The sequence below is a fragment of the Polyodon spathula genome, chromosome 7 (assembly GCF_017654505.1).
Source record: "Polyodon spathula isolate WHYD16114869_AA chromosome 7, ASM1765450v1, whole genome shotgun sequence".
NCBI classification, from domain to species: domain Eukaryota; kingdom Metazoa; phylum Chordata; class Actinopteri; order Acipenseriformes; family Polyodontidae; genus Polyodon; species Polyodon spathula.
Window position 1 is genome coordinate 27,422,748 of NC_054540.1, and position 54,833 is coordinate 27,477,580.

Sequence of the window (54,833 nt, forward strand, 5' to 3'; positions counted from 1 at the left end):
ATGTCCTGAGGTAGCCCAATCAAAATCCGGACCTCAATTCAATTGAGAATATGTGGAAAGAGTTGAAAATTGCTGTTCACCAAAGATCCCCATCCAACTAGATGGAGCTTGAGCAATTTTGCAAAGAAGAATGGGCAAAAATTGCAGTGTCAAGATGTGCAAAGCTGGTAGAAACTTATCCAAATAGACTCATGGCTGTAATTGCTGCCAAAGGTGCCATTCAATTGAACCCACTATTACTGTAAGTTATTTGTCAGCATTGGTTGTAAACACTGTGATCCTCTGTTAACAGTGGGCGGTTTGCAAGTGTTCTCAAACCTCTCTCACCTTTTCTGCGCACTTAGAATTTTTTGTTTCCTCTGGAGGTTGGAATATAATACCTAGTGATACACTGTGAACACTGTTCTTTAGTCTTAGTAACTGCAATTCTACTTTTCCAGTGTACTTCACCAGCATTGCCTGATGTTAATACGCATTTCACTGCAGCTTTTACTATTTCCTATGTTACTCTTTTTAAAACATCGTTGGGTGTAAACAAACTCAACTTTCAACAAGGTCTGCTTTCTGACAAAGTAAATTGCATAAGGCTAAACTATAGAAAAAATGTAATAGGTAAAGAAATAGGTACCAGGAATAATGTTAGCATTAAATTAAACAAAGTAATAGGAATATGTATATTTGTATACTCAACAATGTAGTGCTGTGAATAGTCCATACACACTACATTATTTTTAATGGTTAGGTTTAGGGCTAGGTATTCGGTTAGGGTGAGGTTTTAGGGCTGGGTTTGCTTAATGTTAGTGTTGCAGTTGGGTTAGGGTCACGGTGGTTTGATTTTATAGAGTTACCGAGCTCTGGAAGTGAAAGATGGGAGTACTTGGCAAAAACCCTATAAATTATAATCATCTGTTGCCCTCAGGACAGAGGATAATCCTTCCACGGCCTCCTGCAGCTATGCAATTCTCATTTCTGTCAAAACAACCCCCACGTATCTGTACCCAATCCCGCTGCAGGTAGGTGGGGCTTGTTGGTGTCATGGCGTCATCTATGGTGAATTTATTTTTCAACGACAAATAATAATACGCTCTTTCTCACCAGCAATAAAAAGAAGCACAAGCCGGCCTGCTTCGAATAGATAATATCACATCTCATTAATCGACATGGGGACTGTCCACGCCAGGGTAAGGACATTGGGTGACCTTTGTGTCTGGACTGTAATGGAAGACCTTTTGCTGACATTCAACACAGACAACATACACACGACTACGGGGGAGGGTATACGTGCTTTTGTTTGTTTGTTTGTTTGTTTAATGGCAACATGTATTTTTGACAGTACATTATTGGGAAGAAAGGCGTGAAGAGGATGGACGTTTCTGCTAGTTAAAATGTACTCTGCAATCTCAAATATTTACACTTCGCTGTCAGTGTATAGATGACCCAAACAATGAGGACTAATTACAGTAGTTTTTGTGAAATAGTTAACTGTAAAAAAATAAAACGAGTTATTCATAAATGTTGTTTTGTTTTATCGGTGAATCTAGAAGCGCCTATTTTGTAATAATCAATAGTGTGCACTCTTCTCATAGGTCGCGAGTATATCATTGTGGGTTGCCTGTATTTGATCTGCCCTGTAACTAAAAAGAACAACAAACTGTTGTGTCTTCACTTTTCTCTCCACATTTTACATTGCTGCGGGAAACAAAATACTGTATTTACAGTGTAATCAAAGCAGACTTCTGTGAGCAACACACATGGAAGATAGATGCTTCATTCATACTTACAAAATGAAAGGAAAAACACATTGGAAATAAAATTTCATCTCCATAACAACTGTTCACATATTCGTGGCTGTATTTAATATAAATCAATATTTGGACTCCTGTTGCAGTGCATATGCAACTATAGTCAATATATTGTATATCTAACACCACAGCTGTTGTAAGTGAATGTGTTTCAGGAATTACGTTGTTTTTATTTCTGTTTTGCAATTAGAGCTTGGATCCTCTTCCCATGAGTGGACCTGATTTTGTGGTTCACGGAGATGATGCAGAACTGATAGGAGTGGAACCTGAAGCTAAACATGAAGTTCTAGAAAATAAAGACGTGAGTAAAAGCAAACAAACAATGCTGTGTAGCTTTACAGTAGAAGATGAGAGATTCACTTCACTCAAAGCAGACCAGAAAAATATTATATGCCTATTTAAACGTTATTAGGGTTATTTCAAAGAAAATGTCAATGCTGAAGGAAGTTAGTGCATTCATTAAAAACAATTTAGCACATAAAATTGTGCAAGTTTGCATGCTTAATATGCCACAGACTAGGCACACAAACCAGTTACGTACAAGTCTTCATGGCATATGCTGCACTTTTTGTTTTCTAGGTGGTAGTCCAGCATGTTCATATCGACGGGCTGGGCAGAACGAAAGATGACCTCCTTGGGTATGAAATAGCTGAGGTCTTTACAGCTACAAATCTTATTGATGTAAGTACTGGTCCTCATAAAGCATAATTGCTTGACACACTGTTCCAGACTGTTGAGTTTACATTTTATCAAGAGCCCATTCATCGTATAAAAATCTCTCTCTTTTTGTTGTAGGTTATGAAGAAGTCCCATGAAGCTCGGGAGAAACTGATGCGCTTGGGGATTTTCAGACAAGTAGAAGTTGTGATTGACACCTCCGATGGTAGTGCATTTTTCCACTGCAAACCGTTTTAGCAGACTTTCTTGACAGCACATTCTGCCCTTAAAACAATTAGCCATGTTGCTCAGCTTTTTATTATATCAGCAGTTAAATAATGTGGATAGTTGCATGTCATACAGAGGTGAGCTGTAGTGATACTAGAGGTTGGCACAGGTAGAAAATCCATATTGCATGATACATATTTAAATACTATATAGTACACCTACATTTAGCCCCTTCAGATCAGTTTAAATACAGTTGTTAATGTTAAATGCTCAACATGCTGGGGTATTCTTTGCAACATACTGTTGCACAAATGAAACGCAACACTTGGGTCTAATGGATGTAATCAAATATTTTAAACATAGATATCTAACAAAATCACAGAAAATGTCAACAAAAATACAGGTCAAAGAATCATGATACGTTTTCAGTATGAAACGTGACACACTGTCAAAATGAAAACATTATAAAGTTATCGGGTATGACCTCCCTGAGCATTAACACAATCCTGGCAGTGTTGACGCATAGACTTGATCAGCCTCTGTATATACTGCTGTGGGATGTTGTGCCACTCCTCCTGTGCAGCTGCAGCCAGCTGGCGAAGTTTGGCTGGTCAAGGTTGTCTCAGGTCGTTGGCACTGGCAATTTGGTCCCACAGATCTCTGTTGGACTCGGGTCAGGAGAAAAAGCTGGCCACGGCAATACCTCGACATTGTTTTCTTGAAGTTGTGCAATTGTAATCCTAGCACTGTGTGGTCTTGCATTGTCCTGCTGGAAAATCGACACTTCTGGATTGGCTTGCAGGAATGGAAAAACTGTTGCCTCAAGGACTTTGTCAATGTATCACTGAGCAGTAAGGTTGTCCTCAGTCTGCACCAAAGGCGTTCTTATGTTAAAGGAGATTCCTCCCCACATCATCACACTTCCACCGGTTGGCTTGAACAACGCAGCAGTCAGCATAACGGTCCTGAGCCAGTGGTGACACTCTCCCTTCCAGGACATGGCCTGACCCTCACAGAGCCGGTTTCCTGATTTCTCTGGACTAGTCTGCTGATTGTTGACGCAGAACATCTCATTTTCCGGTCAACTTCTGTCACAGGCTGCCTTCAATCATGCAGATATCAACCAGGCGATCTTCATTACTCAAGCAGGGCATGGTTGTATCTTTCGCTGTTCTTGCGTTAATTAAAATCATGTCTTTTCGAATGGCTATTTATACAGATTCTTAATCAACTCATTTTGGCAATTGTAACTCAACTCAAATACCAAACACTGAGCACCTGGCGTTTTTATGAAGTCACATGATGTGAGCTCAGTATTTTTTTATCCAAAAGAACAATGATACTCAAACAATCAATAAACTTATATGCTCAGTATTTAAAATGAAAAATAACATATATGTGCCCAATGAGCTACTGGTGTAAAACTCAGACTGTTGCATTTTCATTGTGCATCAGTGTGTATTGACCATATTCCACTGTTGTTGTTGTTAACATGGCTGTTATGTTCAGTTTAGTAATGCAGTAGTACAGCACCGCTATTACGTTATGGACTGTCGCAATAGCTACCATAAATTGAGTCAGCTGGGTTTTGACGGGAGTCACAAAAGAGACATGTGCGTCTGTTTGGGTGTAACTATAAAGTGCCATTCCTGATCGCTAAATTCTGTGGAATAAAAACACTGGGTGGAATTTCTTTACCAAGCAGGAGAAAACGGAATTTGCAAACTCTGCCAAGGAAATATTTCTTTCAAAGATGGAAGAACACTTACTTAATGTGCTCCACATTATTTTATTTAATCTTAAAGAAATGAAATGGAATCGAAAATCCCTAGTTAAATCTGCCCCCGCTACTCATCAAACAAGTGTCTACAACAACTTAAAAACATCACAGAGAAGGAGATTCTGAAGGGAGTGTTGCATTGGCCCTGCTTTGGTTAGCAGGGTTCTTCCCAGGAATTCTGTACAGTCGGGCAGCATAAAGTTATAGCCGGGAGCACTTTTAACGGAAAAGTAAACTTGCCTTACCTTAAATATATAATGCGACAAAGAATTTGAATAATGTATTGTCTTTCGTTGACTGTATCTGGTTGCTTTTTTTTATGTTCTACATTTTCTTCTTCATGACTGTTTTTTATTACGGTAAATGACCATGCATATGTAGGCACTCTATGATTTGACTGGGGAAAGATAACGTAGGTTTATTGGAGCTCACAAAAAAAAATTCCTTTTTAGCTTAATTATTTAGAGTTTATTGCTTCATTTAAATTGTTTTCTTGATGGCAAGTTTTCAGGGCATTTTATTAATGCACGTCCATTTTTGTTTTTTGCTGCTCTACATTTTTTAAATGCAGTTGTTCATTTTAAACTCTTTTTTTTTTTTTTTACACAACAGTACTCGCACATGTTTGGTCACCATCATAACTGTTGCATGAAACTGGAGTCTGATAATCCAGCACTGGCTCAGTTGTGGGATTGAAGGATGCTCGGTGAACCGCCATGTATTCTGAGCTGTGTGGGAAATTGCTGCAGCGAGGGGAAAAAATTATTGGACATTCCAAATTTGGGAGAAAATCTGGGTAAAATAACTGGGCACACTAAATAAAAATAAATAAATAAATAAGGGTGAGGTTTTTCAGTACATGCAATTGGTCTGTAAGGGGTTAAAACAGATATATGTTACTGTGGCAATATCGAACTGTTGTGTTACTTGCAGGAGAAGATGCATTGTCTAATGGTGTAGATGTAACATTCGAAGTAGCTGAATTAAGGAGACTAACTGGAAGCTACAATACAATGGTTGGCAACAATGAAGGGAGTATGGTAAGTAAGGACATTTTCAAAAACAATGTCGTGTTATTATGAGATTGTCACGGTAACATTGTGCAAAGTTGAAATTGCTTTCTTTGTTACTGCATAGTACATTGGCATTTGATCGTACAGTTTTTAACGCAAATTGGGTATCTGTTCTTTTAGGTTCTGGGCCTTAAGTTGCCCAATGTGTTAGGCCGCGCAGAGAAGCTCACCTTTCAGTTCTCCTATGGTACCAAAGAAACCTCCTACGGACTGTCATTCTTCAAGCCTCAACCAGGACACTTTGACCGAAAGTAAGGAACACTGATAGCTCTTTCCTTGGTCTAAAAATCGAGTTGTGGTCATAGGGCTCTACATTGATTATCTGGGAACATCTCTTTGCTAACACATTTATGTTCACTGTATAATGCCAATGGATGGGTTTAAAAAAAAAAAAAAAAAAAAAAAAACCTGCTTTCCATGGTTTTGTTAATTGTTTTAACTCATTCCTATACAGATATTGTGTACATTTAATTGCATCATCAAGATACCTAGAAACAGAGTATACATTTTTTTTTTTTTTTATGTATTCCTTTTACTCATAGATAATGTTGTTAAATCTGCACAGTTGCATCATATGTACAGTTGACTGCTCTAAAACTTATTTTCCCATGTGACCATAGAGATTCCGTACATATTGGCAACTATTGAGTGGCAAGGTTTAAATGATGCTTTATGCCTTCATCGTTTGTTTCCAGTTTATCCATTAACATGTATAAAGTAAGTGGACAGTTTCCATGGAGCTCACTTCGAGAGACTGACAGAGGAGTCTCCACTGAAATTAATGTAAGTTCTCTTTCTAAATGTAATACATCGTTACTCGCTTATCTATTTAATAGCTCAGTTACGGACACCCTTTGTATTGGAGGTTGTGTATGAGTTCTGATTCTGGTTTTGTGCACAGATTGTGTGTTACCTAAAATTGAGTTTTGCACCCTATTTTAGAAACTTATTTGAACCTAAACCATGTTTCTTGTGTTGAAGTCTGTTAGATGGATTGATAGCTGAATTGATTCCTGTCTCATGTGTTTCATTGCAGTTCCCCATTTGGAAGACCAGTCACACCTTAAAGTGGGAGGGCGTGTGGAGAGAGCTGGGCTGTCTGGCTCGGACTTCATCCTTTGCTGTTAGAGAAGAAAGTGGACATTCAATCAAATCCTCTATCTCGGTTAGTATTAGAACTCCACCACCTTTATTTGCTGAATACACTATGTAACACAATTTTTGTTCCTGGGTAGTAAGTGTTATTTCCTAATTGCTTATGCCTCAAAAGTATAGAAAATGGCTATTATTCCCCACAAACTTTGCTTTCGTGACCAGGACAGTGATATTTCAAAATATCACTATTTCCAATGGGAAAACGGGCAAATGTGTGTCTTTTCATTCACATAAAGTCAGAAACAAACAACATATGAATCCAAATTAACATGTATTTATACTAAAGTAATACAAAAATGACCACAAAAGATTTAGAAGTGAGTAGTTTTTCGAGATTTACGATTATACTGTAAATACACACATTTGCCCGTTTTCCTATTGGAAATAGTGATATTTTGAAATATCACTGTCCTGGTCACGAAAGCAAAGTTAGTGGGGAATAATAGCCATTTTCTGTACTTTTGAGACTTAAGGAATTAGGAAATAACACTTACTACCCAGGAACAAAAAAAAAAAAAAAAATTGTTACACGGTGATATCATGAAAAGGCAAAAGGCTGCTTATAGGAATTAATTCACTAGAAAGACCAAATGTGTGCTCAGTCTTCATGGACTTAACATAGCGCAATTAACTGAAAAGTATTGAACTCGTACATATGTACTCGGTGTTATTGATTTTAATACAACTTTTGAAGTGGAATCAGGAATCAAACTTAAGTAACTCTCTGATTGTCCTTAAACCCACAGCACGCCATGGTCATTGACACACGGAATTCTGCCATCCTGCCCAGACAAGGTGCCTTACTGAAAATGAACCAGGTGAAATATAATTACTCTGAGAAGTTCCTAAAAAGAATCCCCAGGTTTCCCGTAACAGAGGAAGGAATCTCTTCCTCTTCCAATCCAGATCTTTGTTATGCTTGATTGTTGAATTTAAACTCTGACCAGGTCCTAATTTAAATACTTAAGTGCTGATACTTATTAACATAATGTGATTAGAGATAAGATACAGCCTGTCGATTAACGGGCATACCTGTAGTTGCTGATTGATAGTAATAACATTCACTTAGCAGTCCACATAAGAGATCATAGAATCATTTTCGGAGTCTCGTCAGATGTTGAAGATTTGTATGTTCTGTATGTTGTCTTTTACAGGAGCTAGCAGGCTACACTGGAGGTGATGCAAGCTTCCTGAAAGAGGATTTTGAGATCCAGCTAAACAAACGTCTTTGCTGGGACTCGGTAAGGATTTGTATGGTTTACCTTTCCAAGTAGTCAGTTTGCCTGCATGAAAGTATCTTTTTATAAATAGGAGTGTAAAGTTTAATTTTGTATTAATGAATAATGATATTTTCTTTACATGATGTCATATTGTAATAGATTTATGTATTTTTTATCGGGTTACCAAAAGCACAGCATCGCTTATTCACTCATTATAGTTCACCAAACGGTCCTTGATTAAGTATGTTTTATTGTTGGTATGAATACATTCTTTCCTTAACCATTTAATGTTTGACAAAATGGTCCATCATTAAAGATCCATCATTTGATCTTATTATGTGTCACAGATGTATACTTGCCCATCAGGACCATCACATGTCTTGTGAAAATTATCATATCGCAACCTGCAGTGTAGTACGATATCATATTGTGACATTAGTGTGTCATTGTACTGCTATTTATAAACTGCATTTGTTTATTTTTCTTGTTGAATTTGCTTAAGCCTACTGGAGCAAAGGACCATGAATATGGTCTTATACCCCAAGTGACAATGTTAAGTGGACATACTGTATTAACTTATTATAAAACGTCTAAGAACATAAAATGAAACATCATCATTTTTTTTAAATTGTGATCTTCCAAATCTTGTTTGTGTGTATATTTGGTAGGTTCTGTCGACATCCCTTTGGGGTGGTTTGTTGGTACCTATTGGAGACCAGCCATCCTGCATTGCTGACAGGTATGTAGAGAAGCAGAGGTGTGTTTGAATAGTAAGGATAATAATTGTTGGGATGCATATCCCTGGTGATAGAGATATACAGTCACCTGTCAGACTTTAAATTTTACATACTGTATATCCATAGTGTTTATCCTGGGGGTATGAAACTTGGTTTGGACATTCTTTAGCCCAATTCTTACCTCTTGAGAGTATCGGAATGTGGGGATATAGTAGGAACCTGACTATTAGTACCATGCTGTTTACAGCAGCTTTTAATGCACAGCTGGTTTGTGAACTGTTATGTACTGAGAGAAACTGTGATCTCACAGTATGTACCATACGTAGATGCTGTAGAACATGATGTACTGTTCTCTATATGTAGCAATGCTTATACTCCCTATTTCTCAATAGGTTTTATTTGGGAGGTCCAACCAGTGTCAGAGGTTTCAGCATGTACAGCATTGGACCTCAGAGTGAAGGTTTGTGATTCATTTATATTTGCTTTGTAAGAGTACTAAATCGCAGTTAGAAAGATTCATGCATTGACTGGAATACAAACTGAGCTAAACATGTTTATGCAGGAATAAACATTATCAGTTATTTGTAAGTTGGCCTTAATAGATTATGGGGTTGCATTATGGTTATACATTATACAGAACTTACAAATTATGGAAATGCGCAATATCAGCGAAGGTTGGCGCAGTGGGTTAATGCTACTACTTAACCTTTGAAAATATGGATGGGATTGAACATGACTTTTTAGGTTTTTCATAAGAACCCAATTTCTCAGTAGATTGTTTTGATGAAAACTGCCCAGAAAAATCTAAACCCTTTTTATGAACAATTTACGCCAATGCGACAAGGTGTCACATTAATGAAGTTGTCCTGTCTTGCAATATTAGAACGTAGGTGTTTCTGCACCTCTGCGTTCCCCAGGGCTGTACGATGAGACAGTTTTTACCCTATGTTTTTAATATATTGCCAGGTGACTACCTTGGTGGTGAAGCTTTCTGGGCTGGTGGCATGCATCTCTACACACCCCTCCCTTTCCGCCCAGGCCGCGGGGGCTTTGGAGATGTTTTCAGAACCCACTTCTTTCTCAACGCAGGGAATCTGTGCAGTCTCAACTATGGTATGCATCCTGGAACCCTTTGTGTTGTGCCATTATTCTGGAAAGGTATTTTAGAACTTTGGGTCATCAGGACTAAACTGGTCGATCTGTTAATGGTTAATATAAAGAGTGGAAAAAGATTCATTTAAACATTGATTTTAGAGGGGACCTTGTATGCTTTTCCGATTCAGATGTCACACATGAGAGTCCCTCTCATTTTTGATAATTTTTTTTGTTGACTCAGTTTCTGCTCAAATTATTATTCAAAACTCAACTTTTCTTGTGGTTAGGTGAGGGTCCACGAGCTCATCTCCAGAAACTGGCAGAATGCATCCGCTGGTCCTATGGTGCAGGAATAGTACTGAGACTGGGCAATATAGCAAAACTGGAGTTAAATTATTGTATTCCTATGGGAGTGCAGAGTGGAGACAGGTAAGTGTAATGATTCCAGGGCATCTCTCCAAGCGTGCATGGTCTTTTCTGAGGGGTTGTGTCTTCATGGGGTGGGGAAGAGTGGAACAGCTTGAACTTCTTTTAAAAATAATGGCATAACACTCTGCCTCCTCACCACTAAGCAGAAGATGGAACATGTCCAGGTTTTCTTAAAGCGATTTAAAATCACTTACAGTACAAAGCACAAACTTCAGTTTGGATGGTGCAAATGTTAAGTGCTGAATCTCAAACTAAAGAAAACTTAAGTTTGAAACAGGGTAAATATTATTTTAATTAAAATGTTGTTTTAATTTCAGGATATGTGATGGTGTCCAGTTTGGTGCCGGGATCCGGTTTCTGTGACAGAGTATACCTGAGAATCAAGCACTTAATGTGAAGTGTGTACTCTTTTTAAATTATTCTGTCAGTGAAATCCATCACTGATGCTCATGATAACCCAAATCACCTGTTCTGTCCTAGAATAAATGCTATTGTGCTCGATTTTGAAAAATACTTCAGTACTTGTTCATATGATATTGTAATATGAAAGTGGAGTGTTTTAAATTTTCACTCAAATCAGGATATGTTTTGATTCCACTGGTGTATTATACATCAAACAGTACCGACCGTGACCGGGAGTTCCTAGGGGGTGGCACTCAATTGGCCGAGCACCGCCCAGGGCGAGGGAGGGCTAGGTCGGCCAGGGTGTCCTCAGCTCACTGCGCACCAGTGACCCCTGTGGTCTGGCCGGACACCTGCGGGCTTGCCTGTAAGCTGCGTCGTCCTCCGACGTTGTAGCTCTGAGGGGCTGCATGGTTAGTCTGCAGTGTGTAAAGAAGCTGATGGCACACGCGTCGATGGACAGCATGTGTTTGTCTTCGCCGCTCCCAAGTCAGCGCAGGGGTGGTATCAGTGAGCTGAGCCTAAAAATAATTGGACACGACTAAATTGGGGAGAAAATAATAAAAAAATAAATAAAAAATTGTCGATGAATAAATTTTAAAAAAGTACCAAGTTTTTTTTTTTTTTACATATTTATTAAATCATGTACATTAAAGGAAAAATAATTCACATTTAATGCACACCATTACAGAAACACCATGTTTTATTGGAGAAATATTTTAATTAAACCATGACAATGTGGTGATGATAGACTTTAGATATAGGATTATAATTTCTGTGATGGTAATTATTATCAACACAGAGATCCTGACTATAAATCAAGATGACTTAACTTTGTTTTAGCAAACTATTTAATCTGGGGGAAAAAAGAGGAGTAGCAAACCTATTTTGGACAGCAGCAGATCACAAAGTACTTGGCCATTTTGTGCTGTCTTTGTCAGTTTCATAGTCCCCTTATGTTAATACAACTTAACTGGTTATTCAAAAATACAAAAAGATAAGGGGTAGCGACATTTGTACTGTTCAGCAAAAACAGACAACGTAATGAAGGAGCAAATGGGAGCAGGTCTGTCAAAACAGTTCCCCTTGATTGCTGGGGACTTCCTACAGTGCTGTGCTCACAAGCACCCCCTGCTGGGAACAGGCTGGCAGTACAGAAACTGCTCTGGGGTTCATCAAGAGCAGAACCTTCATCAGCAGGATCACCCTTCAAAGTGTCTGCTTGTTTATGCCCGATTCAGGTTTTTCTTTTAAAGGTACCTGAAACCAAGTTAGTGCTATGTGCTCTCCAAACTCTCCGCACATGTGGAAGTCTCTAGACAGGAGTCATTTTGAAGCTCCACAGTGTCAGCATACCAATACAGAGCTGTGTAGTGGCTTCAAACACTGCATCTGAGGAATGGATTCCCAGTTCAACGTTGCTCAGATCTCTGCTTCATTTCATAATGGGATCAGTGGATGAACTGCTACATGAGTCACCATTGCCTGTTTTGGATACTTCATCTAAAAGGAACATACAAAAGTTATTCCTGCCAACAATCTAGAGATTTGTTTTAAAATTAATATTATTGTTTTTATTTTATTTATTTTTTTAAGTCAGACAGACCAACCTTTCACAGAACAAATCAACTAACAAATAGTAATCAAAGTTATAAATGTCATCCTACTTAAGGGTGTGTGTATCTAAATATAACAATACTACACTAACTAATGTCTCATGAACTGAAGAATTCCTTTCCACAGGTGAGGTAAGCCTGATTTCCCTTTGGCAACTACCACCAATACATTCTAAAACCAAAGAGGTTGACAACAACAACTCTGTCATATTATTCCACTTCATTGTGAGCCGCTTACATTATAAGATATATATACCCAATTTCTGATTAAAAAGACTGTAGTGGTCTCTTAATGCAACCAAGGGGTGAACCTTAAAAGGGCCCTGGTTTGACTGCAGAGCTCCTCTAAGCTGTGTCCCATTACTGAAGTAAATGTCCTAATTTGTAACTCACCCTTGTCTTTCTTCTCCTGGTTTTCCTCTGCTGCCGTTTTGTCCGCCCTGAAGAAAATCCTGGCGCTGCTTAGTGAGAAGTAAAGCAGCTCAAATTCCTGAAAATAAAAGAAAGCAGTTTAGATCTGTAAAATCTGTTTGGCAAAACGTGATTAGCAGACAAATGCCCTTCAACCAAGCGCATTTATCAATTAACTTCTGTAATCCAGGCAGCACAGGATTACAACCACTGAGCTACTTTAGCCCACTTTTTTATAAAGGGAAAGTTTTTATTTCTACCTGTAAGGAGACATCAAGTCTCTTCTGTGTGAGGTTCATGGTTTGCATCAGTTTATCATCCTGACTGGTGGCCTGGACATTCTGCTCCTTGACCACAGCCTTCATCTCACGTAAATACTTCTCCCGGACAGCTTGCAACCAATGCAGGGAGTCAAACTCCTGGTACTGATCCAGCAGCTTCAGTATGTAGGCAACACCTGCAACGAGCACACAGGTATAAGAAAAGATGAGGCCTGCACTAGGTCAAGTAATACATCATTTCAGTCTGCAGTAACTGATCTCTTAAGCAGCTACAGCCCCTGCAACAACAGGAACAATGATTATCAGACTATTGTAATGCTGCATCTAGTACAGCCTCAGTTTAGTCCTGTCATACCCAGGAAAACTCAGGATTTCTACAAACTCACCCATAGCAAAACCATCATCTGTGAAGGCAGCTCCTACTTTATTCTTTTTGTTCAGCTTCTCCTTGCAGCTAATGGAATGTTCTGCAAAGTTAACAGTCTGAAAGAAACACAAAGTAACCGATTTCATAAGTGACTGCACTGGACTAGCAAAAAGATTAACTCAAGCCTTGGGTCACATATTTTATAAAAGCACACTACTAAAGTTGCATCACAGTTTAGTACTTTCTTTCCCTCAAACACCAACCCACACCCCTAAATGTGACAGTAAAAGTGCAAAAGAAAGTCCTACCTAGAGAAGCATAAAGAGATATTCCCACCCAAGCCCAGCAATTAAAGTTCAGTAGTACAGGCATGTTCTTACCAAGGGAGGGACAATCATATAGAAGTTTGGTCCTTGGTTTCCCTGAAGAATCGAATGTCCTTGATTAGCCTCGACTTGATGTGCTCATCGTACATGAACTGGCTGAATATGTAAAACTTCTTGTGCAGGAACTGGTAGGTGAAATTGACCTGTTGAGAGGATTTCAAGAGCAGTTCACAAGCTTGATCACTGTACTCAAGGTGTGCACACATCCAAATTCACAAGCTTTGAACAGCAAATACACATAGCCTCCCTACAACAGCCCCTTACCGTTGTGTTCATGATCCCCGTGCCGTGTGTTCGGATGGAGTTGGCAATGTGCCGGATGTTGATGGTGTTGAGATGCTTGTTATTGCTTGTCCTTTCGATGAAGATCTGTGAATAAGAATTAAAAAAGCATCAATTTAATGAGGCCATATAATACAAAACATAAAATTTAAATGAAAAAAAAACTCACCTGGTTGTTGAGGTTATAAAGATAGCGTGACACAAAGACATGGATGTTTCTCATGATCTCCAGCACATCCAAACCCTGAAACAAGTGTAATAGCTGTTATCTATCCCATTACTTGAACTGAACTGAACAGAACACACAAGTCTGGGTGTTCTAGCACAACACCTTATTGCACTGAAGTAACTACAGCGATATATGAAGTATTATCACAGTCAATAACCAGTTATGTGTCACCCATTGTTGCAAATTAAGGTCTGGTTAAATGAGTGACAGCTATCTTGATGCATGTACTGATGTCTGCTATGACATACATAAGTGTGCGACAGATAACACTATGTAACACAATTTTTGTTCCTGGGTAGTAAGTGTTATTTCCTAATTGCTTATGCCTCAAAAGTATAGAAAATGGCTATTATTCCCCACAAACTTTGCTTTTGTGACCAGGGCAGTGATATTTTGAAATGTACCTATTTCCAATGAGAAAACGGTCTTTTCGTTCACATAAAGTCAGAAAAAAACAACATATGAATCCAAAGTAACATGTATTTATACTAAAGCAATACAAAAATGACTACAAAAGATTTAGAAGTGAGTAGTTTTTTGAGATTTACGATTATACTTTAAATTACTTTCACGAATCAGCCCCCAAATGTAGTCTCCCATCATGTTCTCGTTATACAGTCCTTGGTAGCGGCGTTCAAAGTCCAGTATATCCTGGTGGAAGCGCTCGCCTTGCTCCTCCGAGTACGCTCCCATGTTCTCCTTGAATTTATCAAGATGAGCATCAAGGATATGGACTTTAAGGGACATCCTACAGCCCATTGTTCCGTAGTTCTTCACCAGAGACTCAACCAGCTCCACAGTTTTCGGCCTTGTGATTGCCCAGGAAGCCCCGAACCACTGAGACAAAGCTGTTCCAAGCCGCTTTCTCCTTACTAGTGAGCTTCTTGGGGAATTCACTGCACTCCAGGATCATCTTTACCTGTGGTCCGACGAAGACACCGGCTTTGACCTTTGCCTCAGACAGCTTAGGGAAGAAGTCTTGAAGGTACTTGAAGGCTGCCGACTCCTTATCTAGAGCTCTGACAAATTGTTTCATAAGGCCCAATTTGATGTGCATTGGTGGCATCAGCACCTTCCGGGGGTCCACCAGTGGCTCCCACTTGACGTTGTTCCTCCCCACAGAGAACGCGGTATGCTGTGGCCAGTCCCGCCTGTGGTAGTGCGCCTTGGTGTCCCTGCTGTCCCAAAGGCAAAGATAGCAGGGAAACTTGGTAAAACCGCCTTGGAGACCCATCAGGAATGCCACCATTGCAGCCTCTTGATGCCATCTCAGAAAAATGCAGATATGTATCCACTTAGGCAGCTGGAACTAAACTGAACTGGTGGGCTTAAGGCCCCTGTATTTATACTACTATTTATATTACTGGAAAGTTCTAGAAAGTTCTAGAAGTTATTCCAAGTTTACTCAGCACTGAATCTATCTGGAATGTTCTGGAAAATAGGTAAATTTCAAAATACCACTGTCCTGGTCACAAAAGCAAAGTTTGTGGGGAATAATAGCCATTTTCTATACTTTTGAGGCATAAGCAATTAGGAAATAACACTTAATACCCAGGAACCCAAAAAAAAACAAAACAATTGTTACACGGTGTAATCAAGATATGGCTACATGAGTGTAGACTGCATTGAAACTGACAGCATGGTTTTGAAATCAACATTGCACAGAAAATCAGTTAATTTGAACCTTTAACTTTACATGTCACCCCCTATGCAGTCCCAATTCAGCTTCTCCCTCCTCCACCCACCTGCTCCAGGGTCTGGCTGGGGAGGTGTGCCTCAGTCATCATGAGCCCATAGCGCTGGGTGGCCAGGTTCCTCATCTCGCTGTAGGTGGCCCAGTCGTGTAGAGCCACTGTAGTCAGGTTGTAGAACGTCTTGTCCAGGTAATGCATCACATATGCTGCAACTGACACATGAAGAATAATAAAAGTTTGCTAACTTCTTAGGGCAAAAAAACATTTAATCTTTCAGTTTTATTGCCAGTAGTTATCTGAATTATAACAGCAGTTATCTGAATTATATTGGGCTGAGACACAACAGAGCTAGTTTCCTGTAATACTGGGTTGTAGGTGAGGAGTACCTTTGATGTCGATAAAGCAGCTGAAGAATCGGATTGGCTTGAGATAGAAGAAGTGAGCCAGGTCTTTCATTCCCACCTTGAAGGGGTTCCTGTCATCCAGCTTCAGGTGAGTGTGCACAGAGAGACGGAGGTCTTTCTCAATCTCCTTGCACAGCTTGTCCAGTAGGTGCTGTAATGCAGGAGAAGAACACGACATATCTTTAGAACACTTCCGGTAGGAAGAAAACATACCCTCATTAGTTCCTCTAGTGCATGGGTGGGCAATTCCAGTCCTGGAGGGCTGGTGTCCCCCCTGCTTTTTGTTCCAACTGTACCCTAAATTACTTAACTGAACCAATTAAGTGCTTATCAGAAGCTTAACTGGTCAGTTGGAACAAACACCAGGAGGGACACCCTCCAGGACCGGAATTGCCCACCCCTGCTCTAGTGGATACCAACAGCAAATTGCAAAAAACCATTTCACAACCGATACTACAATCTGTTTTACCTGTCCAATGACTTTCAAACTGCTACAGATGTTTGTTTGTTGCTAAGATCAATATAATAAAGGCATACTCAATACTATACAATACTTTTTTTTTCTTTCTTATTAGACATTTTAGTAGTATTGTTTCTTTCATTTTGTGCATTTTTAGATAGCTAGATGTGCAGATCACTCTGGGTGGATTTTGCAGGAATACAAACCAATAAATACATCTAGAGCAGGGCTACTCAATCCTGGTCCTGGAGGGCAGCTGTCCCTCCTGGTTTTTGTTCCAACTGTACACTAAATTGATTAATTAGACCAATTACGCTTCAAATAAGCACTTAATTGGTCCAATTAAGTAATTTAGGGTACAGTTGGAACAAAATCCAGGAGGGATAGCGTCCCTCCAGGACCTGGATTGAGTAGCCCTGCTCTAGATGTATTTATTGGTTTGTATTCCTGCAAGATCCATCCAGAGTGATCTGCACATCTAGCTATCTAAAAATGCACAAAATGAAAGAAACAATACTACTAAAATGTCTAATGACAGAAAAAAAAAGTTCAGTCAACTTTACGCAGTGTGTGGGCTACACACAGTAGTAGAGGCGTGTGCTTTATTGTTGTTCTCGTTACCTCCTTGAAGACATCCATGATCTCCAGGTTGTAGTTCTCCAAAAGCTGCTCGCAGGACTCCAGGTGTTTGGCGTGTAGCATCGCAGGAACACAGTCCCTGAAGGCACTGAACATATACTGGCTAAAACAGAAACAGAACCGAGTCCTGGATTAGCTGCACACCGCCACTCCACTATTAGTTAAACACTGCTTTATGGCCTGAGGCCTATTTCACAAGGCATTTCTATGTGTCAATCTGCTCTATCTATAGGATTGAAATTAATTGATAGCGAGCTACAAGCAATGAGTTTTATTTCCTGACTAAATCATATGGTTTTACTTTTTAAAGGAATAGGAAACTTACATGTATCCTAGCTGCATCCACTGCATGGTCATAAACATCATCCAGGTAAATGGGGAACACTGCCCGGTGCCAATACAGGAAGCTGCAGTCACACTGAATCTTAACTCTGAATGGGAAAAGAACAGGAGGTTGCTGAACATTCACAGGTGAATCCATGATACTGTAGACACATACACAACAAGGTAGAAATTACCTCTCTCTCAGCTCACTAATTAGGTCCAGCTTCTTCAGGACCAACTGCAGGGGGAGCAGTTCTTCGTCTTTAAAAGTCTTCTATTGAGTTGAAGGAAAAGCACAGATTTCAGTTTTTAAAAGTTTCTCATTGTTTTCTTTAATTATTGTATAATTCTTAAAAAAAAAAAAATATATATATATATATATATATATATATATACACACACACACACACACACACACACACACACACACACACACACACACATATATATAGTATATATGTGCTGTAACAATGTCAACAACAACACCACAACACAAGCACCACAAACAAATGCTGTGCTTTTATTATTTTTGATAAGCATCTGGAGTTAAAACATCTTGTTTTCAAAAGCGTTCCCAGGTTCTTGTCAAGAAAATTGGTCTCTACTGTACCAAAGTCATGAGTTCCGCTCACTCACCATCTGAGTGCCCACGCTAAGTGCCAATGACACAACCAGCCTCCTCTCTTTGGTGCTCGGGCCATTGAGTGCGTTCTCTGCCAACACCAGTGCCGACAGTACGTCCAGCCGCTGCTCACTGTACTTCTTATCAGAGATCACTCTTTTCTGGAAACAGAAAGGAAACACATGGGCAACATTAGACAGGGTGTCCCAGAAGTCCAGCAATATTGTTCATCCGTTTCTTTCAGGTGCGAAATATCTTTTAAGCAAAGAAGAACAGGGTGTGGCCAACAGGGTGTGGCCATCCAATTTAACAAAGTACATCCTAATCAGCAGAACACCCTGTTTGTATCAATCTATTTATCAGAATATTGTGCACTTTATTAAATCAGTCTTGCAGTAATAAATTGTTCTGGTGCAATACTGACATACTTCATATTACACTTTAAATCATAACAAATAATTCTGTAAAAGCCTCTGGTATGTACCAATAATCTAGCAACGTACAAGTGTAGTCATACAGCTAATCTGACACCCCAATTAGCACTAATCCTGGAGTACTTAACCTTAATCACACTTGCTATTATTAGTATTGTATGGATCTAGCTGGTCAGAGTGTAGAAAAGTGCATCATTTTTATATTATGGCTAAATTCCCATTAAGGCTATTGTTTATCTTTCTAACATTCAAACATAACAGATATTGCATAGATATACTTGGTAAAATCTTGTCCCCATATTGTCCCATCATGCTGCACTAACTGATGATTCAGAATCTGGGACTCCATTGCTCATTCCTTTCCACCACCCCCTTATTCCCCTCTAGGGCACTTGCTGTTGTGAAGTCTGCTGCCCTCCCGCAGACACACCTTGGCTGTGGTGATGGAGTTGAGGGCCTGGTACTGAAGGTGCTGGGTGATGTGGGACACAGAATCTGCAACCACCATCGCCCGCCGGTGAAAAGTGTTTCTCCACAGCCTGAGGAAACATTGACCAAGAAAACTGCTTTACACTGCGATTTAAAAACCACTTTGATATTTTTAACATATTTTCTAAAATATAGTCTGATTTTGGATGACTGGGTCAAATTTTTTCACGTCAATCCTAAACACCAAACCGAGTTACTATCTATATTTGGCAGTATGTCTTGCTACACCCACACATTATTCAAACCTGTAACCTTCTGGTCCTAAAGGGCAGATGCAACCTGCTTTGCCACCAGCCCCCTAGCAATGAAGACAAGAATCAAGTGTGTTATCCACCAGGAGTGAATGATTCCTGCGTAGAATAAACAAAAATCAAGAGAGACAGATAAAGAAATACCTTTAGCAGCTCCACCAGCCTGCACAAAGCCTTCACTGAAGTTTTAGTCATGGGCTTCTGCATGGACATGTAGAGATTAAATAGTGGTTTTGATGATGGTGCTGATGCTGTATGCATAAAGGACACCCTGGGACACAAAATATGGTGTTCATAAAAGAAAGAATAGCACACACCTGCATAAGATAACCATATCTCATGTTTAGGCATTTAGAACCATGGGGAATATATTATTATTTAAGGAAAATATATCTATTGTGCAGATTATCACTAACTATACTGAGCAGTATCATATGTTTCCTATTAAGAGTCACTTGTCCCTCTGTATTTAAAACAGTATCACAAACATCATTTTTTATTTAATATGTTTGTGCTTGTAACTTTGAGCTCTCAAGTACTGCCCGTATGTTTCAATCACCTGTATAAAAAGGTACATCTGTTGCTCAGATCTTCAGCAAATTTATCAGTCCTCTTCTCTTTGGCCAAAATGGACTCCATTTTCATCATCCAGGATGTTACAAACATGTAGTAAGACTGCACATCCCTGCAGAGAGGAACCAGGAGCAGCACGGATTTAAAAACAAGATTATTTTATAAAATCCCACAATTTACAAATAAAAACACAACATGTGGTAAATATATACAGTCAAAAGTTTACATACCCCAATGGAAATTTATAATTTCTAGAAAGTCTGGTGAGGCGTACAAAGAAAAAAACACCATACCTACTGTCAAGCGTGTCGGTGGTAATATCCTTCTATGGGCTATGGATTTCATAGCATACCAAAAGATACTGGCCAATCATCTGAAACCCTCCACTACAAAACTTGGTTTAAAGCGCAACTGGACATTCCAACACGTCAACGATCCAAAGCACACATCAAAATCTACTTCAGAATGGTTAAAGAAGAATAAAATCAAGGTTCTGGAATGGCCTAGTCAAAGTCCCGATCTAAATCCAATTGAGAATCTTTGGTATGAGTTGAAGAAGGCTGTGCACAAGAGAAGTCCTTGGAATTTGAATGAACTGGAAAATTTTGCATTGAAGAATGGTCAAAAATTAAAGAATCATGCCAAAAGCTCACTGACAAATATCCTAATTGTTTAAAAGAGGTTACTATTGCTAAAAGTGCCTCAACTGTCAGGGTATGAATACTTTTGAATTAGCATTTTTGGTGCTGAAATAAATAATTGTAGAATCTATTTCTTGTAACTTTTTTCCTCATCCACAAAAGCAAAACTTTTGCTACAAAATATTTTTCCTATAATTATTTGTTTGAGAAGAATATATATCTTTATATTATATATATATATATATATAGATAGATAGATATATATAATACATACATATATATATATACATATATACATATATACATAATTTTAAAATGCAGGGCTCCGAGTTGAGTTTGAAAAAAAACCCCACAAATTCAGCCAAACTGAACAGATCCAGAACAACATTATTTTGTTGTCAAAAAAAGTAGAAGTGCCAAACAGTTCTAAATGACAAGTCTAATCTCATTTGTTGAATCAGTGAGTTAGAGACAGGATTATTGTAATAGATCAACCCAGGGCTCAGTGGTAGCCCCAGATTCCTCAACACCCACATAGAGAGAAAGAGAGACCCACTTGATCAGCATCTGGGCTTTCTGCTGCCGGAAGCTGTCCCTCTGGGCCTGGATGCCCTGCAGACTCTTCTTGTCCAGCACTTTGGCGGCAGCAGGAACCTTCGCCACCAGGAACGCGTCTGCGAACCACATGATGTTGCCGGTCAGGGTGACAGCTGGAACCTGCAGGGAGAGAAGAGGAGACTGTGGTTACTGTTCAACTTTTTATAAGCTGGCTCGAACTCAAAGGCTACAAAATGTTTTGAATTCAGATAACAAAATACTAGCATATTTCCCTTATTCGTTTTAAACTTATACAAAATTGTATTCTTTTAAATCTCAAAGTCAGGACACAGTCTTTTTTTATGTCAACACACAACAAAAATACATGAAAGTGTTCAGCATAAATAAATGCAAACGTAAATATGTCCATTAATTCATTACTTAAGAGTTTCACCTTTTTACAGACATCCAATAGTGATCTAAAGAGCTTCTTATCAACAGTCCTGAAGATGTGGAAATGTAGAACAAAGAGACCACAGACCCCTATGTATTTATCCCTCTGGTCGATTTCTGCAGGCTCTCCTGAAACCACAAACCATGCTTACAACCTGCCAGTGTAAACATGCTTCAGAAAACTCCCACAAATAATCAATTATCGCCATTCATATGAAACGATCAAATTAAGCATTTTATCCAGTATAAAAGGAGACACTGGACTACATTGCAAGATACGGTGTTGTTAAGACAGGAACATGCTATCATTAGTTAAAAGCGATTAGCAGCATTTTCCCATCTGTACAACATTAAAACATTTTTTTTATTTCTAATTGTAGCACCTGGTGATCGCTAAACTGAACACAGATACCATGATAGGGTACAAATATGTATTCACATGAATCAATGCTGCTGCTAGTCGCATCCACCTTCATTGAACAATACAAATTAATGTTTGTTGAACGACTACGATAATTTAAAAAAATGGTGGTGTACTTATAGCCACGTTTTTGGTTTGTTTAAATGCACCTTTACTTACACAGACGTGCACCCTTGAATGAGGGCGCATATGGTATATCCAGAGGACAGCTATCCAAAATGATGAGCAGTCACTTCTGATTAAATAACATACCTAGTTTAGATTCCACATTGGTGAAAATGGTGCGAATGTTAAGAGCAAACTCCTCAGCAAAAGTGCTGTTTTTGGAGACGGACACACCCTCAACCAGAGCGTCAAACTGCTGCTCCACACAGGCCTGACAGAGAAAACAAGAAACAATTAGCATGTTCACATTCCACTGCAGTTAAGCACTTTAACCACAGAGTCACATGAGCACTATGCCCTCTGAGTGACTCTGAGCCACCGCCTATAGCCCAGTATTCTAACCCCTGGGCTTATTCATGTTTTATAATCACTTAACAGCTATGACAGAGTAATAAAGGGAAACAAATGTTTCAAAACTGCCATTTCATAAGTATCACCTAAAAAAGTAAGACACTGATTCTCTTCTGACCTGAAATATCATTCCATCCAGTATATGCCCCTCCAGTTTTAACAGCAGCTTCTCAAAGGGCTTCAATTTCTCCTCTTGGATGGAAAATTTGGAGGGGCTATGATACACAGATTTCAGTAACCTGGACAGAGAGAGAAAGTCTTAAAATCAATGGTTGGGGTTCAGCAAGCACATACGTAACTGAAATTCATACACACAGAGATAGGCCTCTTCTGATATTGCTGCTTACAGTTTGTCAATAAGGGTAGATACTTGTTGATAGTCACCTCACCTTTTGTACATGGTCCAGTGGTCCTGAAGAGCTGCATGGTTTTCAATGATCTCATCCAGAGTCAGGATCACGCTCAACAGCTCCCCCAGGTGTTCAAATACTGTCTGTGTGACACATTGACAAAGGACAACATTGTGTACAGGCTTTCCACAAATGTTTTGGTAAAGAATTTAACAAGGAGCAAAGAAAACTATGTTGAACCAGCTGGGGGGTTCTATGGCTTGACATTGCCAATCCTAAACAATATTTTGAAACTGGAAACAAAACAATGTATACAAAAATTAATAAAAGCATGTGTTTATTTGGAAAATCATACAGCAGTTACCTGGACTATAATAAAAATTATGAAACCACCAGGGCTCTACCTGAAAATGAACTCCTGAGGACTATAATTTTAGTTGCACTCCTATAATAAAAAAGCAGAAAGAAAAATCACCAAAATAAACTATTATGGTATTTTAATTGACAACACCAAATATATTCATACATCACAACATTAAGATTAACTTGTATTATTATTATTATTATTATTATATTATTTATTATTATTATTATATATTAATCATCATCATCATCATCTTTAAATAAAATGTGAAACTTTACTTATTGCTGCTGTAAAGGGAAGCCAGTTGATGCACCACATTGACCACCACTTCAGAACATCTTGTTACAAAGCAGGAGAGCTCCTGCAGGGGAAAGCATGTAAAATTCTGAATTGAATCAGAGTCAGTACATAAAAACAGCAGACTCACCCTAGGATTTAATTTTAACTATGGCTTTAATTTTAACTATGGCTCTTATAGCAAATCAAAGTGCAAATAAAAAACTATGATTACTGTGTGCAATTATTTAATTCAACACTGCATGCCAAAACGCTATGAATGGGATTACTGTACCTGTAAAAAGGAAACAAACCTCCCCGTCTGAATCTGGGATTCCCCCTCCACAACACTAGTGTGAGAAGCTAGAAGACACCAAGAAAAGAAAGGGCTTTAAAATATATCAATGGATCCGACTCTCAACACTAGAACTCAGACTCATGATTCAAGGAAAGTCATTATTGACAGGGGTTATACTTTTAAATAACAGCTTTATTCCGGCTTTCATGTTGCACATATACACAAAGTGTAGTTGGAAATCAGGTCCTATTTTATAATTCTCTTACAAAACATCACAAAATTTACATTTTAATTGAATAAACTTATAAAAATGACTTTGATTTTCCTGATCACTGTAAGAAGGAACCCTTGATTTATAATAGCTACACAACGTTAATGAAGGGATCTGTCCGGTTAACTTGGGTTTCTACCTGCCATTCCAGGGGGTATAAATCTGCCCTTTTCAGGTTTACCCCAAAAATCTGAACCCCAGTTGTGGATGTTTTAAGGTAATGCACATGCAGGACAAAACGAGCACTAACCTCCTTCCCCATAATACAGAAGGCCAGTGTAAAATTTGGTTTCTGCCTGGAAAGAGAGAACATACAGTATATTTTCTAATAGGGTGGGACTACCATATAGTACTGTAACCAAGCAGTGATCTCCTCTTGCTGTCCAACCCCACCCCATTGGAGGCTTTAAAATCTACATTATGTCCTTAATTATTCAATTCAACTAAATGAACAGGGCAAGCCCTAACACACCAATAGCTAAGCCTTTAATTATCCCTTTAAACCTGGAATTGCAAAGCACTTCAGGACTGGAGTTGCCTGCCCCAGTCTAAACACTGGCAGACCTAAATACCGCTACTCTTTAACTCAATATAAATCCAGCAGTTTTTTTCCCTAGGGGTGACACTTAAAGACCCACTTATTAAAATAACTAAATACAATGCAAATAGAGTGAAATAAGGCTGCAAATGACCTGACCATTTCTACCATAATTGAGGTGGAAGGTTGCTCAGCTGCACAGTTTTAACCAGGCATTCGGTGACCCTGATGAAAATATTAGAGTGCATCACTGTTCACAGCCCAAAGTGCTGATGTAAGGGAGTTCCACCACAGGCCATTCAGCAGAGAACTAGTAAAACAGGTTGCTCCCAAAGTTGGCAGTCTGATAACTTGTTTCAGCCCTCCACATACCCTGACACACAAAAACAGGTAAGCACTGCTGCTGAAAGCAAGAGAAGAAGGTATAGCCTACACTGAGTACCATCGAGCAGCAGCATATACCTTTGGCTTCTTTGGATTTGATCATGTTCAGTTGAGAGAATATATATATATATATATATATATATATATATATATATATATATATATCTTACAAGCTCTCTTACCTCATGTTTCAACTTCTTGATCTCACAGCAAAGAGCAGCATAAACTGTGATAACCTTGTTAAGAACCTGTGGAGATAGACCAAATATTGATTATTGAACAAAATAAAGATATTGCCAAAAGCTAAAAATATAATTAGCACTGAAGTAGTTCAATACATGCTTACAATTCCATGAACATTCATAACAGATTTACTTGTAATGGATACCTATTGATATGATTAAGTGAAATAAAAAAAACAACATAAATAAAAAAAAAAAGATTATAGCAATGAGGCCTCTACTGTCTGATCTTACAACTTACGACCTTGTACCTTCACACTTGGCAGCTGCTAACTAGATACAAACATGACCCTATTAAAAAAGGAGTTATTACCAGATTATCTGAGTACACACAAAAAAAAAGTGCTACTGTTCAGCATCAGTTTGAGCTGTCAAAACGCGTGTGCTGGAATACAGGTAAACCAGAGCCACAGACAATCTGTATGAACTGTAGCCTAATGCTTTGAAATCCATATTTTACATACAAGGGGAAGGAAAGGGTTAAACTACCACTGCATTACCTTGTTTTCTGTCTTAATGAGTTCAAGCAGAGATGACTGTTCATAAGGTAGAAGCTGTAAAGAAAAAAGTAGTTCATATTTATCATCAGCTTCCTGTATTCTTAAAACTTTTTTGTTTGCATTGGAAGTAGCTTTAAAAAAAAAAAAAAAAAAAACATATTAAGCATTCTGATTCAACACCACTGAGGTGTGCATGCTGTGCAACTTGGTCCCACTACATTCCACAGTTCAGAACTTCAACCTACAGTACAACCAGAACCGCACTGCTCTAATGCTGACTTGCTTTATCAGTCAGCCATTCTAAATTGCTTTGTCAAAACTGTCTGAGCAAACCAGACACTGGTACTGTTAACACTCACAGTTACTGACAGAGAAAAATGGGCCTTTCAACTCTTGTGGCTGACACGTCCAGATACTATAGAATAAGACCTGCATCTCAATTCGGCTTTCTCCGCTATCCGCTATATAGGTCTATTTCTTAGCTCACCCCCCCAAATAAGCTCCTTCTGTACCTGGAGTGCTATAGGATCGAGAGTAAAATCCCAGACATCTCCAATGGATTCATCCAGTGCATCTTCAATCCCTTTCAGCTGAGATGTGTACTCCTCCAAGAACTTGCCATAGTTCTTCAACTGCACCTCAGCATGGATTTCTAAGAATCAAAAACAAAGCAATTTATCAACGGCATTACAAAACCCTCCTCTCCCCATGGGAACTAAGCATAAAGTGTCAAGTATGCTGTGGACAATAATTCATATCTTCGATATTAGATGCTTTACAAGAATCTGTGCTCAACTACCGTGTCGCTATAGTATTTTCCAGTATTGTTAAAATCAGATGTACCGTCTTATTTCCATTGGGTGATCCTGATTCTGGGGATGCAGAGATCAAGTTATAAGTGGGCGATTTAATGATGTACAGTGCCTGTACTGGCGTATTTTACATGAAATATTTTGCTGTGACCCCATAATTGCAATGCGTGTAGTATGTGGGTATGCATTTTTGTTTCTGTTTTTCTATGCTACATTGTTTATAATACTAGTGATAACTGGGCCTCAACTCGATAAAGATTAATAAGTAGACCCTGGAGCCGCCACCACTAGTCATATTTGTCCTAACATTTTAACTGTGCATCATTTCATTTTGCTGCTTGTTGGCAACTCTCCACTCAGCTTCTGCTGTATAAATACATGCATATTATTAATTAACAGAACTTACAGGGATTTTTATGGGATTCCTAACATAAACACAGACATATATATATATATATATATATATATATACACACACACACACACACACACACACACACACACACACACACACACACACACAAACACACACTGCACGTTTTGTGCCATACTGATTTCACAATGTGCGATTGTTTCCCTAAGGATAGTTACCTGAAGCAATGTAGAAGCAATCTCCATAGACTGTTGTTTAGCAGTGTGAAGGAGAATGCTGTATGCTACTGGAATTAATAACAGGTTAATAGACTTTGAGGGTCTGTTTCTCAATTCTTGATCTTTATTCATGTTTTGACATAGTCTGTCAGGGTTTGCACTCCAGTTGTGACTGCAACAGTCAGTCAGACAGTGCTACATTTGTTATTGTTTTTTTAATCTTTCCTATTGAATTTGAATGTTGCAAAGAAAAAGCTACTTATTGGTTTTCTGTTGTGATAGTTGTAAGTCAACTTGGTTAAAGGCATCAGGTAATTGAATAAATAATAATAATTTTTACATAGCGCCTTTCATATTGGAGCACCATCACAAAGCACTTTATAGGATAGGAGACTAGGGTGTGTGAACTATGCATCTGCTGCAGAGTCACTTACAACAATGTCTCACCAGAAAGACAGAGCACAAGGAGGTTAAGTGACTTGCTCAGGGTCACACAATGAGTCAGTGGCTGAGCTGGGTTTTGAAGCGGGGACCTGCTGGTTACAAGCCCGTTTCTTTAACCACTGGACCACATAGCCTCCTATAATACTAATACAACATATATTCAGGCAACTTGTAAAGAAAATACAAACATTTTCTATAATTAAATACAATTTTGTATTAACTTGTGAATCAAGTTTCCTTTTTTTTCTACAGTGGTTGTGCACTACATAACATTGTACTGGCTCTGACCACTCTACTCCCTTTGCTCTACTAAAATACTTCATACTTTATATGCATTGTTTTGTTTAAAAGGTCTGTCAAAAATGTTCAGCTAATTTGAAATTGTATGTTTTTCAAAAATGTCAGATTAGCCAGTCATGTTAAACATTTGATCAGTCTGGACAAACATCAGTGAGGAGCTGATTGTTCTATTATTCATTATATGGCAAGTGGCATTTCTCTGCCTTAAAATGGTTTTTATATAATTGTAATCTCAAATCCTATTATCCCAGTCAGAACCAGAGTAGAAACAACACACAAGTCACTTTTTTTTAAACATCTTTTTGCTTTTTAAATCTAGGAATCTAGGAAAGAAATGCCCAAATGTTTGTCATGTAATAATTCTAGCTACAGGGTGAATATAGTGTACTCTGTAATATACTGTTCCCATCTCTGCCTTGCATTTTAAACATTCAAAACACTGTTCTCTCCTCCTGCACTTTATAGTTATCATTTAAATAGCTGGGGACTAGGAGTGGAGCCTTAGTCTGATATATAATGCCTTTCATGTGCTAGTCTTATGACTAAATAAATAAATAAAACATGACTTACCTTTTACAGTCTGCAGATTTGAGATCACTGTCACGGATGGTTATAGTGGAATGTAACAAGACTATTATACCAGAACAAACAACAAATGTTTGCAGATTTAGATCAATATATTATCACCCTAAGTCATGTAAACCTAAAGCCACACCCACCTATTTACCCCTAACTCAAACTTCCTTACCTCAAACCTTGATACCTTGATACATCAGGGAAAGGAACATTCTCAGCCTAAGGAAATCTTCTGTGTTTGGGGACAAACTGGTCATTTTGTATATTATGTTTGTGCACTTGAGCCAAAAATTGCAAGTAAATGACCTCAAGTTAGAGGGTTAGAGTGTTGGTTGGGAGTTCCTCTTCCAGACAAGAAGGTCCACTAGTCCAGAGGATTGGTGCACAACTAGGGTAGTCATTGTACTGTGGAAAAACGTTGCAACGAACTAGCCATAAGCATGAATGTGAATTAGCTGTGAAAAATGGCTTTTAATCAAAACACAATATGGACTAACTGACTGGTGGCACTTCCAAGATAATTATAATAATAAAATAAAAATAAAAATACCCATGGTCTAGGAAGTTAAACAGAATATACATTTTTAAATACATAACCAGAATTATTAAACAAGTAATCAATACAATTATTTTTTTTATTTGTGTAAAATGCATGATTGTGCTGTCAACTTGCTGAGCACACTGCTACAGTGTTGTACTTACAAAAAATGTGAATACAAAATATCAAAACTGGGTAGATTTAACTATTGAACTGTTTCTGACTGGGACAAAACATTAGGGCTGAAAACTGTGACCATGCCAGTTTTTTTTTTTTTTTCAGGTAACCCTAAATATGAACATACTGTCGCCTAATAATGAAATACAATAAGCACAAGGACTAGTTATTTTCCTGGGGTCAACAGCTCAGTGAAAGTGCTATTATCTAATCAGGATGCAGTCTAATCCGGATGCAGTGGGTGGTCTGCTTATATTTCAGAGAAAATATAGCGCATTCCTCTACCAATGCCAATCAGTTTTTGCATAAGCCCGGTCGAGCCTTTACCATTCCCACCTTCGAATCAAATCGAGAGAGGCGGCCCAGGACCCAGCCCTTGTATGGGAGGAGATGCGTACGCGAGCTCGAGCACGAGCACGTACATATGGTACACAACTATATATAAAATGAATACCTCAGCTGGGCAGTGGTAAAGATATGAAAGAAACATTGCAGAAAATCTATCGAGAGAAAGAAATAGCGATACAGGGAAAAGGAGTGAAGATAACAGAGCGCACGTACACGAAAGTAAAAAGCGCGCTCACAAGCCCCAAGCTCAAAACCAGTATACAACAGATACGTTGAGGCAGGTGAACACGGTCTGACACCGCAAGCTCCCAGCGTTGTGTATATTCAACAACAAGAAGAAAAAAAAAAACATCAAGTAGAATCTCATAACTGTCATCATGCTGTGGACAGCCAGCCAATTTATTAGGAAGTTCTCGACCGCTACTGTGAGTAAGCCGATTTCTTTTCATTTATTTTTTAAATCTGTAGCTGAATATTATTGGTATTACTGTCACCATTCATGATGCTTCTAATTGTAATAAGGGTTGCCTGTTATTACGCATTGCTATAGAAACCGTGCAGGGGCCTAAATGTAAGTGCAACGCGTTGCAAGGCAGGTGCGTGGCTAATAAGTGAACTTGACTTGCGCACTGAATGCATGCTTGCCACTGGGCTCCCCTGGGTCCTAAAACATGCTAAAAACAAACGTGGATTGCAGTAACCACACACCAATGTTACGGGACCCGAGAAAACGCCTGTAAAATTTCCAGTTTTGTTTGCTCGCTAAGTCCCACGTCTGGTTGTACTGGAAAATGTCTGTAATAACGACTGTATTCCCACCAATGTCATGTCTAAACGTGTTTTATGCCGTCTATACACCGCGCCTCTATAGGCCCGCTTCCCAGTTTGATGCCTCTGTTGGCCACTGTTGTCCGGGGGCAACTGCGAGCACGGTTTACGTATAATTATTATACCATTATGTTTCCAAAAAACAAAGGCCAAACAAAACAACCTTTTAATGCGAAGCCTACTAAAGAATGCATAATTTTTTTTTTTTTTTTTTTCCAAGTCAGCTAGGCGTAGAAAAGACCTTGCGAGTTGCCTTGTATAAATTACTCTTTTATATTATCGCATATATTCAACAGCAACATCGACCTACGATTTCTGTATTATATTTAATGACAACCGCATATAGCCAATTTTTTTAGAAGATCAACTTCTGCCTGTCTTATTTCAGCCACGTTGTAGCCTACACAGTGGCTCCCTAGATGGAGCCACCCATGCGCCAATGAATTGCATCAGCAATGATTAAAAAAAAAAAAGAGAAGAATCTGCCGACTGTAATGTGTAGTTATGCAGAAATCGTGTGTGTTAGGGTTAACTGGATTCTGTTGCTTGTTCTGTATAGTGCTAAGACAAATATACAATGGAATCGTTACTGTGGATTATTTGTCGCTGCAATGTAACAAGGTTATCGCTTTAGTTGTAGCTGCTTGAAGTATTTTGTGTTGCAATGAACATGATTGTATGTATTAGTTTTTAGCTGGCGATTACTGAATAAACCTTTTTTTTTATTGTGGAAATAGAAAAAAAAAAAAGCTAAGTAAACGAAATGACAAACGTTTCAAAGTTTTTCAGTGTCTGGTACACTGTCGTTATCATTATTTATTTTTATTTTTTTAATAGGCTTTGAATACTGTTAGCCCTGCTTTTCTCGTGAATCGTTTCATCAAATCTATTTAAAATAATTTTGCAAGGAATAATATATTTCTGTAGCATGTTGCTGTGAAAGGTAAACATTACAGAAGCCAGCTTGTGCCAGCATTCAGCCTTATTGTATCGGGCACATAGATTATAAAAGTTACCTTATCTGTGAAGAGTAGAGAAATACTGTAGCGCTATACAATTCTCCTGCATCTCTTTACTATATAGGTTGCTGTCACTGTTGGAGATCAGCTGCTAGTAAAAGGATTATTATGATACTAGAAACAGACACAGTTATTTTAACACAGATCCTGGAGTTATGCAGGAGTTTTTATTTTAGTTTAAAACATTTTATGTTGGCAATAAAGAAAGCATATATAGATGTTTTAATGCATATTAAATACAATTACTAGACTTACTGTAAAAACAAATAATGCACTGTAATGTTTAATAAACATAGAAAAAGCATGGTAGTGCAAAGTCCAGCAGGGTGACTCACAATGGTAAATCTACAGATTTAATGGTGATAAACATTTATAAAAAGAGAACATTGAAATGGAACTGTTCAGTATGTGTTTTTCACCTTTTTAACCCCTTCGGTCCCGGTATGTTAACATATGCCGTTGGAAATCGCGTTGGAACCTCGGGGGACTCTTTAAGGCCCCAGTGGAGGTATTGAATTATATAATGTATTTTCATATTCTTTAGCTCGACAAAAATAAACCAGGATTAAAAACAGTGCGAGCTGAACTCCTGTAACACACCTGTTAAAATTTAAGTGCAGATCTTTCTGAAAATTCAACTGACCTGTCACACAGCCATTGTATTTCAGGAATTTCTGAATGCCTTTGGCACATTCCACTCAGTCCGTCTAGATAGGGGCAGTTATTTAGCATATTTGGATTTGCCTACTGAATAATGCAAATGGAGTGCTAAGAACATTTCCATATTAGACACCTATCAGTTGTGCACATATTGTATGTACACAATTTGTTTTTCATGCTTTTGTGTGTAGACACAGACTCCAAAAAATGGCAGTTTCAAAAGTGATAACTCGTCTTGATCAAGAAGGGAATGGAAACATTCTTGAGAATTCTGTTTTCTTTTTTCTCTGACACCAGGTATATTACCAAAATAAGCTAAAACTTGCTCTGATTGGCCAGAGTCTGTTTGGACAGGAGGTGTACAGCCAGTTGCGGAAGAATGGCCACAAAGTGGTGGGAGTGTTCACAGTACCTGACAAGGATGGGAAGGCAGATCCTCTGGGTGAGTGAGGGGCTGAGTGCTGTCTCAACAATACAAACTGTCCTCGGCAGAACAGCCTTATCTGACAGCACTCAGAGGGCACGCCCGGGGCTAAGCAGCTGATACATCTTTAAAACAACAGCTGGATACTGTTCTCACCCACAAGACCTTTTGAAATATATTGAAAAAGTCTTACAAAGATGCCCCCCGTAAGAGGGTCACATCGTCAACTAAATATGTTTAAAAAATAATACTCTAAATAGATTAAACAAGAGACCATCTGCTCTTTACTGGAGACATCTGTTTGCTGTACAGCTGAGTTGTTTTTTTTTACCTGCAAAATAAGGTAAATGAAATTTTTATAGTTAAACAGTATCTTGTACTGTCACATTTTGAGATAACTAACTAGCTATTAACTAGATTGAAAGCAGTTCAGAAAAAAGATGAGGATTCTCAGTTGATTTGTCATGCTAAAAAGGTCATCCATTCTGCAGAATGTGGCTATCCAGTTGTATTGGAGTCTTAGTATCAGCGTTTGCGTTTGCAGCTCCGTTGCATGTTGACAGACATTCCACCCAGACAAAGTCTGTGGAAGGACCCAAAAATGAAACTCAAAACCAAAACAAAGCTGTACAGCCAGGAGTAGTTAATGTGAAGGTCACATCGAACCAGTCAATAACGTCCCAATCTTAGATGGGCGTACAGCTGTGACGGTCCATTATTTTCCCCCTCGTATTTTCCAATTACAGGTCCCTTCCACCGCAACATAAGTGGTGAGTCATCTGTTGTACTGCTCTCTGTGAAGAACAGATATTTAATTTATTTTCCTGATAGCATTGACTATCATTAAAAGCTGTAGTAAGTTCTGTGAAAGTTAATTTTCTACTTCATTGCTTCTGTCAACACATTTTCAACATCTCCTGTGCTCTCAGCAATTTTTCTTTTATCCAGCTTTTCCAGATGACCAAAAAGGAAGAGAAATATATATATATTTTAATTAGCCCTAGTGAGAAATATATTGACTAATGGTGGTAGTTCTTCTTCTTCTTCTTCTTCTTCTTCTTCTTCTTCTTCGAGCGCTACACACAGCAAAGCTTCCTCCTGGTCTCTCCCTCCTCTATATAGTGAGCCCTGTTTAGTGAACTACTCCTAATTACAAAGCGCTGTGTACACTTATTTGAATTTCAGTCAGCCTACAAGTAGTATGGTTTCCTGATAAAAGAAACTACAAAAATGGCTGATGTCATTTTCCAGGGTCACTCAACTATCCCTTATAGATGTTAAGGTCCATGTGTAAAATGTATTGATTTTAATTCTCAGCAGTATTTACATACAGCACTTTAATAGACTTCATTAACGCTTCAGAAAAAAATGCTTTGTCTGCTTCTTCAGTAAAAACATCTTGGGGCTCCTGAGTGGCACATCCAGTAAAGGCGCTCTGCATGAGGGCAGGATGCGCCCCATAGCCTGGACGTCGCTGCTTCGAGTCTGGGCTCTTCCACAGCCGACTGTTGATGAGAGTTCCCATGAGGTGGCGCTCAATTGGCTGAGCGTCGCCGTGCACTAGCGACCCCTGTAGTCTGGCCAGGCGCCTGCTGGCTTGCCTGTTAGGTGCCCGGGAGCTGCGTTGTCCTCTGGCGCTGTAGCTCCTGGGTGGCTGGATGGTGAATCCACAGTGTGTAAGAGAAGCGGTTGGCTGATGGCACAAGCTTCGGAGGACAGTGTGTGTTCATCTTCGTCCTACCGAGTCAGCGCAGGGGTGGTAGCGGTGAGCTGAGTCTAAATAATAATTGGGCATTTCAGATTGGGAGAAAAAAGCAAAATTAATATGCAACGACTACATTTTTAATTAAAAAAAAAAACAAAACAAACCACATCTCAGGTATGTCTTTCAAGTGGATATTCCTTGCTGCGATACCATATGCAGTCCCTTTAATAAACAACCGAACTCATGTCACCTGGTGCAGCATCAAGTATTCTGATCTCATACATTCTATGCTGTTCCCTTCCAGCTGTGGCGGCAGAGAAAGATGGCACACCTGTGTTCAAGTTCCCCCGGTGGAGAGTGAAAGGGAAACCGATCCCGGACGTGGTCGATGCCTACAAGTCTATAGGAGCCGAGCTGAATGTCCTCCCATTCTGCAGCCAGTTTATCCCCATGAACGTGATCGATCACCCCAAACATGGCTCCATCATCTACCATCCCTCCATACTGCCTGCACACAGAGGGGCTTCTGCTATCAACTGGTGAGTGATATCTCTGCATAGTTCAAATCTGATGTCTCTGTAGAGGGCAGCATGCTTACTGGTTCTCAATACACCCAAGTCTACCCACAGGTATGTCACTTTGACAAGGCACAAGTTTCCACAGAAATCCAAATCAAATTACAGTACAACTGAATCGGTTTAAGAAAAACCGCACCTCGGATCTTGAAGATACAAACGAGTGCAACTGCAGTGAACTGACTGGTAACAACTGGAATTTGCCATTTCTGTAAAAACAGAGTTGAATAATTTAAATTCAGACCCAAAAACAGAGGCCAGAAATGTGGGATTCATATTTGATTCAGATTTATGTTTTGAGGCTCATATCCGTAATATCACCAAAGTGTCTTTTTATCATCTACGAAATATTGCAGATTAGGTCTTTCATTGCTGGATTCTGAGAACCTAATTCATGCTTTTGTCTCATCTAGACTCGATTATTGCAATGCTCTTTTTGCTGGTTTACCAGACCATGACTTTTCACGGGTACAGCTTGTTCAAAATGCAGCGGCACGGGTGCTTAGTAAAAAAAAAAAACACTACATGGCCTGGCACCCGATTATCTAAAAGAGCTTTTGTCCCTATATGTACCTAGACTTGCTGTAAGATTGGCTGATTCTGGTCATCTGTCCCTCTCAAAGATTAGACAAAAATTAAAGGAGAAAGAGCTTTTAGCTGCTATGCTCCTAGATTATGGAATAAACTACCATCTGACATAAGAGATGCAGTCACTAAATATTTTTAAATCAAGATTAAAAACTCACTTTTTTGATCCCCAAAAGAGGGGGAGGAGAATGTGTTGCCGGTGATGTTCACCTTCTCAAGACTAGCGGGAGGTATGAATATAGACTGATTAACAGATTACCAGAGATATATGATATCATCATATAGGTGAATCCTGTAGCTAGATGTTTCTACTAACTCCTCTCTGCACCCCTATTGACAGGACTCTGATTCATGGAGATAAGAAGGCTGGGTTTTCCATATTTTGGGCAGATGATGGATTGGACACAGGACCTATCCTGCTGCAGAGGGAGTGTCCTGTTGAGCCCAATGATACGGTGGACACACTATACAACCGTTTCTTGTTCCCAGAGGGAATCAGAGGCATGGTAAGACTAACAGGAGGTTAGTCATCTCAGTAGGTTTTCTTCCTGTAGATTTTGCTCCAGTGCAAAGTTTTTTGTTTGTTTGTTTTTTTTTTTCCTAACACAAGGTAAAGATCCTGTGACACTACCACACTTCTGAAGAATGCATAGTCTTCAGTGTACTGCATATGCACAAATCCATTGAATGCTGACTCAGCATTAAATGTGTTCAGCCTCCTTGGGAATTAATAGAACATGCTCACACATGTATTTCATTTAATTCCCCCCTTCAGGTGGAAGCAGTTCAGCTTATCGCAGATGGCAAAGCTCCCCGCATTCCACAGTCTGAAGAAGGAGCCAGTTATGAAGGTATTCAGAAGAAGGATAATTGCAAGGTAAGTGGCTGAAGCCCAATAGAGTGCTGTATTGGCCTCAAGATTTTAGTAGGATTAGCGAGGAAAGTCATCTGGTGTTAGTGCTCCTCATTCTGATGGAGCATCTCTTTAGGCAGCTGAGGTAGAGACTTCCAAAGCTGGGCCCATGCCTTCAGAATTGAGCCCCTTTGTAATATTTGTTTCATAGGCTCTAATGGTAAGAGTCAATTAGCTTGACATTATGAAAAGCAATGAGTGGGCTGCAGTGGTGAGGTGGTATTCAAATTTGGCAAAAAAAAAATTGCACTGTACAAGTATACCTCAAAAGTGCAAGTAGAAAACAATGTTGTTTCAGGAACATCTTGATTTGTGTGAATGTACCACAGGTACATTGAGCTCAGTAATGCCACATGGTCAAAGACTGCCTTGTGTTGATATCGCACATGTCTGTTAATAAACTGTATCCCAGCCTCCAGTTCCAAGGAGTTGAGAGAGGTGAGGAGTGTTTATAACTGTGTAATGCATTGCCCAGATTCCTAACAAGAAGATCTATTTTTAGGCTATGGCAGGAATGTATACGCTGTAGCAGTTGCCAGAGGACAGTCGTTTGTCTTCAGTGGGTTCCTAGAAGGTTGTGCAACTTGGTGGCTACAGCAGTGCCATGGCCAGCCATTTGGTCTGGAGCAAGAGTGTCAAACTCCAGTCCCCGAGGGCCACAGGGTCTTCTGGTTTTCAGTCCAACTTAAGCTCTCAATTAACATAATTGAGATATTTTTAAAATATTTTTCAAGGTATTTTACAGTTGATGATTTTAAAAAAATGCACTTGATTCAAGGCAAACTGCCTATAAAACATTTTGAGGCCTGGAGAGAAGTGTTCAATTTGTCCAATGAATCAAATGATTAGATCCATTAAGTAATTGAGAACTCAGGTAGAAGGAAAGCCAGAAGATACTCCAGCCCTCCAGGAACTGGATTGACATCCCTGGTATAGAGTGTGCTGATGTCTTATTGTTTTGACTAGGTCTCTTTCAACCAACCAGCAGAGGCCATTCACAACTGGATCCGAGGCCATGATAAAGTTCCAGGTGCATGGACTGTCATCGATGGTCAGGTAGGAAATCGTCTTTACTTTACCGCACAGTAGTAGTAGTAAAGTAGCAGTGGTAGTAAAGCACAGTGAAAGCCTTGTGAAATCATGGTTCAGCATGATAAGGTTGGAAAAGCACACCACAATTAATGATGGATCATCCATAACTATGAAACACTCAGTAGTGCTGAATAAATGTGAAATGTTTTTGTGGTACAGTGGTGTTATTTTGTTAATTCCAAATAGGTTAGTAGTAGAGCCATGGCTTCTTCCTCTCTGTTCTTTCGTTCATTGAGCATTTTGGTTGCATATAAAACTAATACACTTGTGTAGTTTGAAATCGTGGTCATATTGATTGAAATGCAGTGAGACTGGAGTAGGTCGAGACTGCCAGTGGTCGAACTCCTATTTATGTTGTGCAAATCTCACAGCTGCTGATCTCCTAGTTTCAACAATATACCAAGCTGTAAGTCTTTACCAATACATAATGTAAACACAGTTGGTGGTTAATGGCTGTGTATGCTATTGACCTGTGGGAAGGTTGTGCAGTGTAGTCTGGCAGGTGCTCATTCCAGTTCTCACTTTGTTTTGGTCTTCTGACCAGCAGTCGGGTGATGCTGTTTGTTTCTGCTGTCTCTTGCATTTTCTGGTAGTAGCTGGTTCCTTGAAATCTGTACCTGTCAATGTTTTCTTCGTGAGTTAGATTATCTGTGTGGTCTCTTTCATTGCCTTTTCTTAAATGAAGTGGTTTGCACTGCGCAGGTGTAGAGGTGATGCAGTGCTCAGGAATGATCTGAAACAACACAGTTCACAGTTAAACATATCTTTATTTGGCTGGGTTGCTTGTTTTGCAACTAGAAATAAAAACCTGGCTCTACACAACAGTGTGTATTGCACAGGTAAACCACAGGGTTCAGTATCAAAATAATAATAGATACTAAACAAGACACACACAAACACAACACGGTCACAAGTCCAGAGTGAGTGCTCTTAGTGAAAGTGGTGATTTACAGGTTTATACGTGGACAGTTGTGAAGTGTAGTCTAGGTTTAATTGCTGGCTGTTTATCTACAATTCCCCGATATTATCCTTCTATAAACAACAAACGTAACAGAGAAACAAAACAACACACAAAAAACAACACAACACACAAAAACTCACGGTTTCTTTATAACACAGTACTCCTTCACTGGCCCTTTCATAACCATAACAAAGGAATAGATTGCTTTGCAACATCCCCTGGTATACCCTCAGTAATGCCAGCTTTGGTAGCGAGTGCAATCACGTATCCTCCAATCCACAACTGACACATCACCTACCGCAGTAAGGTGCTGACTTCTGTAACTGTGACTCCTTCTCCTTCCTGGATGGCCGACTTCCAACTGACCCTGGAATGAATTGCCAAACCATCCTTTCCAGGGCACACTGGTCCTGTTATATTGTGCCCTCGCAAGTCGGGAGGGAGATTGTTGACTAGGATTCATTTGCTATCTGTCACAAAGACATATCAACTGTAGTCAGTTTAGTTTTGTGCCATTCTGTTAAACAACATTGAAAAAGACTTCTAGTTGAAGTGTTACTACATGTCTGTAGGTGTAGGTTGAATATTAGTACCCAGATATCATACAGTAGCTGTCCTTGGTTAGATGCCCTCAAAAACAGTTCCCAGTTTAACCAAAGCAAATTATATATACTGTATGTGCAGTTGCCCATATAATTGGGTGTCTAAGGGAACCGTTTATAGGCAAATCTATGTAAAGACCAAAAAATTACATTTAGTTTAAAGAGGAGTCAGACAAACTTTTTTTTTAGCTGTAATTTATATTACTGTATTCATAACTTTAAACACTCAAATTATAAAGTACATTCTGAAGTAAGGGTAAAGGTTTTATGCACAAGACGAAGTGCGTGTTCTCTAGTAATTGTGTATTGATTGTCTTTGAGGTACTTTATTTAATTACAAGAACAGCGTGTTTATCAGTAGTAAAGATGACATGTTTGTGTGGTTTAGGTGGTTACCCTGTATGGCTCATCCCTTCTTGGTGGCTCGGTGCCCACAGGGCAGCCCCTGGATATCGAGGGAACATCCCAACCTGGCCTCGTCACCAGCAATGGCCTGGTCCTCTTCGGCACTGATGGGAAAGCGGTAGGTACAAATAAATTTTTATCCCAGAGCTCCATGGGATAAATCTGCAAAGAATGAAAACCTAGATAAATATGGGAAAATTGTGAATGCCAACTTTCCTGGTGTGAAAGTTATGCCAGGTTGTTTTTTGGAAACCTGTCCAGAGACCCTGGATAGTTCACACTGTCACTGGCATGTGCTATGCAGTGTGGAAAGTGTTCATGTGTCATGGAAAAATCACTGAATTTATGTTGTAATATGTTGTGGAAAGCCTTTATTACTTATTAATTTTTTATTTGCAAATATATATATTTTGTTTCTGGTCAAGATGCTGTTACCACCAGCTGACTGAACCATGAAAGTTGTATTTTATTATGTCTTGCAGGAAAGTGTAGTAAATACACAAATGCGTAAGTTCAACTGAAGGGAAATTTCATTTCTGTTAATTTATCACACCAAAGCTTTTGTAACATCACGTTTTTCATATTTCTTTAGACAACACAACTTTTCAAAGCAAAATACAACATTGTTGAGTTGAAATACAAAAGCAAACCTGATGTACACCTTTGAAATATATACATTGGTTTAAAATCCACCTATCAAGTGTAACGTTTTCATTCATTTTCGTTTATTGAAAATAGATTTTGGAGCGCTTTTAAAGTATATGATGAAATATTTTTTTCAGTGAGTTGTGGGGGCATGAAAAGCTGTGCCCTCTGACATATCTCTTTCTTTCCTCTGTAGCTCATGGTGAGAAACCTTCAGTTTGAAGATGGCAAAATGATCCCAGCAGCCAAGTACTTCTCAGCCGGGGAGAGTGTGAGTGTGGAGCTCACAGAGGAGGAGAAGAAGACTGCTAAGCAAATCCGGGTACACTCTATTGAGTTTGAACTTTCAGCTTGCTTGCTAGGTTGATGGTAGGCACTATCTCATGCATTTATGGAATATAGGGTAATCCTTTTGACTTGGAATGATATAAATCTACTTATTTTGAGACCGTGTGTTGATTAGTTAAGAGGATGAATGTTTTTACAAGTAGGTGCATTGTTGATCTTCGCATTTCTCATTCTGGTTCTCTCTTGTCACAGGCTATATGGAAAGGGATTTTAAGCAACGTTCCAAAAGTTGAGGAGTCCACAGATTTCTTCAAATCAGGAGCTGCTTCAATGGATGTTGTCAGGTGAGTTTCATTTAATTGGTTTGGATAATCTTTTAAATGGATATTAAGTAACAATCATATTTGCCTTAATCCGGGGTTGTTTTTAGTACCTCTGTATTACCTTGCTGGATTCTAAAGGTGCCTAACTTTGGCAAACCTCTTACTGACATGATAAGATACATATTTTAAAATGTGCACAATTCTTCAATGGTCTCTTATAAAACTTTGTGATAGCACTTCAATTTCTAAAATTCTAAATTATTTTAAATGTAACGCAAACTTGACAGCTATGTATATAAAAAAAAAAAACCTTTAGCCAGACTTACAGGTGCACTTCTGTGACAAATTTTCTTTTCAGCCACCTCTACAGTTACAGGACTGAAATCCATAGTAGTTGTGAAATCCCACACTTGTGTCAAAGGCTTGGGGCTGAGGCACCGTGAAGGAGGAAAACATGTTAATCTGTTCTATATAACACCCCTGCATTGGGTGCCGCCCCAGGTTAGTGGAGGAGATCAAGCAGAAGTGTGACGGACTGCAGCTCCAGAATGAAGATGTCTACATGGCCACCAAGTTTGAGGACTTCATTCAGTTGGTCGTGAGAAAGCTGCGCGGGGAGGACAAGGAGGAAGAGCTCATCGTAGATCATGTAGGTCTTTATAAACCACAAGGAGATGATGGTACTAACTGTTCTTTCAGATTGGTATATCATTTACATTTGAGTTTCTTGAAGCAAAAGCTCGTACTTCGTCAAGTCGTTCTGAGGTCATTTCATGATCCAGACAGTGGCGGATCGAAATGAAAATTCTCATTGTCTATTTTAATCCTGCTGGTATTAACCCCCAGGAATTGATGCCCTTTTTACCAATTGTAGTAATATTGTAGATTTACAGGGTTTAAGATGTGAAACCTGTCTTCTAATCTGAGTCGAAGGCGCTGCAGCACTGGAATCTGACTTGTTAATACTCTTTTCTTCAGGTAATAAAGAATATAAATAACATGACTGTGAAGATGCCTCATCAGTGCTTTATAAACGGGAGATTCGAGGATGCTGAGAATGGAAAGACTTATGACACTGTCAACCCCACTGATGGATCAGTAAGTAGAGATTCAGAAAGATCTGCAATTGCCAGATATGTATCTGCCTGAATTATATTACAAAGTAAGCACTGAGGACTCTATTTATAAATTACCAATTGCCTTTATTTCAGACTGCTTTTTTTTTTGTAATCCAAATTGAACCAAACATTCTAAAAAGAAAATGGAAAGTGTTTTATGAAACTCAAATATTGAGGTTTTAATAAGACATAAACACAAACCACACTTTCAGTGGCAATACATAGCTGTTTTAAACACAAAAGAAAAAAAAAAACATTACTGTGACAGGGTACCCATGTGGTGATGTCAGGCCAGAAGCAGGAACCAAAAACAAACAAAGTAACTGCAGTTGCAAAAAGATGTGGCATGTGCCATTTATTTAAAGAACAAAAATAAATAAAATATTTAAACAAAAAAACTCAAAGAGCAAAATAAAACAGGTACACAAAAACAAAATCACAAATACAAAAGCACCAAACATAGGTCAGGTTGGGCAGATCGCTTTCACTGTTCCTATGTTTGTTTTTCTTCTCCTTTTTCCTCTTGCTCACCTGTACTTCTCCTCTGTACTCCCACACAACTGCAGAGCACTGCAAGCTTTTATGCAGGTGACCTTCTCCCGATTAGCAACATATTAAATCACTTAATTTGGGAGAGGGCCACCTTCTACACAAGGTTTTTACTGGAAGAGGACGAGCTGCCGACCTCGCCTGTGCCAGAACACATTTAAATAAAAACAACAAAACAAACGCACAGCTACTGCAAAACCATGCTTCCAGAAAGTATCCTTGAAAACCTCAACACGAGAACAGGGCTTAGCGCTGAGTTACAATTTTTCTCTTGCAAATGTGTGAAAAACAAAGGCCTCTTGTAGTTTCAGTGTCCCAAATGTGAGATATATGTGCTTACCTAGGAAAGATTTAGTATACTGTTGAGTAGAGTAATCTAACTTAATACCTGGACGGTTTTGCTGTGATGTATGAGAGAGTTGTGATACTGCCCCTAGGCCCCCTTGAAAATAAGACCCCTCCACCCCCCACCCCAGGGTAACTAGGTTAACAAATAAATATAATGCTTATTTCATGACATTCTAATACTTTGCCAGGTTATTTGCAAAGTGTCTTATGCATCAGTGGGCGACGTCGACAGGGCAGTAGCAGCGGCCAAAGATGCCTTTGAGACAGGGCCGTGGGGCAACATGAATGCAAGAGACAGAGGCAGGCTGCTGTACAAGTAAGCACTTTGGGCCTGGTTTACAGTATCAATGTCTTTTACCCCATTTTTTGTAGAGGCAACAAGCACCCCAAAAAGATATTTAAGGTGTGCCTACTGTGTTTGTTACTACCAGTATTTTTTGTAACATTTCTTTAAAAAAAATGTACATTATAGTTTAAATAGTGTAAAGTAGTGCAGCTACACTCTTATTTCCATTTCCTCACTCCAGATGTTGCCTTGTAGTTCCCAATGGTCGCTTTCTTACAGGATCTACTTGTTGTGTCTCACAGGCTTGCAGACTTGATGGAGGAACACCAGGAGGAGCTAGCTACCATTGAAGCCATCGACTCTGGCGCTGTCTATACACTGGCCCTGAAGACTCACGTGGGCATGTCTATACAGACCTTCCGCTATTTTGCTGGATGGTGCGACAAAATCCAGGTATGAAGTGAAGTAAGAACTTAAATACGTTCTTTGCTACTGCAGATACAGGAAAATGGCTTCTTAATATTTGAGTGCCTGTTCATCATTAATTAAAAACAGATAAGGAGCTTCTTAAGAAAAAGTGATTATGTATAGGAAATCACATGTCAGTGCAGTTCATTTCCATAACCCTAATGTTTTTTTTTTATAAATGTGCTTTTTTTTCACTTATATTCATGCTAGTTGCAAAATCTGTTTAGGAATTTAAAATCCTAATAGGGGATAGGTAAAATCCAGTCAAATTAGAAAGAATGAATAATAACTAAAGGCAAGTGCTTTTGGCTGATCTTTAGCTACTGCCACATGTTCATGACACGTAGCCCTGAGGCAAGATCAATGGGCTTATAGCAGCAACACTAATTTCCCACGATATAGCTGTTTAAATACAAAATCTATTTCTAGTTCAACTGCTGCTATATAGCAGCTGTTTAAACATGACAAAGTAAGGGAACTTCACTCTATTATAACGCATTTGTTACAGCTACTGTTAATAATTTGCTTTGCATCGCGAGGGGCTACAGCACGCTTTTACTTAAGTATGGCTAAAGCAGAAATTATGTTTCAAATATAAGTTCCAGTTTTATTTTAGTTTGATCTCATATACTCCAAATTATGCATTTGCTTTAACTGGAAATAATTCTATTTACATTCCGGGGATTCTCTGAAAAATTCTATAAAGCATGACAGCCTTTGTGTGCCACATCATTCAACACAAGACTTCCTTTTCTTCTATAGGGCACAACAATACCCATCAACCAGGCTCGCCCCAATCACAACTTGACCTTCACCAAAAAGGAGCCTCTGGGGTAAGTGTTGCTTCTGTTGTGAACTGAGCCAGGAGCTCAGTATCTGAAGACACAGCCTGCACCTTGAGGAATGTGCATGGTTAGCTAAGCAGTGAAGAGCTGGAGACTGCATTAGAACTATGCAGCAGGTTAAAATCCTGTTGCATACACTAACACATGGACGTGCCTCTCAGCAGCTATGGTGAACTACAGAATATACATTTTTATGACATTGTAACTGCAAAATGAAATGGCTATTATACAATTCAAATCCCAGTTATAAACACGTACATTTCACAAGTATTTTGTGCAACAAATGCAAAATGCAAACTTAAGCTTTCTGTCACCTTGAAGTGATAATTTCGCTTCCCCAGCCCAGCCCAGCACAACAACATGAACATGCTGCCAGTTACCAAGCTTCCAAGGATACATATCACAATGGATCTTGTTTTTGTTTTTTGTAACAGTGTATGCGCCATTGTCATTCCTTGGAATTACCCACTGATGATGCTGGCTTGGAAGAGTGCAGCCTGCTTAGCTGCTGGCAATACCATCGTCCTGAAACCTGCCCAGGTAAGCAGATACAGGAAACCCCTCCCAGATCAGATCAGACCATTAGCAATAGGTGTACAAAAAAAAAACACTGAATGTTCCTGCTGTTTGTGTCTTTGTGGGGCTTGAGGAGTTGCAGTAACAATTGAAATACTTTGTACTCTCTGCTCATCAGGTAACTCCATTGACAGCACTGAAGTTTGCTGAACTTACAGTCAAGGCTGGCATCCCCAAGGGTGTTATAAATATTATACCTGGATCAGGTGAGTGGATTTATCAGTGATGTCTGAGAATTGCCTTCCATTTACTGTTGTGTAAGTTTCGTGTGTGATTTGGGCTAACTGGAGCCACTGCTGCTGTTTTCTGTGCTTCTCCATGGCTCCAGGGGGTCTCGTTGGACAGCGTATGTCTGATCATCCCGACATCCGCAAGCTGGGCTTCACTGGCTCCACCCCCATCGGGAAACACATCATGAAAAGGTAGGAAGTAGAAACAGTATCTAGGAAACAGAATGAAGGAAAACTGATGGCCATCCCAGCAAAGTGAATGAAACATTACACTTGGTAGGTGTTTTTTTTGCAAGGATCCTTTCACACATGGTAGAAGAATGAACTAATTTACCAATCATTAGCACTGCTAACAATATCTTCTCTTTAGCTGTGCGTTGAGTAACTTGAAGAAAGTGTCTCTGGAGCTGGGAGGCAAGTCTCCACTCATCATCTTTCAAGACTGTGACTTAGACAAGGCTGTGCGAATGGTAAGACCTGACACCATGGACTGCCTCCTGGACAGCTATTTGTTTATACAATCAGTGAAGCAGATGCTGTCTTAATAGAACAGCGGGCTGCAATGGGTTCAGCATTTTTTAATAGAAGTTATAGCAACCAAACCTGGAAAATCACGTTCTTATGCAAGTACATGTGCTTTGGGGAAATGGCTCCTGTGTTGATAAACTTGAACATCAATACAATAGAACAAAATTAGACACTGTCTGGACTACTGTTATGCTAGACTCAGTGTAGAAGTAGGAGAACTACAGTACTTGATTCCACAGATATGCAATGGAATAGTTGCTGCTTTTGTTTTCTAAGTACTGCCTGTACTAGCATGACAAGGATGTAATCCCACTGAATGAACTGTTCTGGTACAAAATATTGACTCCTGTTTTAATAAAGCGGGTTGCTGAATCTTCCACAAGCCCTAACAAAAGTTTTGCTTCCCCAGGGTATGGGATCTGTATTCTTCAATAAGGGAGAGAACTGTATTGCTGCTGGCCGTCTATTTGTGGAAGAGTCTATACATGACGAGTTTCTGAGGAGAGTGGTGAGTACACGTAGGCAGGCTTTAGTGGCAATTGTCATGAGAGCTTCTTTGCATTCAGTCATGACCTGAATACCCCCTGCCATTCAGTCCTGGTGGTCTAAGGATGTGGACTGACCTACATGAGCGGTAACTTGAGACAGACACACAGAGGGGATCAGTCCCAAACCTGTAAAGGCGAAAGCCATGGAAAATAGTGTCTTAGCTTCTGCATCACCAAGCTCCCTTAACACATTTTAAATTTTATTTTGTTTTCCTCTGTTCTGTTGCTCAGTTATGTAGGGACCCAGGTTGTTCACACTAAGTTTTAACTGGTTTATTTATATTGTCCGAGCTTATCTGCTGTCCAGAAGAAGCTGAGCGGCCTGGGTTTGAAAGCTAAAACCCATAAGCTGCCTTGTGTGCTTTCTGACAGTTGGAGGAGGTTAAGAAAATGAAGATCGGAGACCCACTCGACCGTTCCACTGACCACGGACCCCAGAACCACAGGGCGCACATGGAGAAGCTGCTGGAGTACTGCGAGATTGGGAAGAAGGAGGGAGCCACACTGGTGTATGGGGGTCAACAGGTTCAAAGGCCAGGTATAACCACTAAATCCAACCTAAGGATTTAGTGCCAAAATATGCCTTCTCTGACTCTCTGTGTCTGCTGTCCTATATATTTACATACTTGTTCTAGCTATAACTCTACTTCTCATGGTATAAGTATAATTGCAAAATAAGTAATATATCTGTTTGCCTTATTTGTTCACACACTTTATTGTGTCCTTTTCTTTGTCACTATAAATTCCTGTCTGTGTCCATGTAGCTCTGTCCTGCAGACTGTTTACAGTTGTTGGTCTATTGCTGGTGGGAGGTGTTGGTTTTACCGTTATAAACTTGTAGTTTTGAGTTCCCTTTCCCCTTTTGACATAATTTATCTTGTTTTCTAGGTTATTTCATGGAACCAACTGTGTTTACAGATGTAGAGGATCACATGTACCTTGCTAAAGAGGAGTCATTCGGGCCCATCATGGTCATATCCAAGTTTAAAGATGGGTAGGTTTTCCAGAATAATACTTTATATATACTGTTAACTATCTTTGTGTGCCAGCTGCTAGGGGATTGCAGGCTAAGCAACAAACAAACAAAGGGAAGCTTTCTTGAACAGTGTGTGATACATCCTTCAAAGTCTGTCCAGAATCAGGGTCCCTACACAAGATCCAAGACGTTGACATCTAATTTTTGGCTGTTCTGCAGGGGAAATCATTTCTATCTTACTAAATTGTGCTGCCTTCGCACAGGGATGTGGATGGAGTTCTACAGAGGGCGAATGACACTGAATTTGGTCTGGCATCAGGAGTGTTCACCCGGGACATCAACAAAGCCATGTATGTGAGCGAGAGACTGGAGGCAGGGACTGTGTTCATAAACACCTACAACAAGACCGACGTGGCCTCTCCATTCGGGGGCTTCAAACAGTCTGGCTTTGGGAAGGACCTTGGTAAGAGAGATACTCTTGTCTAATTAATGTTCTGCAGCACTGAACTCCGCTCTTATAAAATACTAGTATTCATACATTTTATCTTTTAACATGTTTGGGTCTTGACACATGACACTCGAATATATCTTGTATAAAATGATACACCAAGTGTGTGTTTACATATTAGTATCAATATAATTCTACTGTTTCTAGTTTCCGGTGAGGGCTGGCAGGCATTTCTGCTCTAATCAGAAGTAGAGGTTTGTTTCATCTTGCAGAGGCTTCTGCATATTCACAACTGCACTGCCCCTGCAACATCAAGAAAAGTGGTTGACTGCATGTTATTGAACAGTTATGATTCTCTTTTTCTTGCAAGCTGTAAGACTATAGCTTGTACTTCTGCAAATGAAATGCTGCAAATCTGTGACCTTACTGTGAGCCTTATTTATCCATGTACAACATTTGAATTTGCTCTGTACCCTTACTATCAGTACCATTCCTCCCAGCACCTGCTCCTGATACTCCATATAATAACTTCAAGGTCACCATCCATGGCTGTTGGGGATGCAACTTTAGGAAAGGGAATTGTTAATAGCCCCAAATGGCATGCTAGTTACCTAGGAAATGGGTGGAGTGTGAGACCATGCATTCTTGTCAGAGGCCCTTTTAATTCAGCTTTTCTTTAATTTGTCTGAGATGATTGGTGTACAAATAAATCTGCAGACAAACTTCACAACATCAAGATTGTTGGGTGGTTTCCCAGACCACGATATGCACTAATCTTGGACTACCCAATGTTACCCTAGGTGGAGTCGCCCATGTACAGGGTCTCTGAAAGCCAGCCATTTATGTATAATGTTTCAGACTTCACTGATTCCACATCAAATGAACTACACTAATTGTACTACCCCCGACAGAATTAAAAAGCAAGCTTTATTATTTTCTTATTTCCCTTTTCTCCCACACAGGAGAAGCAGCTCTCCATGAATACCTCAGGACTAAAGCGGTGACTGTGGAATATTGAGAGATGAGTTCATTCAGAAGCTACTAAAAAGGAACCACCCATTCCATTCTCTCTCGAGCACTTTACTCTGCTAACAGGAATCACCTGTTAATTCGCACAGCAAGAAAAACAACTAAATAAGTGGACATCGAGTGAACTTATGCACTGTTCATTCACTGCTACTACTACATCCATGTGCCTACTGATTATTAATTCTGAAATCTTGGGGGGGGGGGGGGGGGGGGGGGGGGCGTACATTCAGTGTGTTTTTGACAGCACATATTTTATATTTATAAAAATGCTTCGAGTATTAATGTAATACAAGATCATTTATTTCATTGCATTTTATTTTGCATTTTAGATCAACCAAAACTTTTAGACTGTTTCTGTAACTCACTGAGAGTGTATACCGTAAAACTTCAATTAAACGCCTCCAGCATTTACAATATATGCCAGCAGACCTGGGTGATTATTTGAGACTGGCATTTATATTAGATCACTAGCTTGATATGCTTCATGTGGTCATTGAGAAGCCATTAACACACAACCTTGTAGCAACTTCGGAACTCAATTTAAACATTCCAGCAACTTTGTTAAAAGGTTGTGTGTCAGTGGGAACTAAGTAACAGTTTTGTTTTATAACAAAATTACATTGTATTGTACACCCTCAAGTATAAAGCAGAAGTATTACTAGTCTTTTTATATGCACTGGTCAACAAAGATACAGTATACAAAATGTTTGAAAATGAACAAGCAGAAGTATGAATTTGCATTTAAAAATGGAATTAGATCTACTATTGTAATATTAATAATAATAATAATAATAATAATAATTAAATCCACTAAGACAGCCCTGTAGATATCAGAACACAGGTGTATAGGCTGTGCTTACAGCATAATAATAATACAAACTTCAAAAATGTTTGAAAAAAACAAGTATGCATTACATATAGGCCTACTTTAAATTACATGTTATGTTATTATTATTTATTAATCCTGAGATTCACTTTCACTGTCACTCATTAACAGTTCATTTCGCTCAAGCTCCTCCTCATGTTCCTCAGCTTCAATGACAATGACAGAGACCCAATGTTTATTTACAATACTTGTTAGCAGACCCGGCACACATTGGAGACAGGTGATTATTTGAGACCCGGCAATTATTTGTTTTATGGTATATTTAGACCACTTTTGTCCTAGATCTTTTATCCACTCTCATTGTTCTAATGCAAAAATAAGGCTGCTGCAGTCTGTAATCCAACATGTAACCAAACATTACACAAAATTATATATAATTTTTGTATACTTCATATTATAAACTTCTCCATCTATCTGTAACAGCATAACTAACTGAGAGCCCTCTGTTCTATAGTGCAGGTTTAACACCCGCCTCTAATGTGGTGCTCATTACATAACTTAAGCCAGCAGACCAATTTCTGACAGCTTGCAATGATAACAGGCTGCTGAGTCCCCGTTGCAGATGGAAACAAGGCATACAGTACGTTCCCATGAAACCTCAGAACCTTTAAATTCTTTCTTTCCATGAATTAAACCTAGTTTCTTCTCATACCTATTAAAAACCCTGTGGAGGGGGTAAACCTGTAATGGATACATTGATCGTTTAGCTCAATAGTTCTAGTATACCTGGACTACGTCAAAAGTAAAATAAATACATTATACTTTTAGAACTGCCATCCATTTAACCATGTCCCTTGAATTTAAATGACCAGTGTCTAGCAATCATGCTAAAAGTTGTAACCGAAACTTGCTGTGTGTGGTGAAAAACATCTTGCTTGCTTGTTTAGGTTTAATAAGCCATATGTTGACTGGGTACCGAAAATGGTTTAGCTGCTTTTAGATGAAGTGTTAATTCAAATGTGGAGAAATATAAACTTGGAATGGAAAGATGTTACATCAAAGATTTCATCTACACTACATTTAATTTTGAACTAAAACAGACCAGCTTTTTAAGCATGAGACTCCAGGAAACTTGAGATGCTTGGATTAAATCCAGGTGAGCTTGTCTTATTGCATTTTAAAACCTATATGAATCTCATTCTAAACAGGGCTATTCCCTTCTTGCCTGTACAAAGGGCTACCCTACATAAATATTTCAAGTAAATAAAAACAAATTAAAAAATGACTATGTACGACTCTTTGGAACTTGGCAAATGTTTTAATAATACTGTTCACAAAAACAAATCTCAACACTGCTTCTTACATTTTGTATTGGTGTTGGTGTAAATAGGAAAAACAAACGGTATTAGAAAAGTGTTATTATAATGTTTGGACATTGTAGCCAGCTGAAACACAACGTATAAAATCAATACCTTCCTCTTACTTTTAGAAACGCAAAATCAGAATTGACATACATTTTAACTTTTAATAGATGCATTATTGTATCAATCTCAAAATAGTATATACAGTATATAAAACAGATATCCATCTACATCATGATCTTTATAAAACCTTTTTGTTTCAGTCAAGGTAGGCTAACTAAATAAATGGGTAGCTAATGCTATGGGATACAGATATAAACTCAAGTTTGCATTGATCAAAAGGTAAAATCACTGTTTCCCAGACCCTTTCACATCACAAAATCAATATTACAACTGGCCCCACAAAGCACATTGCCAACAGGCACACAAAGATGCCATGGACTGAAAATGCACTAGGGAAATCCAAAAACTGAGCCACATGTGGAGATGCTTGGTATAGCCTCTGCTTGGGAAACTGGGGCTTTAAATCTCCAGCTGTTTATTAAACACTGCCCACATGCGATAAATATCCCAGATCTATCCCAACTAACCAGTCACTTGACTTTTAATTAAGACCTAGAACCGCTTTAGGGATACCAGCAGAGAGGTCCACCCTTAAAAGAATTATGAATGAGAGGAGGCCATCAGTCCTCATAGCTGGCTTGGGTAAAAAATTATCACTACCTGGCCTACTTTTACAGATTTTGAATTTGTCAAGTTGTGCAAATATCCAACAAAATACAACAAATTACAGCTTTATGAAGGCCCATGGACACACCTGGCAAAAAACATATTCTGACCAGTCCTTGGAACTAACTGACTATTTTAAGTCAGACCTAAAGTATTTTAGTTTTTCTTGGGTAAATTAAAAAAAAAAAAAAAAAAAAATGTTACGTAACAGCAACCCTGCAGGTTGACTTTGTGATCCTGGGTCCCTTTCAAGTCTTTCACAAATGAGGTTCAACAAATACCTGTTTTTCCACATGGGCTAACCATTCATGCTCTCCAGCACTTCAATCTTTCCTGTCCTCTTAACCCGACTCCCAGGTAGTTTGAGCTGGTCTTTCCTCATATCACTGCCCCCATACTCCTCGTCTTCCTCAGACTGAGAGCTTTCGCCCTCCGATTCAGATTCTTCTATTTCACTATCGTCAGAATCATCTAGTTCCACTAACGCCACATCCTGGGGAGGAAACAGAAACTTAGTCAGCAGAGGTCTCAGGATGTGATCTACTGATCACTCGCTACGTCTCCCGGGGGGGGGGGGGAGATCTGCATTTTAAACTACTTACAGGTTTACGACAGTTGGTGCAAAGTGTTTTTGCAGTGTACCACCGCTAAACTATTATATAAATCTATCTCAGCAAAGTAACAACAAAAAAGAAAACTGATGTTTTTACATTACATACCCTCAAGTTGCTATCTCATTGGTCCACAAACAAGTGCAGTGAATTAAACAGGTATGGTGCAGTTCTACAGTTCACATTGCAGAAAATGGCAAAATAATGGAAAGGAAGGTGAAAAATAAAGATTAAAGATACATACACATATATATATATATATATATATTTCTTTTTCACTTGTGAATGGAGCGAGCGGGGTAGACGGGGTTGATCACGGATATTGTTGACAGCCTGTAAACCCCCACTCTCCTGGAATAATCCATACATTAGGGATGTATAGCTCACCTTCAAACAGTGTGCATTTGTTTTATCGGTCTGCATGTGTACCAGTTATGTGAATCCCTGATTATGAAAGAGGATACAAGGCGTTGGAAAGCCAGATTCTCTGCAGAAAACATGTAGACATAATACTTATCGCAGTCACAGTAACTACAGCTTTTTCTTTGTGACCTGATGTTGACGGAGACAAGCGTGGTGATCCAGCGAATCATAAAATATACCACATGTTTAAACAAGCACCCTGGTGTAATAAGAATCTTAACTTCATTCAATTTAGGATCCTGAGCAAAAAAAACCCAACACGGCAGTGGATCCCAGATTCCTGCCATTTTTTTCTTTTTCTTTTTTTTTTTTTTTTTTTTTTTTTACTTGTCCTCACTTTCATCTCTGTGTATAGTACAACCACAGTAGAGTCTCAAATCAGCTACTGTGTCAGGAAATTTGTCTTATAAACCAACACAGGCTTATACAATTTCCAGTCAATTATCAGCAAAGTCAAAAAGAAACTAAAAGATGGGTCTTACACCATTATCACGCACAATTCAAATGTGCTGTCACCATTCTACTGTCCAAGCCAAGTAGTATAAATTTAGCTAAATAAATTTAGTATTATTTAGCCAAATAATAAAAATCATGGATCAAGAGATGATTTGGATTCTGTCAAGTCAGTGTGGTTCTCGCTGCCCATACACCCTACTTAAAGTGTTATGTTTTATGTATATAGTGGCTAATAATGTAATCACGCTTTACCATCTCAATGATTTTCTCAGAATTGCCTTCGATGTTCTCAATGTCGAACTGGCCAGCTGGAGATTCCTCCATCTGTAGTTTCAGTTTCTCATTGGCCTGGGCCATCTGTGGTAGAAAACTCTGCAGTCTGTCTAATACTGGAACACAGAAATTGGTTCCCTTAAAAAGACATGCATACAGAAATTGAAAACACTTCTGTCAGGTGCAAAGTGTGAGCGTGCACAGAAGCGGAAATACAACAGTAACTGGCTCAACTTGGCTTGGAGCTTGCATTTACCTTGGCTGTGGATCCCAAATGCCTGAAAAGAACAGCCTTCATCATTCCATTCAAATCATATGACTATGACTGACCTTTTACCTCTGCTAACCTGCACAACACAAGCTACAAGCCAAAGGAAGATTTAGAAAAAAAATTATACCTTGATATTGTAGCAACCGACCAGAGCAACTTTGATTGCAAACAATCTTATAGTCATGGCAATTAAAAATGACACACGCCATTTTGAATTAATTTAGAAAATGTCCCATTCAAGGAAAAACAAACAAAAAAAAGAGTAAGAATACATAAGCCTAGTGATTAACCAATATGGACAGCCACTGAAACCCTCCACCTCCCACATTACAGACAAACACCCCAACAGACTAAAAACGTGCAGCCTTTGGGACGATATGGTAATAGATGGTAGATATTTCTAAACTCACCACTGCTCCTTGGGACCTTCACAGTCTGCGGCGAAGCCCCGTTTTTACTGGAGCGCGTCGAGTTTAGGAGCAGTCTGTCGTGAATGCCTGTGAGGGGAATAGAGAAAAAAAAACTGAAACATGGACCATTTAGGCGCAAGGAGATACGCACCCTAGAAAAAGTCAACATTAATTCTATGAAACGAAAACATCACACACTGACTTGGCTCTTCAAACTGGCTTGAAACATTACATAAGTAATGTCTGTTACCTACATAAGAATTTATCGGTTCAATATGACAGGTTGCGGTGTATTTGCTATTACACAAAACCATTATGAAACACCAGAAACAATCGAGAAAATAACTTTGACCTGGTGGATTTGATAAAATGTCACATACCTCCTCCATTTCCAACAGACAGTAATTCCTTAGAAATAGTTTTCTGCTGTTTTTGTCCATTCACTTCGCCACCTTTCACAACCCTGCAGCCTTCCATGCTTTCGTACACGAGTTCCCCCACAAACAGACTAACAACATCCGGGTCGGTGTGTCAGGCTACATCGGAAAGTTCAAATACAAAGGAAAGCCTTAGCGACGTAGTTTAATGCGAGTAAGACAACGCGCAATGCCCACTACTGGGAGGCGGGATAAATTACAACAAAAATATATAATGACTTAAAAGAAATGCCGGTGTCATTAATTTGTTGAAATGCGACCAAACGCCATCTTAATGTTACCCAAACGCTAAAGAAAACTACGCAATCCGTAAAAGGACACCTTGCCAATTAAAAAAGAAGATTTGTCTCTGAACATGACATAGTAATTCCATGAGCACCACTTGCGATTTCGCCATAATGTCACATTCATAAAGTACCTCGCAAGCACGACTTATTATCTC

General features: G+C 39.1%; 3 protein-coding genes and 1 pseudogene across 4 annotated transcripts; 2 read left to right on the plus strand and 2 right to left on the minus strand.

Annotated features, from left to right (window-relative positions):
- Window positions 1-1,021: 1,021 nt before the first annotated feature.
- On the plus strand, window positions 1,022-10,689 carry LOC121318468 (sorting and assembly machinery component 50 homolog A). Its single transcript, XM_041255176.1, has 15 exons — window positions 1,022-1,181; window positions 1,993-2,103; window positions 2,382-2,483; window positions 2,598-2,685; window positions 5,401-5,507; window positions 5,661-5,791; window positions 6,236-6,323; window positions 6,577-6,705; window positions 7,442-7,513; window positions 7,850-7,936; window positions 8,584-8,654; window positions 9,045-9,112; window positions 9,619-9,765; window positions 10,035-10,176; window positions 10,494-10,689. Exons 1-15 carry the CDS (start codon window positions 1,161-1,163, stop codon window positions 10,537-10,539), a joined length of 1,410 nt encoding a protein of 469 aa, XP_041111110.1. The 5' UTR covers window positions 1,022-1,160; the 3' UTR covers window positions 10,540-10,689.
- A 572-nt stretch (window positions 10,690-11,261) lies between these two features.
- Window positions 11,262-28,811, minus strand: LOC121317824 (annotated as a pseudogene).
- An 862-nt stretch (window positions 28,812-29,673) lies between these two features.
- Window positions 29,674-48,805, plus strand: LOC121318469 (mitochondrial 10-formyltetrahydrofolate dehydrogenase-like). Of its 2 annotated transcripts, XM_041255177.1 has the most exons (23): window positions 29,674-30,042; window positions 32,422-32,566; window positions 34,558-34,792; window positions 35,757-35,922; window positions 36,192-36,293; window positions 37,296-37,385; window positions 39,373-39,507; window positions 40,231-40,356; window positions 40,575-40,666; window positions 41,147-41,294; window positions 41,624-41,743; window positions 42,849-42,976; window positions 43,249-43,399; window positions 44,177-44,247; window positions 44,694-44,799; window positions 44,954-45,041; window positions 45,164-45,257; window positions 45,436-45,535; window positions 46,003-46,101; window positions 46,514-46,679; window positions 47,030-47,135; window positions 47,381-47,580; window positions 48,528-48,805. In XM_041255177.1, the coding sequence occupies exons 1-23, from the start codon at window positions 29,995-29,997 to the stop codon at window positions 48,581-48,583; spliced, it is 2,772 nt and encodes a 923-aa protein (XP_041111111.1). In that variant the 5' UTR covers window positions 29,674-29,994; the 3' UTR covers window positions 48,584-48,805. The 2 variants fall into 2 exon arrangements, with proteins under 2 accessions (XP_041111111.1, XP_041111112.1); XM_041255178.1 differs by lacking the exon at window positions 32,422-32,566 and having other exon boundaries at window positions 29,675-30,042.
- A 1,913-nt stretch (window positions 48,806-50,718) lies between these two features.
- Window positions 50,719-54,473, minus strand: nopchap1 (NOP protein chaperone 1). The gene is made up of 4 exons (XM_041255179.1): window positions 54,335-54,473; window positions 53,955-54,041; window positions 53,253-53,389; window positions 50,719-52,003 (listed from the first exon to the last, which is right to left on the minus strand). Exons 1-4 carry the CDS (start codon window positions 54,429-54,431, stop codon window positions 51,809-51,811), a joined length of 516 nt encoding a protein of 171 aa, XP_041111113.1. The 5' UTR covers window positions 54,432-54,473; the 3' UTR covers window positions 50,719-51,808.
- Between the last annotated feature and the right edge of the window lie 360 nt (window positions 54,474-54,833).

Bases quoted from the DNA above. Each gene is read 5' to 3' on its own strand.
- LOC121318469 (XM_041255177.1), top strand. From the start codon at position 29,995: ATGCTGTGGACAGCCAGCCAATTTATTAGGAAGTTCTCGACCGCTACT. The intron at 30,043-32,421 runs GTGAGTAAGCCG...CTCTGACACCAG, and splicing joins GGAAGTTCTCGACCGCTACT to GTATATTACCAAAATAAGCT. The intron at 47,581-48,527 runs GTAAGAGAGATA...TCTCCCACACAG, and splicing joins TGGCTTTGGGAAGGACCTTG to GAGAAGCAGCTCTCCATGAA.
- LOC121318468 (XM_041255176.1), top strand. From the start codon at position 1,161: ATGGGGACTGTCCACGCCAGG. The intron at 6,706-7,441 runs GTTAGTATTAGA...TTAAACCCACAG, and splicing joins CAATCAAATCCTCTATCTCG to CACGCCATGGTCATTGACAC. The intron at 7,937-8,583 runs GTAAGGATTTGT...TATATTTGGTAG, and splicing joins AACGTCTTTGCTGGGACTCG to GTTCTGTCGACATCCCTTTG.
- nopchap1 (XM_041255179.1), bottom strand. From the start codon at position 54,431: ATGGAAGGCTGCAGGGTTGTGAAAGGTGGCGAAGTGAATGGACAAAAA. The intron at 54,042-54,334 runs GTATGTGACATT...TTCCCCTCACAG, and splicing joins GTCTGTTGGAAATGGAGGAG to GCATTCACGACAGACTGCTC. The intron at 53,390-53,954 runs GTGAGTTTAGAA...TCTGTGTTCCAG, and splicing joins GAAGGTCCCAAGGAGCAGTG to TATTAGACAGACTGCAGAGT.